Below are 60,447 nucleotides of genomic sequence, written 5' to 3'. Positions count from 1 at the left end.
ATGCTTAGCTCATGGTTGCAACTACGTTGAAAAACAGTGTTTTGAAGCTGAGAATTTGCTCTGTCAAGCAGAGTTACTGTGCTTGTACCTGTTGTAGTTTCCATGGAAATAAATAGGAGGCATTACTTTCGGAGTGATTTATGCATATGTGGCCCTGGACAATTCCTCTTCACTCAATGAGGCCCAGGTGGCCCAAAAGGTTGGGCACCCATGCATTCTGAAAAGTAAAGCCAGTAGGTTGAAGGAATTGACTGCTTCCCTTCACTTGGCCCTCAGGGAGCTTGTATGAAGTAAAGTATCCAGTTTAGCTTGGTGGTACTCTGGCCTGCTGCACTGCAGATGCTATTCAGATTCCTCCTTCAGAAAAAAACATCTGCTGATGGAGCCTTCTGAAAGTCCAGCCTTCTCTGTTTTTATAGAAAGGCAAAAGAAAGGCATGCTGAACCCTAGTACTGTTGTAAAGCATTGGTCTGATTTTTTATTTGGTTGATTTTATGCATAACCTTTATCTCTTGAGAGGCAAACACTGAAAAGTTGTATGCAAAGACAAAATGAATCATCCCAGTAAACAAATGCAAAACAAACGTAAACCAGATTGACCTCTTAGATCTTGCAATGACCTACCCTTGTCGATCTGTAACCCACTCTATTTCACACAGTTAACAAACTGGAGTGCTTTGATTCACCAAGGCACTTGCTGCTTTTACCATTATTTTTTGTATTAAATCTAATTGTCTATTAAGAAGGTGATTTGGGTTACACCCCAATTAAAGTCAGACATACCTAACCTTCTGCACTCCCAACAGACCTCTAGCCAAGGTATTTCTATGAGTTTTTGGTGACTTTTTTTTTTTTTAACCTTGCTAACATTTCAGTCTTGCTGGCAGCAATTTAGATAGTTTCTGCTCTCTGCCTCTTTCTTCTTTTTTCCCCTAAAAGTTTAACGAGATATCAACAGTAACCTTGGCAAAAATGTGCGGCCTACCTAAAGGTTAATGCTAAACTTCTGTAGTACATTATTTTAAGGTTTAAAAGAAAGATAGTAAGTTTCAGTGTGTACCTGTCAGTACTAAATGATTGTTCATTTCCTGTGAATTGGGAATAAAGTAATAACATACATCTGGCTAGCTAAGACATGTTGCTTATTTCTTTTTCTTCTCTGAGCCGTATCCTTTACCAGCTGTGAGGCATCACCATGCTGAATCTCCAAATACCTTTGAGGAAAATTCAAACAAAGGAACAGAGGGCTGGAAGGGACCCCCTGTGTCTCTGAGCCCAGTCCCCCGCTACTCCCAGGCCACATCACACAATGCCTTTCATCAGTTGTTCCCACTCCATCTTACAGTCGCTTATGTGCCCTGATACTTGAATTGGAAGTCCAGCCTTGATTGCTCAACTGGCTGGAAAACCATCTTTCAGTTTCCAGTTAAAATACATTCATGGGCAGTTCATGCCCATTTGTTCTTGTGCCAACACTGTGCTTTATCTTGAAAAGATTTTTCCTTCCTTGATGTTTAACCTCTTGATGCATTTATAGGGAGCAATGATATTCCATATCAGCTTTTGTTTTGCTGCACTAAAGAAGCCAAGCACTCCCAGCCTCCTTGCAAAGGCAGGATTTCCATTCCCCATCATATAGTGTATGTTTGCTGCACTTGTTCCCAGGACACCTTTGAACCAGAAGGCTATTGCTGTACATGGTGTTTCAGATGAGGTCTCACCAACTTGTTTTATCATTTGCTCATCATTTTATCATGCAAATTAAGGCAGAAGATGACATGCTGAAAGGATATATATCAACAAATGTACCAAGTACCTGGAGAAAAATCTAGTTATAAACCTCCTTCCCTACTTCAATGTAATGTTTCTACATGTGAGGTGCTTGTAGTCTTTGCAAGACAGTGGTGTTCTGAGGATGGATCTTGAAGCACATATTAGAGCACAGAAAAGAAAGCTGAGGCTTGAAAACAGCCACAGAAATGTAGTGAGCAGAATTAAGGAAGAGGTGAAGTAGGATTTATTACTGCACTGCGAGGTATGATAAAGAAGTTGATGAGAAATTAAATGTCAAATTCAATTTCTTATATTCTCCAGGTACAAAGATCTCTTGAAACACAACAACATATATTTGTATGAATAAAAATCTCAACCTGTGGTATTTTCATAACATCTTACTTTTGAAAGCATAAAAGATATTAAGTGAAATTTACTTCATGCCATAAATACAGTTTTCTTCCTGCATGTCTCTCAGTCAGAACAATAGAAAAATGTAACCAGAATGATTAAGTGGAGAAAATAAGGTCTTTAACGTTTTTCTCCGCATGCACTCAGTCTACTCAGCTCTTGTGTAACTTAATGTAAAAGTTTAAATTTTATGTCCTCATTGTTCATTTCTGAGTATGACTTGAATAAAATGCCTGGGAGGAAATAAAACAAAAAGCCAACAAGATCTTATTTAATGAATGCTGGTATATGGTCTTTTACAGAATAAAATTTAAATGCGTACATTGTTTATTATGATAGTAAAATAACAAATCTCTTCAGTTTTTCACAGCAGTCACAGAAATTGTCTCTTTCATGCTTCCTGCCAGCACTGAGCTGTACCCCAGCAGAGTCATTTTCTTTAGTATCATACACTGCATAAAAATCTTTTTTTTTTTTTAATTCCTGATAGTAATGAATCTCAGAGGCAAAGAGCTCTTTTCCGTCCTTTCAATATTACGACTGTAAAGGTATGAGGGCAGCTTGAATCATTAAACTGAGGGCAACATTCAGGAGAGACCCAAATGGGACCTCCCTGATGGATTAAATGTAATGTTGTCATTGCAGAAAACGGCTAACATGGATGCAGGCAGGAGGTTGGCTCAATGCTCTGCTAGTTCTCAGCCTAAAGAAACTGTGGTTTGTGCAGTTTTTCCTTATGTAAGAAGCACATTCACAGTCACTGTTCGGACTCAGTGGCATTATGCAAACTCTTAGGACCTTTTCCACCCTTTGTGGTTCTCTAGACACGAGTGCTGTGTTACTGCATGTATTCCTCTGTGTGTTCTGAAGGTATTTTTCCTTAGTGACCTGCTTACCGGACTGGCTAAAACTCAGATTATGGTGGCTTCCAATGGACATTAAGCACATATGGTACTTTCTCAGGCAGGAGTGACCTTTTGAATTCGGAGCTGTAAAGCGCAGCTACTGTGTTTACTCTGTTGAGGGACAAATCATACTCCGCAGGTCTCGTATCCCAGGTTGGTTGTAAACCTTTTCCTTATGTTTACACTGCACTCTGGGACTCAAATTTCTCACTCTCATGAGGTCCCTGCGTGTGTGAGGCTCTCTTGACAAATGTGACTGATTCAGCTCTTGTGCTGTCCTCCTGTGCCAGACACATGTCCAAATTGGCATGAGCTTCACTGTAATGCCTGATAAGAGATAAGTTAGCTGCACTGAAACAAAGTTGCGACACGGGATCATATTTTTTGTTCTCATGTCTCCAAATGAAGCTATTTCAGGAATTGAGAGTAATTCTCTTGGAGAAACAAAGTTTATATAGCCAACATAAACAATCCTATGCCTGCTTCATGCCAGGGAAGGAAGAAAGGGGTGATATTTCTTTTGCTACCAACATAGGCTCTTTTGCTTGAATAGTATTTTTGGCAGATGCTACCATATTTAACTTCCCACAATGGCACTGTTTACTTAAGGCCAATATAAAACATCCCTGGCCCTTCTCTTAGATTTTTCAGTCCCTCAGTGGACTTTCCCGTATCCTTTTAAGCACATTTTTTGTGGTGCCTTTGGAATCACTACTTGGTGCCGTTAAACGAAATACTTCCAAGCAATAAGAACTCCATCTCAGCAGGGCAAGGAAATGTGCTGTAGCAGCTGCACTATTGTTCATATATTTCATGACCTTCTGTACACCCTGTTCTCACCAGTAGTTCTGAGGAACAAAATAACCGCCGGAGGTTACCTAGCCAAGTACCTTGTCACAGGCAGAGCTCAGTTGTGATTACTTAGAGAAGAGAGTAAAAAAAGGACAGTGGTGCTCTGTCTAATATGTATGAAAACATCTGGCAATTACTTTAGGCAAAGCTATGCAGTTTTGTTTTATCAGACTGACCTATGAGAAGTTTGCTCTCTGCATTTTTTTGCTATAGAAAATGTATTTGCATCTACAAATGCTTTGCATTTGATTTTAAAATCAAGTATGTGTAGCTGTAAAAATAAGTTCCAAATTTTTATAGGAAGCATGCTAGGTCCTTCCTGATAATGGCTTACAGTCAGCCAACACAGCCTCTGCTTTCAACAGAATAGTCATTTTTCACTCATGATTTCAGGCTGAAGCCTCCCTCTCCAGATGAGCACAGTGGCACTGCTTCTGTTTGTGCCCGCCGTGTGTCCATTGCTGGTCTGTGGCTTTGCAAATGTTGGAGTAGAATGGCACTCCAACCAAAGCTCCTTCCTTACCCTGTCTAGCTGCTCTGCAAGTTGCCACTGCTGCTGATGAGCCATGAAGGGCTGTTCCAGTGAGTCACTGAAGGCAAAGTCATGGGACTCTATAGGCTTGGAGAAACACAGTTTGGACAGGCAGCATTTTCCCTGGCTTACAGGGACAGCCAAGGAATGCAGTTTTATCCTTTATGTACTTGCCTAAATGTCCTGGGGTTGGCCTTGTGGTCACCTATCTATGTTATGCCTAATGTTTCTCCCACATGTGCTATTTCTGTTGAACAGAATTGATTGCTGGCATGGAGGTAAGGACCAACAGCTCTGGCTCTTGACACTCAGAGCTTTTGGTCATGTTTTTCCACTGATTTTCTCAAGTAAAAATACTGCCTATTACCTTAGAACCCTCACCACCATCATTACCTTTTTCTGTATTTTCCTGTGAAGTACTGTGGGTACCAAATACAATCCAAATAGCCATCTGCAGAAATAGTGTCTCCCGAAGGCAGTGCAAAACGTGTGCAAACGTGTTCTATTTTCCCAAGGACACCTGCCAGAATCCTGCTGATACATCAAACGCAGGAAAGTATTTGGCACCAGCCACGTCTCCAAAGATTTTTCTTCTTGCAGGTAGTGGAAAATGCTCCTTTTAAAATGTATTTATTTCATTTTTTTGTTCTCTCTATGTATGTGAACCACTCTGACTTTCCATGCCACAGTGTCCAATAAGCACAGCCACACTGGGAGGGCTCTTTGGATCCCTTAAAGCAATTGCCCAGTCCCTCTCAGTTCCTGCCTCGAGGTGTGAACTCGCCTTGCTGCTGTGCTGCACTCTCTTTGGTCTGTTTCGTGCTTCTGAGAGCTTTCTTCTTCCCCAGAGGACATCCTCTACCTCATTTTCAGTTTTTTAAGTGCTTGGGTTTTCCAACAAATGCATCTTCTTAATGGCACTGGGATGCTTCAAACCCATTGATGGGTGTTGTTTTCACTGGTGCACTCACAAATTGTGCTGAGGTGGTAGCATGATAGAATACCAACAAACAAAGCTTTTGCTTGCTCAGGCAAGATTAGAGGGAATGAGACACACTGCCCTGCATTCACGGGTACATGTGTGTGCTCTGAGATACAGAACATGGAGAAGTCACGGTCTGTGAAGATAAGAGAAAAGTGCATGAGAGGTTTGACTGCAGGAACTGCTAAGCATGAACTAAGGAACATCTGAGGCTTTTTGTGTGCAAAATGCAGAATCAGCTGAAGGACAGGATTTTGTAGTAATGAGGGATGTTAACCAGGTATTCATTGGTGAAAGAATGCTGCAGAATGCTGACGGTCCAGTGAGTGCTTGGAATTACTGGCGGTGTCTTTATAAAAGTGAGGAAGGAAGCAGAAAGCAGGCTTTTCAAAGTTGATGCTAAGCAGTAAAGAATTACAAGAGTGTGAAGGTGAAAGACTGCATGTGTTGGAGTAACCTTGGAGTCAAAGGTATGTGATCTCTAGAAAGGAAATGAAGGGAACGGAGAATGGTAATGGCCTAGAAGTGTGGAGACTTCAATAAACTCTTGGATAGCTGGTAGCTAAGTGAATATAAGCATTAAAGACGGCTGTAAATGCCTCAAAGAAATGTTTCTAAGTACAGCAGTGTACATCATTTCAAGTCACAGGAACTACAGAAAATGTGAGAAGAGATCAAACTGAGTAAGCCGTGATCATTCATAATATAAGCTCAAATTCGGAAGTAAATTGAAACTGTGTCAGATTACTTGGGACTGAAGAAAAGTAGCCTCGTCACACTGGGCCAGAATTTATGTTTTATCTTTTCTTACTCTGTTTTTCTGAGATCCAAACTTAGATGCAAAGAGCGAGAGTGATGAAGCTGATAAGTTCAGCAACATTGAGGGTGAATGCAAGGAACTTGACAGTTTCTGCTTAAAAACGAAGGAGAGCTACAAAGCCAAGAAGGCTTAATTGGATCGTTTTGCATCTGTTCTCATTCAAATGATTGCTCTAACCAGTCCTCCAGCACAATTTTGGCTAAGGACTGTGGGGTGTGGCTTCAGCTTAGAAGAGAAAATAGCCTATGGAATTCTTATGTTAGGTGTTTTCAGACCAGTTGCATCTGCTTCATAAACTTCATCTGTGGTTTCAACTGTAACAGGATGGCACAAAACTTGGTTCAAGAACTGTATCCAAAAATCTGTCATTTGTTCTCTGTTAGAGAATAGATGTGTTTTCAGAAGGATTCCACAGGAATCTGTTTCGGATCACTTTCTGCTTGATCTCTATCCCGAAGACCTGAATATTTAATGTTCGGGAATGACATGGAACTGGGGGAACTACAGATGAGCTGCACAACCAGCTTGCAACTCAGTGTTCTTAAAGGAACTTCTTGAAGAAATGGTCTGAGAAAAGGCAGAATGAAAAAGAACAGGGATAAGGGCAAAGCATGCTTGTGCAGGTATGATCAACTGGGTAAATACCAGTTGTGGGTGCTGTCAACTTCTCAAAAAGGAGTCTGGAGAGATAGTGGATCATAAGCTGAGCGAGGCTCAATACAGGTGTTCCATTTCAAAAAGGCAGACTCAACACTGAGGTACGTAAGCAGGAGTGTGGCTTAGTATTGGATGATTTTATCCTGCTCTCCTCAGCACTGCTGGGGCATCAGCTGGAGCATCATGCCCAGTTTTACCAATGGCCTTCAAAAAGCACATAATATAGCTCGGAGCAATCCAGAGGAGCCTACAGAAATGATTAGTGCTGTGAAACACAACCTGGGAGGCAAACCTGAGAAAAATGTGCTTGTACAGCCTACATAAACAACAGAGAGAAGATAGAGTGAAAAGGAAAGTGAAAACTTCTCAAACGTGTGAAAGACCACATTAAAAATTAAATAAATTTAAATATTAGATAAAACATCCTGCAGATAAAAATAGAGACAAGCTAGATCCAGTTGGTGAATGTGGTGAAATCACAGTATTTCTGTGACTGGTGTGACTGGATGGAGTCAGGAACAGATGAGACAAAAAAAAAACAACAAGAAAAAACACTGTCAAAATTCACCAATAAATAATTTTTCCTAATTGTGGGTAGAGAGGTGGGCTACACAATCTCTTGATTGTCTTCTCAGCCATATATTCAGTTGTATGGATCTTACAAATTGTTTACATCCTCCTTTTGGGTAGAACTCATTACTAAGAGGCCCAAAGTGTATCACTTCTTTCTGTTTTTTGTGTTAGAGTTCATGGTGTGTTCTTCCATCCTTCTTAGAATTGTGGCTGTTCTATTTGCAATTTATATTCTTGCATTTTTGATGGCATTTTCCACTGATCCTACACAAAAATCATCTTGGCTGTTAATGCTGCCGTTGCCCTTTCTTATTCCTGCTGTGCACACTTCCCTGACACTTGCAGACTCTTACACAATGATGTAATCTTTTGGTCTTGCACCTCACTCCGTAGTTCAGCATTAATTTCCTTATTGTCTTCACAGAACACAGCTCCATTTACAGTCTTGGGGGCACTACTTCTTAATACTATGTAACTTCTTCTACATGATCAAACCCATTCCAGCTGTAATAAATAAAATTAGAAAGGATCAAGTGGATCACTGTTTCTATTCTTATAAGAGAAATGCTATAGCTTAAGACTGTGATTAATATATAGCTTAAGACTAGATTAATGCTAAGTACAATCAAAATTTTAAGACGACAGGTGCTTGCCCTTCAAAATATAAAGAAGAGAGTGATTAGAAGAATGAAGGGTGGAGGCAGGAGCACACGGCCTGAAAGTAAATTCATGCTGCAGTTGCAGACTGTGTTCCCTGTAACATTTTCACTGGAGTAAATTGCAGGATAAGAATGAGAATCAGGGGAACTGGTGGCTGAGGCCAGTTCCTTCTGCTTTCCTTAACCCCGCTCTTCTTAGCAATTATTTCTTAGAGAATCAGACTTATGCTCAATTTCCCTAGCAGCAGAGTTCATATGTACTTGATTACTTACACAGGAGACAATTTAACCATGAAAACCTCATACATGAGGGATTAGCTGAGGGCAAAGTAGGGCTCTTAAACTCTTAATGTAAGTATAGTCATGACAGCACAGTTTGATTAAATTGAAACATTGAACTTACTAAAGTATAGATTTAATTCTAATAATTTTAAAGGTGTCAAAAAGGAAGGGGTACTCATTTTACTCTGCATACAGTGTATATATGTGTCTCCCAGAGGGAAACAATGAACAGACCATGCAGGGGAAAGAAAATAAACTATTCTGTTTCCTGTACATCATTCTTCTTCTGGTACTCACAATTCTTATGGACACATCTGCATGATTTCTACAAATCCTGTTGCACCTCACAGACAGAAATGAGATTAGTGAATCAAAGTTTTATTTGAAAGGCAGAAAGCAGTGTTCATCTGTCTTGAGATAAAATGCACTTATAAAAGTGTTACAAGTTCTCATTTTCTGCAGATGTAAAAAATAACTCATTCATAATGTCATGCAAAGGGTTTTTCGAGATATGTCTGCCATCTTCTTCTTACTGTCACAGTTTCTGACTTCATGCTTAGTGTTTATGTTTGCCATCCATCATGCAATTCCAGCTGACATATGATTTGATTTTTCTGCTACATAAACCAATTGTACATAGCTGTAGTTTCAGTAACAGGGGCTACTCACACCATAAGAAGAGCACTGAGCCTTTATTTGTTTTCTTTAGGTTCCTTTCCTAAAGTTCTGGGGCCAGATTCTCAGATTTTTCCCTGGGGTCTTCAGTGTAGTTCTGTTGATGCTCTGTTGTTGCCAAACTCACCTTTCATCTCTACAAATCAACTTTCAAGTGAGTCATTCGATATTTTTGTTTTACTGAAATCTTTCCTCTGGGTTGAATGCTTTGGGATCTCTTTCTGTACTCATGGGCACCCATGTGATTTGCTAAAATAATTTGTGCGAAATTATGAATCCAACTTTAAAGACTGATGCCTAAAAATAACCACCTCAGGATCAATAGCCAGTTTGAAGAAACCTGGTTTGTACATTTTATGTGCTGTGATAAATGATTGTTGCACTGTATTAAGTTTACAGCGAGAGTGACTCATGTGGATGGCATGAAGTGCTTCATTCACCAGCTACAAATTCACTCTCTTTTGCCTTGAAGAGAGGGAAAAAGCAAACATGATTTCTGACCGTTGCACAGCAAACAGCTGCACAGGTGTGTGCGGAGATGGATAAAGTGTGCAACTGTCACCATTGTGCAATTGCTCACGATTTAAGAGTCAGCCAGCAGCAGAAACAGGAAGAGAAAAGGTCATGGGAGGACAGTGTCCATGGCCAGGGTCAGGTTTCAGAGTGGGGTCCTTAGGGGAGAAAATGAAAAACATTTGGATGTAATTAAGGCACTAATCTGGAAAAATGAGGAACAGTTGAAACCTGCAGAGTTGGGACATTGTACAAACTTCTGTCCTTGGTTGCAGAGCAGCCTTGCAGTAGCTTCTGCTACCGAGAATAGGAAAGAAAGACTGGAAGAAACTATGGTTCCCAGCTCAACCCTAAGGCGCTATCATTTGTGGTGCAGTAGCATCAATAAAGGCAGAGAAAGGAATACAATAGGAAGGGGGTCTGGGAGGAAATGACATGCATTGCTTAGAGCTTTGCTTCTCTGAGGATAGCACTTTCACATCTCTGAAAATGTGTATTTCTCCTAGAAGTGGCTTTCCAGTTGTCATCTTCAATTTTCTGCTAGAAAGTTCGCCTTGTGCTTATAAATAGCATGTAAATAGCAGGTAGGGTTTGAGTTATATAAAATAACACTGTGGAGAATATGCACATACATTTGCTGATCTTTATTTGTTGCTTCACCTCACTCTCACCACCATAAATAAATAAATAAATAAATAAAAACCGAGGGAGGGTGAGGACAGCACAAAACGAGGCAAATGAAGACAAGATGCTGGAGCTCCTTTTACCTTTTACAGAGCCTATGTACAGTACAGCTCCAAGCAGCTACAGGCATGGGTATCCAGCTTAGTTCCAGTGTTCTGTGTTTTGTCACTAGGTAGTATAGCAACAGAGTTGAAGAAGAAAATTAGGGCACTTTGTTACACTCAGTGCCTGCCCATGTTTTAGAAGGCGCACTAGAAAACCCATAGTTCTGGGCATCCCAGACAGGCAGACACTGAAGATGGTAGACTTCAAAGTCTATCTTCAACCACTGTGAACTGGCAGAGCTATACCTCTGAGTAAAGCAATGATGCTCAGCATGACAGTATCATAAATCTTCCTATTAGAAGCCGTATGCACATATATGAGGTTATTGAACAAACCAGGAATCTAGTTAGATGTGGGTCAGAATGGATGTTGTATATCCTGTTATCTACTAAGAAAAAGAAGTATGTAATAACTTGATATTATTAAATGAGAAAAATGAAATATAGCTTAACATTTGATTAGAAATATGTACTTTTCACTAATTAGATCTAAATGTTCATGAGTTTCACATGAAAGTAATTTTAAAATTTCATTTTGTGGTAATTCTTTCTAAAAGTGGCAGTGGCATGCAACAAGGACTACAACTGTTGCTTTGAAGAAGTCTGTGTCTGCAGTGGTATGAAAATAAAATCCCACATCAAAGAGTACAGTACGAGTTAGCCCTGACCCACAGACAAGGATATTTATGCAAGGATGTGTGTGCGTTTTTTTCTAAGTTATGCCTTACTGTTTTGTTCTTCTGACTTACAAATACTTTTTCTGTTCTTGTTTTCCCCTTGCTGGTGATATGGCTGTAGCAGAAAAATGCACGGATGTACCAAAAGCCCCAAACCTGCAGTTTAAGGGATGCTCTCCTGGCTCACCAGAAGCTGGTAGGGTGTATTCTGGTGTTGTTTGAACCAGATTTATGCTGATGGAACACCTCTGGGTGAAATCCAGGTCTTTTGGAACTCAGTAGCAAAGCCTGACTCCAAGGACAGCCAAATGAAATCAGCTTACAGAGAAAGCCTTGGAAATACCTTTGTTATTTATGCATTTGACTCGAGCCAAGTGATCTAACTGTTGATGAATTCCAGTAACGTAAGTCCCAACTGATGCCATTAAAGTAAACTGAGTTAATCTTGTTTTACATACATGGGACTGAGATCAGAATTTGTCCTAAATAATTTTTTTCATTTGTTTAAGTGGAAGAAGTGGAACTAAGGGTCCTTATTTACAGCTGGATAAGGATGTAAAGGTAAGAGGAGATGCAGGGAGAAAGGAGGAATAACAGTAATTTCTCTGAAGCATTCAGGCGCCTGGAGCAGCTGTTGCTGCCACTGCTGCCACCAGCCTGCACAATTACAAGGCATCCACATATTTCTTCTTAACAGAAGCGTTACCTTGCTCACTTAGAATATCACAGCAGGTTTTTTACTCATTTTTGGCTCTTGAACAGACTGGTGATATTTTGGTGCTTGTAAGTTGTACCAGTGTGAGAGGGCTACATGGGAACCCCTTATTTTATCCTCTTCTACTGCCTGAGGTAGGCTGAGCCACAGGTGCTGGGCGGCAGCCATCAGTGCTCTGCCATGCATGGGCGTGGGCTGCTGCAGAAGTGCTGGGAGCTCAGTCCTGTCCTGGATAAGTGGTGTGTTTACTTCCATCTAGCTGTCACTGAACACGGACGTCTAGAAGGCACTGTCAGAGCAAATGAAGCAGAAAAGGTGCTCCCCAAAATCAGTGGAGACAAATACCTCCCCTCTGCTTTCTGAAGAGATGCCAGTTCCTCCTGTGTATGCACCTGGATGAGCAGCACCATTCAAAACAACATGTCAATCTCCCATGGCACCGAGCCCAGAAGGTGACCTGCCAGCCCCAGCCCGGTTAACTGCTAGCAGGCAGCAGGGCCTCCTGAAGGGCAAGAAGAAACAATTTCTGCCGCGCTGTGGACAACTCTCACATGGTTGCTCTGGAGCTGCATCCCTTGACCTCTGAGACAGATTTCTAGGAAGTGTCCTCTGTCTGACACCTGCTGTGAACACCAGGCACCTGAGTTCTGCTTCATGCCTGTCCCAGCAGCCTTCCTAGTGGGCTGAGTCCACGGGCAGGTTTCCTATCATGTGCAGTGATTCCCGAAATACAGCCTTGCAGACTTTGCCTTCCTCCCCCTTCCACATTAAACATATTCCCATGTCCTCAGAAGCCCTAAGAACCTACACTGTCAAATCCACCTGCCTTTATGCCTGCCAATGCCTGTACACTGATGGACGTTATCGTGGCCTCCAGCAGCATCCCCTGCACTGCCTGTCAGCAGGTTCACCATGGCACTGGCAGAATTGCTAGGTGCCAGAAGAAACATGGGATTTATTGGTTTTAAGCCTGGTCTCTGCAGTTTCTCGTAGGTATCCTAGAATTAACTGTTAGAAAGAAGCACTACAGAATAGCTTCATGAAATAGTGAGGGATTTATTCAAACAGAGCAGTGGAGACCCTATCTTGACTCCAGGGGGAAAAAAAGGTGGCATATGTGGATTTCCATGTGTTGTAGTGAAAACCTTTCACTTTTAATGAATGAATAAACTTGCTCCATGTGACAACCCCAAGCAGACATTGCCAGGAATTCCCCATCGGTGTTCCCCTGGCATACCCACTCTTTGCATATTTCCTGTCCATTGGCTGTAAAAAGAACTTCCAATTTTGTATACTTAGCTTTCCAGCTTATTCCAATTAGGAGCACCCCTACAATGACTTTCTTTCTTTCTCTCTTCTGTGGAGAGGAAAGCTTTTATGTTAAAAATCAAAATAACCCTTCTCTCTTATTCTGGTTTTGTGCTGTGTATACTCTGGCATCTCAAATTTTACCACTGCAAACTCAGAGATGTGATCCCTCTGCACAAAGGAGTTCTACTGCTGAGCGTGCTCAAAAGCGTAACCAACCAAACAAACTGGCAGCCCGTGTAATGCTGCTGGGAAGGCTGCTTTCCATTGTGCACCTCCTGCATAGCATCCAGGGTTTGCTCCACTCCTCTGCTGCTCTTTGTACTGGAGATGCCACAAGTTTTCCCAGGGCCAGCATCTCCTTCCTTCCCTCTTATGTCTGCTAAGTAATTCAGTTAGAATACTATATCTCCCCTCATTTGTGTTCTTGTTACCCTGCAGATTGTAACTGGTAGGAATTCCCTAGGATATCCTGCATCCTTCTGGTCACATATTTTGCCCTTAACCCAGGAGACAAATTACCACAGTGGTCTCATTTCTTTCCTTTCAGGACACAGATGTCTTGGCACAGGATTCTCAATGAAGAATCCCAGTTCAGAATTGCTGTCTTTTCCTTCCTCTCCTTGCTACACTACTCGTGGTCAAGAGCTGGACAGTCACAGGCCCGGCTGGCTTCTTTCCTTAACCTGGCTGCACAAGGAAATGAGACATTTACCACAGCACTTTTATTTTTATTTTTTTAATTGCTTTTTATTTTTATTATGACTTTTTTTTTTCTCCTGTCTGTCAGTGCCCTGATAGTAACACAGAAATCCACCAAGAAACATCTGAGAAAGGCAGAACCTCAAAGAAAATCACATTCTTACTATGGTAATAAACAGATAGGGGAAGAAAGAAGAAATAATATGTGGTCTAATACCATCACGGAGGATTACTGGACATAAATGATTACACATTTTAGGTGGCAGCAAGCTCAGGCAGGCTAGCCCAGAACCTTACCATCCTAGCCCTGGCACTGGCATTCCCTGCAAACCAGGAGTGCCAGCACGGTCCTGAGTGCAATGGAGGTGGGAAAATGCACAGGAAATCAAGGTCCATGGATTCTGCTCCTGCTGGGACCTCTTTTCTTGCCTTATGGTATCCTTTTAAGAACACACCATTGTTGGTTTTAAAACTAGAATCAAGTGTTTTATTTGCATAGCTTCTATATTTGAGATCACAATCTACTATGTGAGTATTAGATTATTTTGCCTTCTGAAATGTAGCATTGGACTAATTAATAAATTAAATATGTAAACATTTGCTTAATTAAGTACAGCTCCATTTTTTTCTTGATGGACCTTACTCAATCCATTTTTAATATACCTATGTTTATATATACAATACATATGAAAAAGAAAATAATAGTAAACGTGTTAACTATGTAAAATGTTCAGATAATGAACTATGAAAATTATTAGGCTTCACCATTGATTAAAAACTAAAACAACTGGTTTCACACGTATGTGTGACATTAACCTTGAAAAGAGCTACTGTAAAGAATAAAATAAATGTTGAATGCTTTCAAACTACATATTTTAGGAGGGTTCAGAAGACAGACTTCCGTTTAATTGTATTTTTGGGCTGCTGCCAGGTTGTCATTATTCCCTAGAGCTGAATCTGTGGACATCAGAGGTTCTCCCCTGGAGCTGCATGTATAGACATTAAAGATTTGGAGTCATTACATACCTTAAGCTAGGGGAGACAAGGGACTAGCTTCTAATTACAGCTTGTACCCATTTAAGGTTATTTAAGCTTGATGCACAAGCCTTGATGTAGATGAAAATCAGCTCCTCAGTCAGTTCAAATGTACTCACAAAAAGGGTTACAATTCCGTTTAACTTCCTCTTCTTACCAAAATCTTGGGGAAAAAAGAATCTTTTCATAACCACCAGGGCTCTGTGTGTTTTATCTGAAATCTGCTGTATAAAAAAGGTGATTGATTTTTTTTTTCACATTAAGGGCAAAATGGCAGGAGCTCTGTGAATCACTAACTGTTAAACACATACCTGCCCACAAAAGAGCTCACTATTCAAATAAAAATGGGATTTCTGCATTTTAACTGTATGACTTGCAGGGCTCAATTATTTTGGATTTGTATTAAATTAAAAGCCTAAAATTATTTTCCCATGAATATTCAAATCAGATTTTTTCCAAGGCCATGGGTCACTTGATTGTGCCCAGGAGTTTACTCCAAACTCTGCTGGTGATGTCTGACTTAATGATGTTTCAGTACACAATACTTCATAGTGACCAAAGCTGGTTCCCATGACTTTTTACATTCAGTTGGGGAGTATATCTTTCCCAGGCATTACTCCATGTTATTGTTTTCCAGAAATGCAACATTTTGTGATGATCCTTGATTTCTTACTTCTGTTTGTAGGCTGTAGATGTATTCATGGAAACGAAACTGCCATATAGAAGCAACAATGAGAAAAAATGTTACTAGTTAAATGTGGAGTGACATGTGTAACTATAATAAAAACTCTTGGTAATACACCTGGCCACTGTGGGACAGAATGTCATGCTCCACGTGCCAGGAATGACAGTGTGATGCCATCTGAGAATCGATGGTGAGTCGGTACTCTAGCTCAGTGGCCTTGTTGCAGTGGGAACTGTACAAATGCAGGAGGAAACCAAGTAATTGAGGTGTATTTCTAACTCTCTTGTGTAGTAAGGTAAACTGAACCAAGGGATGTAGAAATGCAAAATTGCCAGTAATGGTAAAAGAAAATAGGAAGAAACACAACTACACAAATAAGTAGGTTGCACTGAAAGTAATGCCTCGTGTTTATTTCCATGTAAACCACAACAGATACAAAGAGTACAGTAACACTATTTGATAGAGCAAATTCTCAGCTATAAAGCACTATTTTTCAAAGTCACCACCATTGCTGTGCATTTCTACCAGCAATGAACAAGAGCCTGCATGCCCTAATGGTAAATATCTGCACCAGTGGAGGTGACCACTGTTTCACAGCTGTTACAACAGCGTCACTGCCAGGAAAATGTTGTCCATGTAGCCCAGCTTTCTTTGAGCCAAAGAGACAGCAGTCAGAAGCTGCCAAATCTGTACTATATGATGGCTGTAGTAGAACAGTCCAGCCAAGATTGGACTGTGGAACACCCACGGTCTTTGAGCTGCTATGGGGCCTGGCATGACTGTGTCGCCAGAGAAAGGTTGTTTTCTTCTCTGGCCTGACTCTGCAAGTTTGAGCCTTCAGCTTAGTCAGCGTTGCAGTGTAGCTGTCAGTGTTGATGGTTTGTCTGTGTTCCAGGTATTCCAGAAGGATCACCCCTTTCCTATCTCAAAAAAACAGTGCACATCACTTTACCTGCTGAGGGCTCCGTCTTGAATATCTTCTTTGATGGGAAATTCACCTGTGCCATGGTGTGTTTTTGACTCTGAGTTTTGACTCTGGCTCAGAGCTTAACCAGAAAAGGAGAATAGTCTTTTTGCTCTGTGGGTTCCATATAGAGAAAGCACTTGAATGATTTTGTTTTTAATCAAAGAAATGATATGTAAGAACTACCTACCTTAAGAGCTATTAAATTTAAGAGGTATTTCAAGTTTCTTGATGTTAAAATGAAAACAAATCCTCTATGCAAGAACCCTGCTCTGGCCACTGCTTCTCTTCCTGAGCTGTGTTCTTCATTCCAAGTAGTTAATTTTTATGACTTTATGAGGTTTCTCTTCATCATCAATGTGATGGTTTTATGAACTAACACAGAATTCTAAGCAAAAATAATGTAATTTAACACTTCTCTAATCACAGTATTATCTATTGGTATACTGCATTTATGGAAAAAGATGTATGGAGTATTATTTTCCAGATTGCAATTACAAGGCCATTTTCTTTGGGGAAAAAAAAAAAAAAGGCCATAGTTGAGGGATGTTTTTAGTCTTCCAGTTTTTGTCCCTCTTTTCAGGCTTTGTTAACAAGTGCTACGAGAAATTTTTTACAAAATACTGCTTGTCCCCTAGGATGCACAGCAGCTGGGCTGGCTGACCGGCTTACACATTTTTCAAGTGTTCTTTTAACTGCTTTTTAGGAACAAGTTTTATAAGCCTTTTGTTAATTGTAATTTGTTCAACCCTTATGGAAGTTGTTTTCCAAATGAACATAAAACATTGCTACTGCTGAGTCATTCATTTCTATCCTTTCCATTTATCTTGTATCTATTTGCAGTTTCCATTTCTCTCCTCTTCATTCTGCTTGCTAAAGCCTACTTTCCTCATGGATGTATTATTTCATTTTTTCTGTTCTACCATTTTTGCTGTTTTTATTGACTCCATGTACATGTATATGATTCTTAGCTTTCCATTTCCAAAAAATTCTGCTTTTTTATTCCTTCCCATTGCTGATAGTTTCATGCAGAGCCTTTTTATCCTGCAGCTGTAGCAAAACAAAAACAAAAACAAAAATCAAAACAAACCAAAAATAAAAAAACCAAACAAACTTAAAAACAAAAATGTGATGCTGAGAGAAGTGAGGTTACTTCTTCCTGCTTGCAAGCTTGCACGTTTCCTCTCAGGTTTTCTTGGCTTCTCATCAAGAAAAACAAGAAAAGAGACAAGAACTATGTGTTCTTGGCTTGTCACAGTATTTTATTACCTTGAAGGATAGAGATCAACTTGTTGGGCATAAAACGAGCACTTTAGAGCAAGCAGTTTGTGGATTTTTTTAAACAATTCTTATTTGGCATCATCAGTCAAACCCTTCATGTTGCTGAAATCTATTGCTGTCTTTGAAAAATCCGTCATTCTAAGCTGGTACAAAATCAGTTCAAAGACAGATTTTTCTTTATGAATTTATGATTTCTTAGAAGCTCCTGAAAGCTTCTCCTCAAAAGAATAATAAGAAGTACTTAAAATATGTTGTTACTTTCTTCTATGAACCAATAACAATGGATATAAATTCTGGCCTTCCTCATATTACAAAACAAAAACTAGTTTGAAAGAATATGAGAGGTTGAGAAATCACATCTTGAGAAGTTAGGAAATGTCACCTAGTATTATTTTGACAATTCATTATGATACAATTCTCAGTTATGTTCCAAACCTTTTAAAAAAAAAAAAAAGTTTCACTGAGTCAGTAACTGCCATGTGCTTACTTTCTTCTTATTGCTGGGACTGTGTGCAAGACTGCAGCGCATATTATCCCTAAATTTGACATTTCCTCCTTCTATCTGCTCCTGCAAGTCCATCTTATTCCACTTAAGCAGACTGAAGTCCATCCTCTGCTTAACGTCTGGATCTTTGTTCAGTCGTAGTCTCACCATGCAGTCAGTTTTAAGGTTAGATCAAAATGACCAGCTGAAAACCCCCATTCAGCCATCCCGTTACACTGGAGGTATCTGACTGCTGAAGAGGTGGAATTTGTCAATTTCAGCTAGTAACCTTAGGCCCCTCCTATAGACAGAGAAACAGAAACTTACAGGGCACCACTGATGACCACTCAGGAGTCTTCAGGAGAGAAACTGCAGCCCAATGTATTGGCCTTTCTAGTTGTGTTGATATATGGCAGAAGTATTACTACGCAAGCATACTTCTTGATTTTAGTCTAAAAATATACTACAGTGCTAAGAAAAGAATGTGAGATTTTGTACATCTATTTTTAATCTGTTTAATTCTCAACTACTAATGCTCTTCTAAGTAGTGCAAGTTTGTTACTTTCTCATATGATCAGAATTCTTAAATATGTGCATATACTTTTCATTTTATTCTACATGATTGCCCACTACCTTTCTTATCATTTGCATAAAGGATTGAGTAAAAACTTTTCTACCTAATATTTATTCTAAAGAATTGCCAATGTAATCTTTAAAATGGTTATTATCTCTGTCCATTGTAAGATTGTAAGAAGAGAAAGAAATATTTTCACCAGGTACCATACTGCAATTTTCTTCTGCTATCATTGTTAGCAAGTTCTTAAGTTCTACGTAATTTCACTGCTAAGAGTAAACTTCTACTACTTTGCTTCTAAGAAAAAGTCATTCTCAGAAAACCTCCAAGATGGAACTGAGATCTCTGACACACTTTCCCCTATGATATTCAAAAGGCAGTGCCTCAGCATATCATAAACTATGATGTTGAGGGGCTATTCCACACAAAATACCATCTTCAAAAAGAGTTGCAAGGAAGTCTTTTTCCTAGTATTCTGTTTTAAAACTTGAGGTCCCAGATTAAAATTTATTACCACTGCTTCAAAGTTTCTAAAGCTTATCGTGAAGTGTGGTCTTAGGAAAATTAATATACTCTATTAGAAGGAACTGATCTTTTCTGTGAATAATGAACAGTCTACAATGGAAGTTTATATTGTCTCACTATTCTCATCAGTTATCTTCTTTTCTTTCACCAGCAACAGATAAACCCACTGTAGAATTTTATGATGTTTTTAAATGAAAACTAATAGCTGGTAAAGGCACAAACACATTTGCACATCACAATGAATATTTTGTGTCTCTTCAGATAGCAGGTAAATATATCAACAACCATCGTATGGTAATTATGTCTCATTTATGGTTCAAGAAGTCAGTGCATATACTGAGCATAGTAACATTTTTGCTCAAGTAAGTTAGACACAAATGGCTTCAAAAGGAATTACATCTGTTTAGGACAATTTGAGGGTTCTCTTTCAAATTCATTGTATTTTATAGGCTCTGTAATTGCCAAACACTTTGGATTTAGTAGGCACATAAAGGTGAGGAATAAATTTGTTTATTTTTAAACTTCAGTTCCTGCTGAAATTGTAAATGACTTTTACATGAAGCAGTTCAGATACCTACATTCCAAGCAGAACACCTAACTAAAGAAAGTATCTTATTATAAATGTACCTCAATTCTCAAGTGATTCTAAGTCAATTTGTCTGTCCTATCACCAGATATTTCATATGCCACGATGAAGAAATCTGCATATACATTTACAGACTTAAAATATGTTAACATACTGTTAACTAACAAAGTTTGTTTTTCAGCCTGAGGTATATGTGGAGCAATACGGAGGTTTGGAAAGGAGTACATCGTTCTTGCATCTTCTCCTGTCTTGACCTCTATTTTTGCAATTTCTTGTGCTTTTTTTTCCCAAGCACATGACAACAGATAGCAGAATTAAATGCTTCCTCTTCCCAACTTCCACTTCCCAGAGATGTGCTAATGCAACTTTACAGATCCATCGCTCCAGCAGTGGCTGGGGTGATCCTATCATCCTCTTTTTCAGCAAACGGCTGTGACACGACAGAATAGCTGTGGTAAATGGGCTCAGGGGTCCTGGCAGAGCTCCAAGGAGTTTGTGGTGATGGAGACAGCAGAAGACACCAAGCTGAGAGGTGCAGCCGTATGACAGAAGGGAACAGAAGCTGAGCTAGGCCCCATCCCTGGAGGCACTCAAGGCCGGGTCGGGTGGGGCCCTGGGCAGCCCGAGCTGCTGGGGGCAGCCCTGCCCACGGCACAGGGATAGGACCGGTGACCTTTAAGGTCCCTTCCGGCCCAAGATGTCCGCGCGTCTGTGAAGACGAAGGAAACGAAGGGCCAGAAGGACCAGGCGAGGTGGGTGGCTCAGAGCGAGCGCAGCCAGCCGCTGCAAAGCGCAGGCAACAGCAGGGCGGCGCACGGGCGGGCAAATGTAACCCCGCGCCCAGGAGCCACCCACCGCAGGCCTCAGCCGCCCCTCGGCGGCCCCACTCGCCCGCCAACGCCGGCACCACGCCTGCGCCGCGCCGGGGCGGTGGTTTCCCCGCGGGCCGTGACGCCACACCGTCTCCGTGACGCCGCGGCGGCGTGACGTGACGCGGCCACGCGGAGGGGCGCGCGTGTAAGTTCCCTTCCCCTGCAGCGGAGGGAGCCGCGGGACGGGGTGGGGGCGGGCGGGACCGCTCCCGGTCTCTGCTCACGCCGCCCGGGCTTCAGGAAGCTGGCGGCGGGGCCGGGCGGTCTGGCGGCCGCTCGGGGCTGGGCAGGAGGAGGAGCCGGGGCCGTCCGGCGAGGCTCTTCCCGCGCTCCGGAGGGTTGCGGCGGGGCCGGGCGGCGCTGAGGCGCCTGTGCTCGGGCCGGGCCGAGCTGAGCTGAGACGCGGAAGCGCCGCGCCGGGTGAGATCCCATCAGCGCCGTGCCCGGATCCGGGCCCGGGTGCCGTCAGCAGACCTCGCCGCCGCCTCCGGGCAGCGCTGCCGTCCCGTAACGCTGCCGAGGTCCGTAAGGAGCCTGAGGGCGCCCGGCCTCGGCTCTGTGGAAGTAGATGCGATCGGGGCGGAGGGCTCCTGCCCGGCTGGGGCTGAGGCCTGTCACGTCCACAGCTCCTCGGGGCTTCGTGTTAACGAGGTAACGACCGTATCCCAAGCACTGAGCGGTCCTGTGTGGCTGGTGTTGGAAAAACAAAGAAGGAAGTGTGAGAAGGCTTCCTAGAAGCGTTGTAGGAGGGCTGTGAGCGTGCCCTCAGTGAGGCAGATGAGAAAGAAAGCACGAGAGGGGCTTGCTGCACTTTGTCTTGTCCCACGGTCACGATTGCTGGAAGACTGCCCAGTTCTGTGCCTGAGCTGGATCTGTGGGATGCGCCTTACATACTATCGGCAGTCTTATCCCCTTCAAGTCAGGAGCCAAGCAGCAAGTAGCAGTTGTTTTCTCACTGCTCTCCTGGGAGCTGTGTAAGGAGCCCGAGGCTCACTCAGCGGTCCCATATCTGTGGTGCAGTTCACCTGGCTTAGTGTAGAAGTTACTGTCACGGATTTGCTTACACTGATGCATTTATAATGTGATATGAGCAATGGAATAATTGCTATGCAATAAAATCACAGAGAGGTGGCTAAAATAAGGTAAATACACAACTCCCCTGGATCACAGGATTAGCTGAGTGCGACTTGGTTTTTTGCTCGTTCTTTTTTTTTTTCCTATCTTTTTTTTTTTTTTTTTTCCAGGGCTGCACAGCAGCCAAGATACTCAGTTGCTTTTTTTTTTTCCCATCTAATCTTATCATAGCGACTTATTTTTAGTAGCAGTTCTGGTGAAGTTAGCTCTTTTTGTTTATTTTATTTATTTTTATTTTTTAGAAGCTATTTTTGTGCAAAGCAAAATGTACGTATCAGCACGAGGGCATATCTTGTTCTGCTTCGGCTGTTGAAGGAATTGGGTTTTGTCCAAGTTCCAGAAAGATCAGAAAGGGAAGAAAGGAAAAACCTTATAACAGTTATGATGCCAGTTTAAAGTATTTTTCTCTAGTGATCTGGTGTAATGTGTTGGTTCAGTGAAAAAAAATAAAAATGAGTTCTTGCATAATGATAGCTGGAGGGTCAGAATAAAAACAACATGAGTCAAAGGTTTTCAGCGTTTGCACAGTCTGCTTGAGTAATAGATTTTAAGGTGACCAGAAATTCTGTAGCTAGTGTTTACCCAAACATTCACGAAGGAAATACTAATTTCCTATTTATCTTCTGAGTCTAATTTCTGGGAATATTGCAGCTAGCAATGGCAGTGACAGCATATGATGAGATTTTTGTCATTGCCATGTATGACTTTGGATATGGTTAGCAAACGTCATATGTATATGTTTTTAATGTGCAGGTTCAGTGATCGTGCTGCATTAGACCAACAGGACTTTCTTCATCAGTGACTTGATGTGTTTTGAGGAGTTTTATGTGAAGAGGTAATGTTTATGGATGTGGCTTAAAGTTTAAGTGTTTGTATGAAAATGATGATAGTTTTGTGTATAGTATAGTGTGTAGTATGTGTTTGAACCTGATGAGATAGGTATTGGCGGATCAAAAGAAAATGGTCAAATAGTGAAAGCATAACTTGCAAAGGAAACTTGCTGACAACGTTATTACCGTTACAGAAACTTACTTTTAAAAGTAAATGGTCAAATCAGGAATGTGCTTACTTACAGTTATTTCAGCAATATCAATTCAAGCATTTATTACTGTGTCTTGTAACCTAAATGATGGGAAATATGTGATGAGCCTCGAAGAACGTGGTGTTGTGTTTGCCCCAACTGAGAACAAACACATTTTAGGAGGAGTCTTGTTTATTTACTGCTTTCTTAAACGTATACCTTTGTTTCTAATTTAATATGATGTCCTGACCTTTGTGAAATACATTTTGTGAGAGATTGGGACTTTTCTGTTTTTTCTTTAAAACAGGAATTTAGATGAATGAAATACTTTATTGGCCATAGGAGGATCAGGATGTGCAAGGTAGGTACTCTGAAAGAATACAGTAAGTATCCTTGCAGAATATTCAAATGATTGATTCAGTATTTAAGTACAAATTAATGGTGTACTGTGAGGGGGGGTTGAAACTAGATGATCATTGTGGTCCCATTCAACCCAGGCCATTCTATGATTCTATGATTTTTTTGGTGTTTGCTCATTTGAATGCATCTTTGATTTATCACAGTGCAGTACTTGCAGGTATTGGTTTGTCCTTAATAAGCTAATTAACTGAGTGGGGGAGGTGTTCAAAAATCTGTTTTAAAGTACTGTTTTCCTGGGTATTTATAGCATAATTAAACACTTTAGGAAATGTTTTCAGTTTGTGGAGCTGGACAGTGAGCTCAGACAGTGTTTGATTCAAGTAAATGCAACAGATGTGGGAAGAAAAAGCACCATATCGGACAGTTTTACCTGCCCTTAGCAATGGACTTGATTTGGGTTACTAGGTAGCTTCAGAGTTCATGGAGAGTTTTACCTGATTGGTTGAATTTGGCAGAGAAACATTCGATCTCTGAATTAGTCAGAGAAATATTGCTGTGCTCAGTGTCCCATATGAAGTCAGACATTATTGATAACTGAAGATAGAAATACCTGTAGGAATTGTTTTATGTGCCTTAAAAAAAAAAAAACAAACAACAAAGTGAGCTCTGCATTCCTTTGATAATTCTTATTTGAGAACATCCAAACATCTGGAACACGTATATTGATGATGTGAGTAAAGGAATTTAGCTTTTCTCTAGCTTGATTACAAGTGGTTGCATCTCACTGTTCCGTGTGTCTGTCTCTGCATCAGGTCACATCTCAGTAGAATCCCCTTTAGGTAAATGATTTGTTCTCCCGGGACTGCCCACTTACTGCTTTGATCTTCTCATCAGTGGGGACACTGAGAACTTTTAGGCAGTAACACAGAGTCCTTGTCAATTTGAGCCACATCAAGAGAGAAGACTGACAAGTCTAAGAAGCTACATTTGCTTTTGGTTTCTGTCAAATTTAAACCTAAATATACAAAAGTATCAAAAGCAGCGTTCAGCAGGAAAAGACTACAGAATTGGCTCCTGCTCATTCCCACTGAACTGTTCTTTTCATTCCATTTAATGGAGGTTGCAGTTTTTACTTTTTGGTGTAGTTAGCAGCAGACTATCTGAAACTTCTTGCATTTAGCTCTGGAACAGCAAAGAACAAATGTCAGGGAGGTGCTGCGACAGGAATAAAAGTGTTCAGAAAGTATGTGGGAATTTGGGGGGAGGTGACAGGGAAATCTTCCTCCTATTTCTTCCATGCTGGAATTCATATTGTAACATTTAGAGTTGGTGTTCAGTTCAAAACTTACTGTGCTGCAAAGGTTGGTGTGTTGACATGGGCACGCTTTCCCACAGCTCAAATAGTGGAGAGTTTATTTATAAAGCAAAATATACCTCTGAAATTATAATTGATACTGTAATTATGGAGAACTTGCCTTAAAGAGGAGGCTTAGTGGCCTGTAGGACATTTTCCTGGCTTAGAATTGTCAAGATTTATACTGCAGCATTTTCTCTGTATGAGTCTTAAACAGGAAATTCCCCCATCAAGACAGAAAAACTTCAGTAATTAAGAGGTACTGTGATGGGGATGATAAGCCTAAAATAATGGTCAACTTTAAATGTTATTTATGGTTGGAACATCTGAATGGTGAGCTTTGCTTTACTTCGTGGGGATCATTGCTTTTTTAAAATACGCGTTCAGAAGCCAGCACTGTGTGGTGCCAGCTTTTCCATAAACCAGGGTGTGCCAGATGTGTGTGGGATCCTGGGGAAGGTGGTTGCATTGGTTTCTCTATTTCACTTTGGTAACGAGCGGAATGCTTCCAAAGTTGCTGTGTTTTTTTCTTCTTTCAAAAGACTGGGAGTTTTGTACCTCAGCCTTGGGAAGGAGGCCGGTTCTGAATGTGTTTCACGCTCATTTGTTACCTGGTGGAATGGTTGCTTGTTTATCTCATTTATAATTTTTTTTTCCCACTCATTGTCTGCCTGCACTTCAAGAACACCCATTGCCACTGTGCGGTTTAGAGATGATAAGAACGCAAATACGGTCTTATTTGCAGTGATTTTGATCACAGGTTGCTATGTTTGAGAGTTGTGCCAACTCTCTCTTGATGTGCGTGTATAATGATGTACTTAATGCTTAGTGGAGCCTGAGGGATTTGTTCTCCTGTAGTGAAAAAGTGCTATTTATTTGCACCGTAATCTGCAGAGGAGGATAGCAGTAAATCTTCTGATTTTTCTTGAGATGGTGCTCCTTTATCTTGTGTTTTATAAAACCGTGCTGCCTCCTGCTTCAGGTGATTGTGGTCTAATAGTGACTGTAGCAGCCTTTATCATTTGCAGGGGAGGTGGGATTTGAAATAGAGAAGTGTATCCTAGTTATTGCACACTTAATCACAAAATACAGAAAAAGGCTGACTTTTTTTAAAAGCAGTTATTATAGCAGAATGAGATGCCAGAAGCGTCGTATCTGCAAGATATGTGGGATACTTGCTCTGTTCTCTCAGGTCTTACAAGATCATGACTGGAGTGGGCTGTTCAGATTTAGGAACATGTCCTGCCATGTTTTCTGCTGACAAGCAACGTAGACATACTGCTGTAAGAAAACGGGGCAAACCAGCTTCCTTTTTAGCTGCAGCATTTGAATGGAGGCTAGGTACTCCGATTTGTTATGGTGCTGTGCCAAGACGAGAGCTGCAGTTCGATGTCAGAGTTCTGCAGAGAAAGTTGCCCTAATTCTCCACCTGCAAAGTATTTCATCTCTTGGGTGTCTCCCAGAGTGTGTTGTGGAATTCCCACTGAGTTTAGAGCAGTCTGGTTTCTGTCCAGTGCAGATGACTTGTGTGTTGAAAAACAATTCAGCACCTTTGCACTGCAGGTAAATAGACAAGAGAAAACGTGGATAATAAAAACTGAAATACGAAACAACCGTTTTCTTTTGTTTCCAACAAAATGGCAGTTATGAACTGAAGAAGAAACTTTGACTTCACTAGCGAGTTTTTGGCCTTCATTTAGTTCTTTACTGCACTGCATCTGCCCCATTCGCACACCCATCCTGAGACGTTTTCATGTGTTGCTTTTGTATTTTGCTTTTGTATGTTGTATATTCCATAACTTTATTTCCTTCGTGGTTCTACTGAATGAGTGACTGCAGACAAGCATTGGTCTTGCAGGAGTTCACTCTGCATGCACAGCTAGTGATGACATATCCACTGTCACTTTTCATTAGAAGTGAAAGCAAGGAAAAGGAAACAAAATAAGAATCATACAGAATAATTGAGGAAAGAAAGACTGACTGACAAATGAGTCGTCATACACAAGGTGTGGTGACAGTGGTAGCGCTGTTCTGATTTGCAACTTCAACGATAACTAAGGAAGCATGGCATTTAAGTGGTTTACTGTCTATTTTTAATCAGAAAAGTACTTTTTAAATTCCATTTTTTGGGGAGATTACTTGAAGAGTTTACTCCTGTGAGTGTACAAGTGTTCCTCCTATACGGGATCTTATTTTGTATAATGTAATGAGGATACATCCATTGTAGTTTTTAATCAACAAATTCATAAAAGCACTGATAATTGATTGCTTTATTGCATCTCTTGTTAGGGTTATTTGCTAATACTTTACAGTATTATCTATCAATAGATGTAAGGTAGTACAGTTTTCTGTAGTGTGAGCTTAAAAAAAAAAAATCTCTTAATGTGGAGTCTTTGAAGAGCATTTGTGTGTGATCATATTCACTTTCCAGCATGGCACTTGGAGGCTTTGTAACTGGGTTGAGCTACAGCCAGACTGCTCAGATTCTATGTGTATCTCTAGAGAATAAAAACCTCTTTACCATTAAATGCATAGGATAGCTTGAAGCCATCCCATTGAGCTGTGGGATTTATTTCAGGTTTTGGGAAAGTAAAGTAGATAACTGAGGGAGTGAGTATTCTTGCTTGGATAATGCACTGTTTGTTTTGGAAGGAAGTTTCCTATGGCTAAATAAGAACAAGATGTGTGACCACCTTCCAGGGAGGAGGCTGTTTGGTCAGCATCAAATTAAAAGGAAAAATTTGGAAGAGGCAATTGCCCATTTTTACATAGTGTTTGAAATGTTTTCATTTTTCTTCTGAGCTTTAATTATACGGTATGTGAATGGCAACAAGAAAGGCCAGAGGTTTTCTTCTGTTCTTGGAAGTATAGCTTTATCACATCGTTGGGAATTTATAGCCTAGTAATATGTAGTGTTTTTTCCATTCCTGTGTTTTACAATTGGTTTGTAGAGCCTCGTAGTTTGGCAGCAGAGAGTTCAGTTTTTCATGTTTTTTTTTTTTTTTTTTGGCATGAAAGGGTTACTGTTCACGTTTCCTGTGTAATTCCTTCTGATCTTGCTGGGCTGTAATTACTTTCTTGATGTTAAACATTCCCAGGCTCCTATAACCTTCTAGCCTGCTTGCACTGGCCAAGTTTGTCCCAGGTGATCGTGTGGGCGAACCTCCTGTTTTTAAGGATAAAAATCTCTGCTTCCTGTGTAGGATAGGCCACAAACTCGTTCCTTTGCTGTGCAAACCCAGGATAAATCTTTTTTTTTTTTTTTTTTTTTTTTTTTTTAAATAATAGGGTAACACATCAGCCTTTCAGAGTCAGATTTAGCAGCTAAATTTGTGACAGGCGAAGTGGGTGGGTTTAAATTTGCTGAATCTTGGTTGAATGATTTCTAGTTCACATTAAAGAGTCTTCTCTTAATTCATTTGGAAAATAGGTTGTGATATAAAAAAGATCTTGACTGCAGTGTCTCACGTCTGACCGTATAATTGCCCAATGGTTTTAAGGTTGTTTAAATGGAGAACTACTTAGTTGAGCTTCCAGGATCTTTCTTTTCTTTTAAATTCTTTGCTGAAGCTGTTTATCTTGCAAGAAAATGAGATGGGTTCTCTCCTCGACATATAGTTGTTATTTTGTATTTCTTCTAATTTTTAATTTGTGACATGTAAGCATTAAACAAAGTATTATTTTCCTTTTCAATGTAAGTAGCTGCATAGAGCTGAAAAATGTTGGCTTCAGAGGTGTGGGAACTGCAGTGTTCTGTTCTGCAAAGGCGTTGCAAGCTTCTGTGTGCTTCATTTAAGCTGTTCTTCAGGGGGAACCACCTGTGAATGCCAGTGAGATCTGCTTTCTGCGACCTTTGTGCCACTTTCTCACAGAGTCCAGAAAGATGTGGGGTGGTGATGGTAACAGCGACTGTCTGAACTCTTGTGAACGCATAACAGTGTGTCAGCTCAGTGGGGCACAAATAAATAAAGGTAATAAATAGGGACTTTTCTTTGCTTAGTTCTCATAAGTTGCAAAGCCTATGCTTTGACTGTATAAATAGAAGTTAGACCAGGTGGTGATCCTGTTAACTGTGCTAATTTGCTAATGAAGGATAGGATGAGTGTATTTTAATGAAAACATCTTTTTATCAGGAGATGTTGAAGTTGATGGCTTAGTTATAACTGTGATGCAGTAGGCGTTCTGCCCTGTTCTTAACTGGGTCCTTTGTCCTGTAGTTGGTAACGTGGCTGTCACACACGTAACGTGTGTGTATTTGTTGTTGAATTTGGAGGTTCTTACCAGCATGTTACTCAAACGTGCAGGAAACAAAGCCTGGAATAAAGTTTGAACACACTGGCAAAGGAAGTGAAGGTGGGAGGGAAAGCCCACAAGAACAAGAAAACTAACCAAGAAGCACTAAAGAATATGGCTGAACAGGCAGGAGGTGCTGCTGGTATCTTGAAATTAAGCAGTTTGTCATTTAGTTGTTTATCATTACCTTTATGTGATTTCCAGGTGCTGAGATTTCGTAGGAACTCCATCTTCACACAGGGCTCACCTAATGCGTCTGGTTGGTGTTGCATTCTGGGCTTCCTGTGCAGCAAGCACGGCTGGGCAGTGCTTTTGGTTAAAGCCCTTTCAAAACAGCTTGCTTTTGACTTTGGATTAGGAAAACACTGAATTCAGAGTTAGTTGAAAATACGTACAACTGTACCGAAGTCTGCTTGCCATCCAGTAGGAGATAAAGACCTTCTTTCTCTTCCTGTCTTGTTCCACTCCCGTTCAGATGAATACAGTGAGAAATTGTGTTATATTATAATTAAAGGTAATCTGTCTTTAATTTGCTTTATGAGGAGCTTAGAATAAAACAAACACAACTTTCCACTATGAACTTCACCTTTGTGCTAACAAATTCCCTCAGAGGTGGTGAGTTTTGTTCTTTAAAAAGTAAGGCTTTAGAGTCCTGTGCAGTGTGTTCTGCTTTCTGTGTCAAAGGCAGGTTAAAGGACATAAGCTAGTGCTGCTGATCTTGTGCCATCTTCTGTATGTGTGTGTGCTCGTGTTCTTGTGGTTTAACTTAAATAGAGCTCTTTGATTTAGTTGCCTTTAATGTGCTGGAGGCTAGGTGATGTTTGTAGCCATGATGCAGGGAAGAACTGGGCCTAAAATTATTGTATTCAGTACAGAGAAAAAGGGTGATTGGTTTTAGCAAGCTAACGTGAAATTAGGGAATAATCAGAATGAGATGAGTTTCTTAAGCTTTCAGACAATGAACTCAACTGTATTTTTATATTTAGTTCTACAAGTTCTCTCCTTGAGAAGACATGTAAATTGCTGTTATGACAAAGTGCATAAATATTCCTAGGATTTGATAGTAATTAATTCATTTAACTTATCTAAGGCACAATTAAGTGGCTCAGTTTGAAGCAGGCTATAAAAAGTAACGTGTAAACAAATGTAACACACATCAGGTGCAGTGGCAGCCGTTTTTATAGAACTGCAGACATTTTGTTTTTAGGTGCAGTGGTTTCTCACTTTCCAAGCTCACAAACTGAGATTCAGTTGCAGTGCTGCTTGACTAGATCTTTGAGGGCGGTTTTTTTTTGTTGCTTGAGTGACTTAATACTTTATCGTGTATACTTCAAGTACTGCTAAAATATTAATTAGCATTCTGATAGAGTTAGTTACCACTGCTGCATAAAACAAATGATAGTCTTTTCCAATTTTCTTGTATTTGCCTTAGTTCAGAAGCAGCTGTCTATCCACCAATGCAAAAAATCTCAGGATGCATGCTGCTTGTGATGGAATAAAATCAGAACAAAATTGTCTTTCAAAGTCTCTTTTATAGATAATGTTTTTGCTGGGCTACCTACATGAGTTTGACATCATGGACTGCAAAACAGATGATGTGCTTTTCAAATTGCATTCTGTGCTTTCTTGGTTCTCTGTATTTGCACACATGTACATATTTATGTGTAAATATATTAACACTAGTATTCTTATGTGACTTGATTGTAATTGTTCTTGAATATAAGCATGCACAAAGTCTTTTTGCAGAGCTCTCCCATAATGGATTATTTACATCCCACACTTTAATTCCACCTAGCTGCTTGCTACTTTTGCTTGGTAATGCCTCCTGACGTGCTGCAGGTAGTCTGCTATTCTTTATTTTAATGTATGCATACTGAAATAATCCCTATATTTTGTCTCTAAACACTCAGGCCTTGTTATGTAATATTTATTATTAAATATTGGCAACGTAATGTAGGTTGGAATGTTGTAAAATTGGGCAGTGCAGGTAAAGTTCATTGTGGTATGTCTTGCCCTGCATCTCTTACTTGTTTAAAAAAAAAAAAAAAAAAAAAAAAAAAAAAAAAGCTTTATGAATCGAAGTTTAGGGAAAGTAAGTACTCTTCTGTGTTACCTCAACGTGAAAATATTTGACCTGAAAAGCTTGAAACAAATTTGAGTTTGTCAGAATATATGTAGGGAAGAAGAGAGGAACAGACCAGCTTGTCAGACTGCCGTTAGTTCTTGAGACAAAAAACTCTGCAGTTACGCTACCAGCTGGAACATCATGGTGTGAGTGCTGATTTCAAGGACAGGAAAAACAACAGAAATAAACAACAACAAAACAAGCAAAAAAACCCCAACCACCAGCTGCCATCTTTCACTTAAAAAGTGGAATGGGTACTTTTTCTCTATCGACTCTTTAAAATGAGATGATATACTGACAGAACCAACTTGTGCTTTAAAGAGCTGGCACTGAAAATAGTGATTTTTCAGTCAGATGAGAATCTTTCCTACTGTTGTAAGTGGAGTAAATCCTGAGTGTCGTTTTCTTTTGAGACGGACATGAACAGACATGGGTACTGGTGATACACTTCCCACCTCTAATATTTAACTGCTCCATTTCTTATTTCTGGACAGTTATTTTTGGAAGTCCCTCTCTTCAAAGTTCACAAAACATGCACTCAGCTTGTGTTCTCACGGACTTTTTCTAAAGAGAAGTGGAGGCAGTGACTTTTGGAGGCAAAATAAACCTGTCTGCAATTTATTCATGTTTGCAGTACTGTAACTAACAAGATTCCAGGTAGCTGTTATTTCTGATCACGTAAAGGAAGCACACACATTCATTGATAGCTTATTTGCAGCTATTATTGACTAGTGAAAATATTTTCTGTTCCTGGTAGATAAATATAGGAATAAGAATGCCTGATAGGCTCAGTTAGTGCTAAGTATTACTGCACAGCTGACCATATTTAGACACTGCTTTCTTAGCTGCAGAAGAAAAGTGGTTTAAGCGTAGGGATAGACCTGTAGGTATTTTGTTTTGTGCCAAGGGAGAATGAAGAGTCATAACGTTTTTAACATTTGGGATGAAGTAACCACAGAATTGCTATCTGTATTTTTAAGACTTTCTAATTGTATGCTTTTAGATGAACAGCTTTGAAAATAAAAATATCTTACAATTTGAAAGGGATTAGGAAACAGAAATCCATGATATCTTCTGTGTAGAAGGACTTCTGTTTTTGTCACGTGGTCTATGCTTTAAGTAGTTTTATGCTTTCTGTGTTATCTATCAGAAGTATATCTATTCTCTAGATTTGTTACTTATTGGTGGCTTTCAAAAAATCCTGTCTTAAGTTTTGCATTTCGGGAACGTAAAGCTCATTCTTCCATCTGTATAAAATGAATTTGGTTCCCATTCTGTGGATTTTCATCATTTTTACATTAAGCAAATGTTTCAGCTACTGCAGGGAACAGTTGTGCAAATACTTACAAATTATATATTTATGAAGCCTGAAATACTGAATAAATGAGTTACCTATTCATCTGTAGCCAATGTTAATGTGTATTTTTTTAGATTAATCAAAGGAATGTGGTTTTAGTGGAACTCTTTATCAGTGCTATTGCACGTTTCTTTTTTTTTAAAGTTATGTAAGTCCAGACTCATGGCAAATCGCTGACATTTACAGGCTATGGATCATGAGGCCTTCGTGCAATAAAGGATGCAGTAAGTAAATTGATGTATCAAAAGACTTGTAGAAGAAAAGTAGAAAATGTCTTTCACAGTTTAACCATTCACTTTCACAGTTAGTACCATAATTTTTTATATCCCCTACCCCTTCTAGAGCTCTTCAAAAAACAAAACAAGGTATTTCATGGAGTGGCCTGGGTTGGAAGGGACCTTTAAAGGTTATCAGTTCTACCACCCTGCTGTGGGCAGAGTTGTCACCCAGCAGATCAGCCTGGCCTTGAACCTGTCCAGGGATGGAACATCACAACTGCTCTGGGCAACTTATTTCAGTACCTCACTATGCTCTGAGTAAAAGATTTCCTTCTCACACCTAGTCACAGCCTCCCCTCTCTTAGCTTAAAGCCATTCACCATTGTCCTGTCGCTACCAGACCATATAAAAAGTCAGTCTCTGCCTTGTTTATAAACAGCTTTTAAATAATGAAAGGCTGCTGTAAGGTCTCCCTGGAGCCTTCTTCAGGTTGAACAAGTCCAGCTCCCTATGCTTTTCTTTGTAGGAGAATGCTCCAGCACAAAAGCCTGGTTGCTTTAAAATCTTGGTCATTCTTAATTGTTTTTTCTCTTGAAGTACTAATTCAGTTTGGTTTTGCTTAGATTGAGATAAAACTAAAAAATTAGGAATAAAAATATCCTTAGGAGCAGAAGGCAAAGCTGGAGGCCCGGAGTGAAAGAAGAATGTTCCCAGGGTTAGCATATTCAGAGCACCACAGCTGCTTGTTGGACATTAGCCAGGAATAATTTTGACTTGTTTATTTCACGTATTTTTCTCCATGAACATATTTAGGGGACACTTCATTAAGCACGTCTAATAGTCTTTGAAGATCTGTGTCTTTAAACTTTTCTTTTTTCGAAGAGCTAACAGGGTAGTGGATACGAAAATGGAAAAATAATATTAGCAAGGATTATCTGCACAATAAAAAGAACACAGTAGAAGTGAATGAAGGCACTGAAGTAGGACAGGTTAGAATTCAGTTTATTCTTTACATGTTTATCTGCATAAAGATTTTCTGTAATAAGGTATGTTTTATTGGTAACATTGTGCGGGTATACAATAACAAATCCTACAGAAAATATGATCTAAGTAAATCACAGAATTTGGATATTCATTTTGTCTGCAGATCTTGTCCTGTATGCTGCACGGCAAACAGCTCTCCATTCTGAGCAGTAGACGTTATTTTGTGTTGCTTCTGGCTGCTGATCAATCAAACAATATCTCCAGATGTAGACAACCTGTGGAATATTTGTGTCTGTCTAAATTTTATGATTGGTATTAGGAAATGTATTTATGCCAGGTTGACTAAAGAAAAAAAAATACTGTTTCATGATGATCTTGTTCTTAAAAGAAATAATGTGTCAGTCTGTTTTTGCATCAGACTGCTGGGAGCTCCCAACCAGGGAATCAGGGCATTCCATGCAGGAGAACTCAAAGCGATGTGTCCTTTCCTGAAAGAAGAGATGAATATGACTGTAAGAGCAAAGAATGCAGACTGAGCAGCTGAACATCTCTGTTCAGAGGACTCTTAGGAGTGAATATAACAATTTGGTTATACAACAGCAGGGAGGGAGGATGCTGCTGCCTCTGCATGTTCTCAGCACACAGCTGGGCAATTGCTTCTCTTGGTGCAGTCTTCGCAAGGGCTCTGTGGCTGAAGTCCAATTATTCAGCTCTGGAAGCTGAACTGAATTTCATTTTGCAAGAGAATTTTGAATACATTGGTTGTATGTTTAGAATTCTTTTTGCCTAAATGAGAAAAAAATGATTGTTCATTAGCATTTAGGGTAAGTATGTGTTCTTGGAGTGAAGTAGGCTCTCGGCTATCCTGAAAAAATGGTCCTTAGTAATGAAACACTGACAGACTGGGTTTGGGGACAAGATCAGTGTAGCACAAAAGCAGTCAGAGCAGTCCTTAATACAGCATGTGATACGGTTTAGTTTTTGCAGAAGGAAAGCTGGGCCTTAGGATCTGTTGTGCTTTGATTGATCATAGGCATAAAAGTGTGTGGTAGAGGTCAGTCCTTTTTCAGAATCTTGCACAGCCAAACATCTTAAAAGTGATTAGTTGGTATGCAGTTACAATTTTAACATACTGGGACTGTGTATCTCCTTGGCCTTCTTGATCAGCCAGTTCCAAGTTGGCCATCTCACTTTCTCGTTTTTGCTGTGTACTGGTATGCTCCTTTTATTTTTTTTTCTTTCCAGCTCTTGAATGCTTATTTTGTTTAAGTCTGCAAATAAAACTCTTTGAAGTTACTTTTTTAAAATGTACAATATTTTCTGTGTGATGGATATAGCTGCACAAACATAGATGTTTTTATTGGGTAGAGGTTGTATCTTTCTGTAGTTATCTAGTTGACTTTCTAAGAAACTTCTTAGCAGAAATTCTTACAGAAACAGCTGTAAATGATGCTCACTTTATGTCATGTGGCAAAATTTAGTACTATTCACTAACTATTGGTTATCTGTCTTCTAGTGTGAGTGTTAACAACATCTCCAGACTTCATTAAAATAAGAAAACACCTGTACAAAATCCTTCCTGAGTGGCTCAAGAAGTTGTGTCTTTTTTTAGTCTTCCCTGAGGGAATCAGTGTCCAAGTAACCTGAAATATTATAATACAAATAGAAGTAGCGATTAGGGATTGATTGTTTCTCATTTAGTTTTCATGTAATTTCAAGGCCAGCTATGATTCTGTAAGACTTCTGTGCCACATCTCAGGCTTCAGTTGGTTAGCTTTATAGGTGAATTTGTTATATTCTTGACTTAACATTAAACTTTTAATGGAAATGGCTCTGTTACCTGAGATATTCAAATACATTTTGACTATGTGTAAGTTCTGAAGTATTGAGTATATCTAAAATACATTAAGGCCTCCATATTAAGAAAACAGAACACCTGATCTTCCGACAGCATTGCAGTCCTGGTTGATTATTTCTGGGGTCTAAGCTGATAATAAGATCCTAAAAGTGAATTTTTGCCAGAAAAATGTCACTGTACTACCAGTAATAGCTCATTCCTCAGCTGTTCAAGTTGAAAATAGAGAAAAGGAACTAAAATGCAAGTACTGTTTTCTTGATCTTTCCTTTAGTAATCTTTAATTATTTCTGTTAGTAACTTTGTCGAGCATGTAAGTCTCCTTCTACTCTTTGAAATAACCTGTTTATCTTTAGTGTAAGAATAAATTGAAAAAAAAATAAAGAGTGTGTGGCACTCTGTTAGAAAGTATCTTTTCTCACTGCCAGTCATAAAGAATTTGATTTCCTGACTAGCTACTGGTGTAGCATGAAAACGGGAATACCTGTACAGCTATTTCTGAAGTGTGGTGAAAACACTGGAAAAGGAATTACTGGAGAAATCGGTCCTACAAACACAGGCTCAGTGTTACGGTAATCTTCAGATTTTCCGTTTGCCAAGTAGTAAACGTAGTTTCGTTTTTGAAAAGCATTTGTTGAATTGGAAGTTTTCAAAACTCATCTGGATAAAGCTTTAAATGCAAGGCAGGTTGACTCTGCCTTGAGCAGGGAAATTGGGACCTGCCGGGATCCCTGCAGGCCTTATTGGCAGTGTGGGTACTGGCGTAAGAAATTATGGCCATTTCTCTAATGTTGAGTAAGTTGTGCTGTAAGTGCAGTGCAGCCACTGTCTAGTATTTGTGATATTCTTTATCTGAAAGGAAAGCTAATATACAACAAAACTACATTATATATTCTGTGCTTGTTTGGTCAAAGCAGTTATTAATTATGAACATCAATAAAGTTTAAAAAAAAAAAAAGTCTCAGTTTAGTCAGTCATTTCAAACTATGTTATAACTGAAAAGCTTAATGATGTGCTGCAATTCCACCATGAATTATGCTTCATATTGCTAACAGAACGTTAAGATCTATAGGTTCCATCTCATGGACCTGCAGTCCTCAGTCATGGACTGAGAACTGCAGCAGAACGTATTAGTGACTTGGACCAAAACAGTAAATTAGTCCTTAGTCTGGGGCGGGGATAGCACAGAAGGAAGCAGAACAAGGAGGAATTGCACAGTTTGAATTTAAAAATGAGTTCAGAAGTACTCACTGCCAAGTAAAAGAACTAGATGTCTCTGTTTCATGATTTTTAAAAATCAGAGCTCTGCGAGAACAGGACAAAGGGAAATGGCCATAAGCTGGAGCACAGGAAGATCCACACCAATATGCAAAGGAACTTCTCCACAGTCAGTGATGGAGCACTGGAACAGGCTGCCCAGGGAGGTTGTCGATTCTCCTTCTATGGAGATGTTCAAGACTTGCCTGGATGCCTACCTGTGCAACCTGCTGTAGGGAGCCTGCTTTGCCTGGGATTGGACTCGATGATCTCTGGAAGTTCCTTCCGATGCCTACAATTCCATAATTCTGTGAATCTGTAGAAACGTGGGAAAAATATTTTTGGTTTTCTAATTGTCTAATGATAGTCATAATAACAGTTTTTGTGTTATTTGCTCTTTTTAGTTTTTAAAATGGTGTTGTTTTTACAAATGGAAAATAGATAAATTTACAGACACAAAAGAAACTGCTCAGCTGCAATTTATTTTGTGCGCATACATTTCATAAAATGATGAGCTGGTATTTCTCCTTCATTCAATTAATATTGCTCCCGTGCATACTTTTGAGAAACTTGTATATAATTCTTCACAAGATCTTGAGCTTACTCTCTTGGTGTGGGTTACAATTCTGAAATATAGAATTACTGTGGCTTCTTAAGCTGTCTTCATCAGTAGAAAATTTTTGGGATGTTCTCATTTCTGGTTGTGTGTGTATGTGAAGTCTTTATTAGTGCAATTGAAGAAATTGGTTTCAAGGGAGAAATCTCCTGAGGAAAAGCAATCACCTTCAATTGCTTTTTCTTTTAAGCCAAAAGATGCAGCCAGCAGCTGAACTTGCACTGTGCCGTTTCCTAAGTAAGCTTTCATTATCAACAAGATATTACTGGAAGTAGCATAGAACCTGTTATGTAGGCACAGTTCCACTCTGACAGATGGGCATAATGTAGCCATGCCAGAGAACCATTATATAGATCACCTAGCAGGGTGTGAAGCAAGGAATTTTTGTCCAGGATTGCCACTGAGACGTTCAAGTGAGCTTGAAGTTCAGGAAATGTACTCTGGCTGGTCCATCACATAGGATGACCAAACATGTAAAAATAGTCTGGGTTATAAGTTCTGGTGGGTTTTTACTGGGGGCGTGGAGGGGGAAGACCAATTGTAGTGAGGCTTCTGCTTCTTTTTGGCTGTCTGCTGAAGTCACCTAGTGGTCTCAGCCAAAAGAATTCTGCTACAGGCACGCATTTCTCCCTGATTAATTACCTAGGTATGGGAATATTAACAGTAACAGTATGTAATCTGTTTTGTAAGAAAGCTGGTGTTTTAGACTGTGTATCTCTTTGGATACATAGTTGTAGGATAAGGAGCTACGGGTGTAAGGTGAAATACTGGTGTGAAAATAGGATTGAAATAGAAAATTTTCAGTAATAATAAATAAAGCTTCTGACTGAAGATTTGGGTAGTGAAAGCATTGCAGAATTCTGGCAAATGCTGTTACTTGAACAAATGCTTTCGTGTATTCCACTAGTCAGTCTTTATGTATGTCATTGTCATTTCCTCAGGAGCTTTGTCATACTGCATCGCTTCAATGTTCTAATCCTTTGTTTCAAGTCTAACTCAGCCTTTAAATAGTTAGATTTTGCTAACTTTCCTGGAAGCTATTGCTAATCTGTACTTTTTGGGGAGCTTGGTTTCTAAAAAGTTTCTGAATGTTGGGAAATAGTGATGGTGTGGAACCATCATTTAAAAGATGACACAGTATGTAAAAGAACAGGTATGAAAAATGAAGTAAATGAAATGGCTTTTTAAACATTAATTGACATTTCATGGGCTTCTGTTAGGAGAATGTATTTTCTTAAGTGTGCTAAGTACTTCATTTTTTTCTTTTTGGTGAAATATTTTCCTTTTGAAATGAAATTACATAATACTATTTAACTGATGCTTTGTTACATGCCTTGTTTTAAATTAGTATTTGTAATTAAGCTTAATATGAAATTATAAAATTTGATTTAATGCTTTCTTCCAGTGTCTGAACCAGTGTTCACTGCATTAGATGGTATAGTCATCACTGAGAAGCTTTGTTCTTCTAACAAATGTACCAAAACTAAATTCAGTTAAGGTCACAGTGGTTTAGTTTAATACTATTAAGATATTAAGTAGTGTAATTACTTTCACATAGTTCTCCCTTCCCAGAGCATGAGGTTTTTAGTTTTGATGTCTGCTTAAAGCATGAGAATAACAGTAAAATTAATGTCATAACCTTTACAGCCTATTTATCATTTTCTGTGTAGTATCCTGAAGGATTTTGTCTGGCATCTAAAATAAACATCCTAGTATGGACAAGCATCAAATTAGGTTAATTGAGTTCACCTGATATTCAGAGCCCATATGTCTGTCAGGACACCAATTTCCTGTAAAGACCTACGACTGTCTTTCCATGAAGATTAGTTTTGAATAAATACAAGTGTATGCTCTGCTTCCTTTGATTGTTGAAGACAATTTACAGTGTAGTTTTAAGACTCTTTCATTTTATTTGATTTTTTTTTTCTTCTGTATTTATCCTTTCATTCTTTGGTAACGTAAGGAGGAGTGTAAACATGATAGAGATTTTTTGTGGCATTAAGATGAATTTGACTTCTTAATTCTATCCAACTTGAACTCCACTTATTTGAAATTCTTAGATGCATTAACAGCAGATTTCAAGGGACTATTCTGTGTTCTGGACTACTGCATTTTGAATGTCTTTTTTAACTATCTTATCTTAGTGTTACAAACTAAACAAAATAGATTTTAAGGTTCTATGGAAATGTACAAGTTTTGTCATTTGGTTGAATGATGTAAAATTGTTTATATTGGTCCATACTCAATGTCATCTTTTGTATTTGGAAAGAAGTGGTATTGGAAGAGTAGGAGTGCTATGAAGTCCGTTAATAATAAGAAAGTCTCCTAGAATGATTTCCACTTCAGCAGTCATTAAAAGTTAAAATCAGTAGGACATCTTGAAGTGGTGGCCAACATAACATCTGTTCTGGACGTAGGAGTGTGAAATATGTACTAACTGCAGCTAGTAATTTTGTTTCTAAGATTGGATCTTTTTGAACGTGATGATGTTTTGAGGAGGAAGTAACACAATGATTTAGACTTGCCAGCGAATGAAAAAAAGAAAGAAAGAAAAAAAATGTGGTGAGGGTGAGTTACAGGTAGCCGTGTAGATGTTCTATCCTTGAATCCTGTGCATTCATTCAGAATTTCAGAACTTTCTGAACTGACAGCAGCATACGTGTTAGGACACCCATCAAATGTGAGTAGCTATTGAGTAGCTGTTAAGCACGTTACAGAGTGGCTGAAAAATGTCACGAATTTTCATTGAGCAAGGGCCATTAATCATTGTGTTCATACAAAAATGCCAGCGGGGCCAGTTCCCAGAGCAGCACCAGGCAGCGATCAAAAGGCAGCATTACTGTTGATGGAAAACGTGGATACAGTAAAAGAGTAAAATCCCCTCTGGTCCCTGCAAGTTTCGTGTTGCCAGGCTGCGGCCCGGCCCTTCCGTCGCGGCGGCCCAGGGACGCTTTGGGGCCCGTTGCCCGGAGCGCCCCGGGAGCGCGGAGCAGTGTGAGCGCTGCGGGCCGGGCCGTTGCTTAAGCACCACGGACAGGGCCCGGGCGGCCGGCGGTCTGCTGCTGCTGTTGGAGCCGTGTGTCAGTCGGCAGATGGTTCCTTTCCAAAGCCTCCAAAATGAGTATCGGGAGGACAAGAATTTTTATACCCTGTGTGACTCCTGCCTTGCTCTTTAACATGCTGCTCAGCCAAACCAAACTAAGATGCAGCCAATCCAGTTGCTGGACCAGGTCAAAGGAAACCAAAGTAGATAACAGCATAATTTGATGTTGTAATTGTATAATGTCTTTCATACTTTACTGTTAAATCACACTGGAAAGAAACAGCCGGTGGCCAAGTAGCCACTTAGTGATTTATGTCAAACGCTGTGCAGTAGAGTGGTAAGAACCAATGTCAAGCTCAGGAGAGATGGCAGTGTAATGTTGGCTTCACAAGCGTGTGCTAGCATTCCTCATTGTAACATCCATGGAAGATTCTGCTTATCAGTCAGCTATAGGGGATCCATGCGGTCAGATATTTGAAAGGAAACAGATGCTTAAGCCTACATTGTCTGTGTCTTCAGAATACATTGTCCCATTGGAAATCATGACATATTTTCTTTCTTTGAGTTTAACAGGGACTTTGAATTACAAGAAACCTAAGTTGTAGACAGAACTGAAATATGAATGCATATAAGCAATTCAGTGAAACACTTGGTTTAAAACTCAGGTATGGTTTGCATGAGGTACAAGCATACTGGGTTCTATACAGAAATAATTTTGGAAAAATGTTGCCATTTTTGTTTTGTTACTAAATCTTGTCTTTTTTCAACAGGTGAAAAAAAATATTTACTTTTTCAGGGACCTTTTTAGTTTTGCTTTTAATATGGTGTTTTTTGAATGAACCAGCAGGTTAAAATTTGAAAATGTGTTGTCAGTGTTAGTCTGTAGCAGTAGTGACCTATTTAGTTTTTGAGAGTGAAGAACTGTTGGGAAAAAGTATTAATGGGCATGTGAATGGAGTCTCAGTTCATGTATTGACTGAAATGTGCTTTGAAAATAAAATTGAAGGCTGAATAGATACAGAACTGCTGAATACGCTGGTTCTAAGTTTACTTTTGTTCACTTAGATAAATTAAAAGATTAGTGTGGAAAAGATGGGCATTGTTTGTGACCTCTGTACTTCAGCAAAAGCTGCCAATACCCAGAAATTACTACGATTTGAATAAAGTTTCAGTGTTGAGTCTGCAAGGTGAACGTGTAGCACAGTAGTGTTTGAAATAACATGTGAAAACATTTGCATTTTACAGGATACTAACAGTAAATAAAAATTTGTCAAGGGATCTTCAAGTGGAAAAAAGAACAGTCACAGAAAACATGTATGCTGAGTTAACATCATCAAATTACTTTTCAGTTATGCAGTTGATTTGTGTTTTTGCTCACTGTTTTCTTTCATTATGCTATGTAAGGCCTGCATGTAGTACAACACTGGTGTGATGTCAAGCATTTCAATGGATGAGTCAGTGATTCAGTGAACTAAATTATCACTGCAAAGATTGGCCTTCGAGTTCAAAACATCTTTGCTAGGATATACGAGGAGACTTTTGGTTTTGTATTGATCCCAGAGTGTACACTGCATCTCAGAATTAGAGTTACTGACTCGTTCTGTGACGACTAAAGAAAAGAAAAGAAAAAGTATGATAGCATACAAAAATAGTTGTTACTTTTCACAAAAAATTTTGCTTAGTGCTGGCTTGTTTACTTTTTTGTACATTGCTTTAAAATAGTTTGAGAACTCAGAGTGAACACATGGTTTTCTTTAATTTTACATTCAAAAATATATAGCAAAGCATGTTAAATAAAATTTTAAGAAATGAATGTATAGAAAGATAAGAAACCTCTTTACATATTATGGCTCCCTCTAAATTCACACTTGAACTAAAAAATCTTCCCAGCAAGATGTGGGAATATTATTGCGAGTCTGTTCATTTAACTATACACTACTAGTAACTTCCTTTAGTTTTTTAAAAAAAAAAGTATCAGAACTTCTAAGCATCTGTATTTCTTCTTTCCAGGAACGTTGTCCTATCTATTAGTGGGCATAATGCAGAATCCTTTAACTTTTTCTGCAGGTACAGTATGATTTCTATATGTTTTTTCTTTGAGAAATTAGACATTTGTGATTCAGAATGTGGACTAAAGAGTATCCTTGTTAACAAAAGCTGAAATGGTAGGTGTAACTCATGCCCTAATTTTTCATTACTGTTTATCTGTAATTACTATTTGTTATTTTTATAAATAATAATACCTATCACATTTAAGTGATTGTAGAAGCTAAGATTGTTTTCTTTTTAGGACATGGGTAATTAATGTTACTAAGACTTTAACGTATATATAACTCTGCTTGTTTGAATTAGCAGCTAAATATTCAGGGTTTGTTGCAGTTTTTATCCTTATATATTTGAAAATCACTGCTATATTTGATTCCTGTGTAACTGGGGCTCTGATCTATGTGCAAGTTACTCTGTAAGTCTAACACAAAAAAGAAAGTGTGTATTTTCTAAACGCAAACTTCACCTTTTCTCCAGCATTTCTATCCTTATTAATGTTTATTGTGTTCAACTGCATTTCTGCTGTTTTGTCTCTTCAAAAGTCATGTTTTTATGTAGTTTTTCAGTGGAGTGTCTTGAATTTTTGTCTTCATTATTAGTGAGTATATTTACAGCACAGATGTGTATTCCGAAGTCTCTAAGTGTTCAGCCATAACTTTTATTTCCTTTCCTTGTTGTTCTGTGTTGTGACACTGGTATTTAAGTATAATTTTTAGCATACACTATTTTTAGTAGTAGCTCTTAAACGTGAATGTTGATGGATATGACATAAAGTCTAATGGAACCTGCTGAATCATTTTAGGTTGTCTGTTAAGTTTCCATTGTTAGTACTTATGTTAATTAAGAACAGCACTCTATATTACTTGCCTGGAAGCACTGAGCTTTTGCTGTCATATAAGTTTATACTTTACCTCTTCTGTCAAGTCTATGATAATTCTGAGGAAGCTATTCCAAGAGGGCATCACATGAATTGATCTTTGTTGATGTAGTTCTGTCTAACAGGACTGTTCTTTCAATGCAGGTAGTACGTAGCATTGTATAAAGACATCCACTGTGCAGTGTGCTCCACATCCGTATACTTGGGAGTGAAATACCTGAAATTCCCATAATTTAAAGAAGGTGAATTAAGGGTATTTGACCATCATGTAGTTAAACTCTGTTCTCTTTAACAAAGTTATTTCTGGACAACTGAAGAATGCAGACTGTGAAGCTATTTGCAAACTCAAAAATAAGTTGGTGGGCTTTTCTTTTGTTTCCTTAAGAAAAATTCTTTTCAGTGTGTATCCCATTAAGAGCTTTCATGCAGAGTGAATTATAAGGGCCATGGTCTAACTTCTGGAAGTGTTGCTCACGATGGAGCTCATAACCACATCCTGACCAAGAGCTGTATCAGTGTGAAATCGTGGTGCTCTACAAATGCACTTGGCTCAGTATATGTTTGGTGTTCTGTGGCTATCACTCTTCTTTGTCCTTAATACCATGAGCAACCTTTGATTCTTCAAATGTTATGGCCCTTTGAAAATATCAAAGTTATTAGCAATTTATTATGATTTATGTGCAACTGTCACATCAGTTACGTCTCCTACAGATAAAAGGTTTGAAAATGAATGGCGTTGGAAGTAGAACATATCCATCAGCTACACTTGGTATGGTACTTTTGTCAGCCTCTCTGTACTGTCAACAGGCTCGTTATTTTTCAGCTGAGTATGGAAGTAACCGTGATTGCAAGTGCTTTGAGTGACAACGTAACCAGAATGTTACCATTTGTCATATAGAAGCATGAGTTCTGTAATTTGAAACGTGCTCCTTCTGCACGTATTTTCTTCATATTAAAAGTATTGTATAAGAAAGGTGATTTTTTTACATATACAGTGAACAGCGGCATACATTTGAAACAGGTGGCTTCTCTGAGTAATGAGAAATAGTTAACTTCTGAGATTTCAAAGTTCCAATGAAAATTATAAAATCATAATAGAAATGTCTGTCCATGTAGATATTTGTGTTTGAACAAATGCTGTGTTTTTTTTATAGCACTCTATAATGACACAAAATAACTTTGAACCTTAGAGAGTTGAAATCCCCTTGGATGAGTGGTACTTTCAGATTCAGAAATTGCTTTTTTTTCCTAGGAACTTGTTTAATACTTTCTTGTCTTTTTGAGATATTAATTAGAAAAAGTATGCTCGTAGGCTGGTAGAGTTTTGCTCTTTGTATGTTTGTTTTAATAAAAATCATCATATAACTTAAAAAAAAAAAATTGTATAGTTTAATATAACAGTTTAATGTCAATGTTAGTGTAGTTGTTTGGTGCTAGGAGATCTCAGACTTCAATTAACCATGTAAATGTGTTCCTTAGCATCAGCCCTCACTTTGCTGGAACCCCTGCTGCCTTTATATCATTAACATAAATGCAGGTGCAAATAGCATTTATGCACTTTGATAGAAAGCAGTTGGAGACATTTCACTGTGGGACACGGCGCTTTCAGATTGTGTACATCTGTTCAAATAATGTATCCAAGCCAGTGACATGAATGCAAGGATAAAAACATCTGCCCCTGAGACCATTTGCCATACGGCAGATGCTTACATCTTTATTTATGCAGATGGAGCTGAGAAATGATGAAAGCAGGAAAGTTTGACAAAGATTTCAGGGCATTGCTTAGGATGGGAAAATATCTTGGCAACAGAACTTAATTTTCAGATGTCTATTTAAAAAAAATCTGTTATAGTTACTGATGTTTTTAGTAACACGGACATATTTGAAATATTGACAGTTACGAATTCTCTAAACTACTTTTTAAATCAATTTTGTGAAAAATTGTACTGCAGTTAGAGAAGATAATAGTTTAATGGGGAAGCTCAACAGATAAAGACTCATTTAATTGCTTTAACAGGAACGCTCAACAGCTCTGCTTCAAGTTTTTCATGTTTTCAAGTTTATTTAAAATACTGAGTTGAGTGAAATGTTTGCACTAGGTAGAATATTTTGCAATACTAAAGTAACCTTGGGAAGCATGTAAAGACTGTATGTTAAGTTTTTGTGTCATTTAAGATTTTTCAGCAGAAGCTGTATTTACTGTTACAAGAAAAATCAGATTTGTAGGCTAGCCTTTTCTTTTTTTGAAAATTACTGTCGATTAATTGGCACAAGTTCGCATATCTAAGCTGAGTTGGCACTGAATAAGTAAAAAGCAAAACAATGGCTTAGATCTCAGTGCTTAGGCCTGAAGAGCCCTACCCTCCGGGGGTGGATGGATGGGGCTTTGTGCTACACCTGACTCCCTCTGCTGGACTTGAATGACCAGGACTTGCTTTGTTGCAAGTTGCCTCTCGACTCAGCGAGCGCTCCAGATAAACAGAAATTTAATGTTAAATTTAATGATATTTTTGCGCGTGGCAAATGAAGGATGTCGTCCCTGGCCTACATTCTTGCTAATTGTGTGTCATCCCTGGCCTACATTTGTGCTAATTGTGTATCTGTTTTAATTCCACTGTATGTTGGTACTCCTTTACAAGCATTGGCTAATGCATTATCACTTATCAGCAGCATATTCGATCAATTTCTTTACAGTACATCCAGTACAATCTTCTGAAAATCAGTGCTGCCTTAGGTAACACAGCATCTAACATGAGCAAGTGTAATAATGTCATAAAGCACTGAAGATAATGGGAATTATGCTTGGGGTGGGGGACAGCATTCAGATACTCTAATTTAAATCTTCTGCTACATCCTGCTGCTGGAATGGCCTAGCTATGTTCAGGCGTAGCAGCAAGTGATAACTTTCTGTTCTGAAAACAAATATTTTAGCCAGGCTCTTTCTGAAGATGTTCACTTTCATTTGCTCTATGGGGGCTGTGTTTCCTTTCAAAAATATTCAATCTATTTGGAGTGTTGTGGAGATCCTATGATCTTCATTTTTGTTTTAATTCTTACTGGAACTGATTACAGGTAGCAATGTTTTGCATATCTTAGATAAAGCCATGTAATATGTCTTCTGAAGCAAACTTTCTTGTGATAAAAAAGGGTGGGGGAATAGTATAAAAAGCATTCCAGAGCAAAAGCCATAGAGATTCCTCATTCATAGAATCATAGAATGAATCATAGTGTCATAGAATGGCCTGGGTTGAAAAGGATCATAATGATCATCTAATTTCAGGCCCCCTGCCATGGGCAGGGCTGCCAGCCACTAGACCAGGCTGCCCAGAACCTATCTAAGGATCATTGGGTTAGATCACAACAAAAGGAAATGAGCTATTCACTAAATCCATCTGAAAATACTCTCCAGAAATCCGTCTAAGTTGAACAGTGTGTTTTATATTCCAGTCTCTCCTTTGGAGAAGAGAACTATAAAAGCTATTTGTATGAAAAGACACAGAACAAGTCAGGCTGTGTCTAACCATCTTCTGATCCTTTGCTCATCTTCAGTGGGGGAGCGCATTTTGAGTGCAAAACTTAGCTGAAAGATGCTTCTAATGTCTGAAGTAATACAGATTTGCTCTACGGAGAATCCATAAGACAGAGCAGAGAATTAATCATTTGTCCTCTCTTACACAGGTCTCAGTTCAGACAGAAGTGCTCTGACTTTAGCATAAAATGGGTACCCTATAAAATGATTAACAGTCTGACTCTTTTTTAGTGCTTTGTTTGCATTTGTGGAAAAAAAAAAATAAAAAAAAAAATTGAGGTGTTACAGTCTTATTTCCCTTAGTGCAACAGTAGTAGTTTTCCATCCCAGAGAGGGATGGAAGGAAAGTTAAATTCCCAGTGAGATGAAGATTGATTCTGTTCTCAGCTTATTTGAAAGGTGAGCAAGAATGTAGTTGGAAAATATTTCATGACTTATTCATAAAATAGTTATACTTGACCTTTTGTGCTGCTCAGTTTCTGAAGAATTCTGCCTTCATTTTTGTAGCAGATTCCATCGTTATTGTCTCCTGCACTTAACAAAAGAAGAGTCTATTAATTACCACTTACGTTAGGTGTCTCAGGATTTTGTCCAGGTTGATGTGATCTTGATTGTCCTATTAAAAAGGATTTTACACTGACATCAACTTTACAATGAATGAATTAGTGTTTGGTCTGTTTGATTCTTGAAATTCACTTGAAGAAATTTAAACTGGCAGGTCTTCCAAAAAAGAACTTTTGAAAATCCACTTGTTTTTTTCTTTTGAAACTAATGTTTGTTCCCACCTCCTAGAGTACCTAATTCATATTCACAATGCCATTGAAGTTTTATGAATTTATAAAACAGTGCTTACATCACCTCCCTTTATCTTTTGTGAACAATTATTTCCTCCTGGTGGTTGCAGCACTGAAGCCTCGCTTTGCAAATCTCTAGCGATGGAATCCTCTCTTGAGTGGAATGACTGGGCAAAAAGAACAAAGATAAAATAGTGGAACTGCAGTGCTATCTAAATCGTTTCTTTTTTAATCAACTGACCTGAGCAGCATGGTTTCTAGAAAGTGCACACTTTAGTTTTGATGTGGTTGATGGTGGAATCTAGCACGGAGATGTATAGAAGCTGGAATGCGCTCTTTTATCACATATGCATGTAACTGCATCTCTCAGAAGTGTTCTGTTCTTAAACAGAGAAGAACCAGCGTTCTCATCTTCATTAAGATAAAAAGTGGTTTCAGAGGCCAGGCAACCTTAGATCTATTTGCATGAACATTATTCCTAAGTTCTCTTACTGTGTTAGAGAGAAAAATGTGTGTGATTTCTTCAGCTGTTAATAATACTACTAATAATTATAGATGCTTTTCTGTGACAGTTCTTGTTTCTTGATATGAAAACATTTTGATCTGTTTAAAGCCTATCATATTAACCTTAATAGGAAATGAGTAGTTTATAATTTGAAAGATAGTGCCTTCAAAAGGAAAAAAAAAGCTTTTTTAAACTTCTCAAACACAACTGTAAGAAGCTAAGAAGAGTCTTTTGGAAACTATTTAAGGAATACAGGAAGTGTCCTGCTGTTCAGTGTTTTTCTAGAAATAGGCTTTAATCTTGATCCCATAAAATAGTAAACATGCATGGAGTTTAAAGCAAAGGAGGTCTCTAAACGGTAGAATGCCTTGTGAACAACTGTCAAATTACATTGATGCTAAAATCACTATTAATTAAATATAGATCTAAAGAGATGTGATTTCCCTTCTTAGTAATTTAACAAGCTGTTTTGATCTTGTTCCTCCAGTGGTATGTCAGAACACGTTTTCTAGTGTTTGTACGTTATGTATCTTAGACTTTGTGCAAATGTTCTGTGGTTTTCCAATCTTGCAGTAGAGTACTTTGTTGTAATGTTTGATTTTCCAATCTATTTTAAATTGCACAAAAGAATTCCTATGTAAACGTAATTATGTTATCAAGCATTAAAAGGTAAGGAGTGCAAGATATGAGATTATCCTTGCAGTTTAAATGCTTCTCCATTCCAAATTACATGTCACAGTAATGTTCCTTTCTCATCTGAAGTATACTCATAATTCTTTATCCCCATCTGATTTTGTCCTAGACACTTTCCAAATCTCATTTCTAACTATCTTGTCATTTTTCTGCTTGCCCTCTGTATATCTTAGCTTCTCTTTCATGCTGTGTGAGCCCAACGGTTAAGAGCTAAGGAGAGTTTTCTTGTTTCCAACACTGATATTTGAAACTAAAACTGTACTTTTTGGAAAAATCTGACTCAGCCTGAAGCACGAGCACGTTTAGTAGAACGCAATCATTGGGAAAAGCTAGTTCCTTAAAGTATCTCTTAAACATATGCCGAGAGCCTACAGCTTGGGCCAAGTTGGGGCAGCTTTTCCGGAAGACAGGAAATTATTGTGTCACATGTCAAGGTCTTCCTCTAATAATGTATTAGATTTTTATTAAAAAATAGAAATGCACACACCTGGGGATGGCTGACATTCATTTTCTGTGAGTTTTTTTAAATTATCTGAGGCAAGTAGCTAGAATGGAGTGTTCCTCTCAAACCATTTATATTTGGCAAAGAGAAATGACTGAACATTGTTTCTTATATGTGGTGTATGTGGTGTTGGACACTCCTGACTTGTGCACTTTATTACCAACTTCACATCTTTCAGGTGTGCAGCAAAAGTAGCTTTGAACGTAAAGGCCAGATTCTGTTTTCTAGAATGCTGCCATTCTGGTAATTTATGTAAGATTATGGGAAGTGTCAATTGGCATAGAACTTAACCTTCGCTATATAAAAAAACTCCAGAAAGTTATGGAAACTTCATTTTTCTGAGCTTTTGGTTTTGGTACTGTCGTCTCTCTACCATGATGCTCAAGTTAAAGTATCACATCTGTTTACCACTTCAAACAGCTTTATTTCTTTTTTAAACTGTTGCCTTGTGTTTGGTATGTAATATATTGGATTTAAAAACATTTGTGAAGACGGGAAAATGGCAAAGACCAAGAAGCAATAGCTTTCTTAATGCATTAACTGAAAGATAATGTTTTATATACTTTTTGGTGCTGGGATTGATTAATTGAAACTGACTGAAGCACTTTTGCAGGTGGTGTTTTTTTGCATGCTAATCCTGCAGAGAAACAAAGTGTTCAACACAGTATGCTGGGTCAGCAAAAACAAGAAAGTTGTGCTGGAAAGACAGTATCCACAGGTATTTAGTGTGTATGGAGATCTGGTAAAATCAGTGATATTTCATATAGCATTGACTGAAATAAGTATAGTGTTGTGTGTTAGAAAGTAGTTACGCATTTTGTTTCCCAAAGAACTCAATAGTCACCTTTTTGAAGTTTGCAAAGGACTGCAGAGTAAAATGTGCATTAAAATATTGTTGTTTTTTTTATCTGTATTTTGCCTTTTCTTTCACAACTGAGTGATCCTTCTGTGTTACGTTCTGCCAATTGTCCAGTCATACACAAATTAAGTATATGCCTGACCAAGTAAGGAAGGCTTACAAGAGTTGTTTAAAAAAGAAAAAAGGCATTAATACCCAGAGACTGAAGGAATTCTGAGTTTTTTTTGTTTGTTTGTTTTTTAATTTTTTTTTTTTTTTTTGTAATTTTTAAGCAGGTTAGGTGGGAAATGTAATTTTTTCTGGTGTTTTCAGCGATGCCCGAGTTCTCCAATGTTGCATGCTATATGTATAGTGAGAACAAAAAGAAAGACATACAAAAAGAAGGCAAAAAAGATTGGAATAAACTAAATTTGAATGACTTGTGAAGAAAAGAGAGCCATGAATGAGTGGCAGCCCAGTGGAAGGTGTCTATTCTTCCAGAGGACTCTCCTCAGCATGACTTTGTCAGAAGTTTGATGCATCATTGATTTTTATTGGTATATCATTGGCCAGTCCTATACAATTTTAAGGTAATGTGGAAGTACGGAAAGCTTATGACATCCTGCAAGTATCAGAGTAATTTGATACTCACGTGTATGAGTGTGGTAACCATTAATCTTTCAACAGAGACTTTTAAAGCAAATGGATTGAATTGCATTTGACTTAACCTTGTACTTAATTATTTAAAAGTGTCTACCTATTGCTCCAACTGGATGCAAAAGTGGAAGACTGAATACGCATCAGTTAAAAATGAGATGCACATCATTCAGATACTGCATTCAATGTGTTCATTTGTTTCCTTTATTTCTAAGAAAGTATAAAAGCGGCTGCTCTGCAATGACAGACTTGTAGACTGTGACTTGTAGAAGGAATGTGTTCTAAAACAAGGGCCATCCTTAAAAGTGCCGTCACAGTGCCTCTCATAACTGCCAGTTCCCCTTCTCAGATCCTAGACTTCATTTGCTCAGCTCACAGCTGGCTAGTCCTTGTCAGAAAAGAGTCCTTCTAACTAATGGAAGTACTTTGGAAGATAGAGTGGAATAGAAGTGGAATGACCCTGAAAGATGCTATTAATTATCCAGGTAGCCTTCTGGAATGGTGGCAGCCAGAGCATATTTAAGTCATTTGACTTTTTCAGTGTCATAGTGGCAAAGACGTGAATAACTTCACCAGTGTCCAGAGTATGTTGAAAGTATGTGTATGCCTAAAGGTTATTGTTGAAACTTCTAGCAAAGTACAAATTAAAGAGATAGTTTTGATCATTGATAATACTTGGGTGCTCTGGGAGGGCTCAGTAGAACCTCCAAATTGTGGACTGACTGGGTCCTTTTTGCTGATCCAAGATGCTAAATTGTCTTCAAATTAGTGTTCCTAGTCCACTTCACAATCTTAACTGAGTCTGAAAGATCATCAGAGAGCTGCTCTGCATCTAGCCCATCTCTATATTTAGGCACTGGCTAAGCTGCTTAACTGCAGCAGCTGTGTGGGATGAGGAGGAAATATAGAGCTGAGTATCTTTTGCATTCTAGAGGCATGGCAATGAATATTTCTGCACTAAAAGGTCTAATGTAAACTTGGCAAAACAAAACAAATACAACTTGTACTCCAGGCTGCTACCAAACATGGTTAGCCTGGAGAAAGTATTCGTGATAAAATTACATTAAATGGAAAAGGAGCATTTGTATAAGGATCCCTTCTGAGACAGTCGTATCAGTACTTCAGCATTAGGGTAGCTGGAGGAGAAAGAAGAATGTTGATCTAAATGGATCTTGTTTCAAACACCATTTTGTGGTTAATTTTTGTGAGAGTCTTGGCCTCTTGAATAGTACTTTCTTCTGCAATACTGTGAAAATAATGTAGATGGTCCTTCTGTAAGTAAAAGTGATTTTACATCTTGAATTGCAATAGGCAAATCAACATATTTGAGAAGACTGTGCTTATTTTTATACCCAGTACAATGTGTTATTACTGCAAGCATTTGCTTCTAACCGTGAATTAAACACTCTTGATGCTTCAGCTGCCATCTCAGCATCCTTGTAGCGGCATGTCCACTGCAAAATCTGTTTCCTGAGCATTTGCTTCTATTAGTTGGAGAGAAGGTAACCTCCTAACTTGCAGCATGAAGCAGCTCAGTCCTCTAGAAATCTGGTGTTCCTTGAAATTTTGTGTAGATCAGTGAGTGAAATTTTGAAAAACGAAGAAGGGAGAGACACAAGGCAGACATGAAGAGCAAATGGAAACTGCTTCATCTTGCTTACTGTGGCACACTGAATAGCTACTGGTTTGGAAATTTATTATCCTTAAATGGCAGGCATAATCTGGGGAGTAAGCTCACACTCCATCCCCTAAAAGAAAAATACCCTTGTTCAATAATCTGATGCATTCAGATTGTACAGTTTGACCTGTAACTGGCTTTGAACTTCAGAGTCTAGTTTGGTTAATATTTAAAATACTTCTCAGAAGCTCTTAAAAATATTGCCTTAAAATCAGCAACAGGAAGATACCATGGAGGGCACAAACAATTCTCAGTGCTCTTAGCAATCCAGCAGTTGAAAAGATCAAGATTTATCTATGTATAGTGATTGGAGGTGGGCAAAATAGAGGTGCTTAGTGAAAAAACAGTGCATGCTTCTAGCTTTTGGAGCATAAGGAAATAATTTTTACATTTCTGCTTCATGCATGTTGCACAAACTTCTTAGGCCTGGCTTTATTGCTGTGTGTAGGAATCTCTTGGTATTTGTGCAGGATTTGCACGTATGCTGTAGTGCAGTCTTCACAGAATATGTTGTTGTGAATAATTCTACAAGCATCAAGCAAAAAAGAAAAGTACAGTTGGTGCCCAGTAGATTCACTGAACTGGGGGGAGGATGTACAAGGCGATGTATGATAGACTTGGATTTTGATGCTATAGATGGCAATAAAGGATCAAAGGACTATGCTCTGTATAGCTGCTCTATAAACATGCTGTAGGTCGAAGGCTTTGAAGAAGCATCAGCCCTACCGTGTATCATCTGTACGGTTTCTGTGCGATTGAGCAGTGAGTCTAATGTGTCCTGAAGGCAGTGGATTTATTGCACATGTGCTTACCATGTGTGTGCACGTGCATCTGTCCAGGAGTCTTGGTCATGAAATGTGATAGCTCTGTAACTTCCAGTGCCTGTTGCAAAGTGTGTAAAGTCTGGAAAGAACATCCAGTATTAAAACAAACTTACTGGAGTTTCCAGTGTTGGTAGTCACTCACAGTTACCTCTTTAAGTCTGTAACAGTCTGTAACAATGTATAAACACATTCATAATACAGGGTTTGAAAAGGAATAGATACTTCTCTATGGAATTACCTCATTGCCATTGCAATATTTTGGAATTCCAGCATTTATTTTTACATATATTATTCATATGTTATCTTTTCTTAAATTTATTTTTTCTTACATCCATCATTGTTTTTCCAGAATGGTTTTTATATCTGGTATCCTAGTATCTTTGTGATTGAATTGTCAGTGATTGAGATTGCTGGATTATTGTTTCCTTTGTTGTTTGAGAAAACCTATTCCAGTTTCTGTGAAGTGAAAGCATCATTAATTGAATTTACTTGAGAGTGGGTAATGAGGCTGTTATATGAAATGGTAACAGTGCAGTTTAGCTTTATATTAAGCCTGTTTTTTATAGAGCATGTGAAAGGTCAATATACATCTCTGCAGCTGAATGTGGCTTTTATTTTATACACTGTAGGTTTTCCTTTTTTTTTTCTTCTTTTTTTCATTTTCCTTAATTATCCTATTCTCCCTTAAAAACATTTATGACATTAACCAACACAAGTAGAAACAGCAAAGAACTGGAGTATAACTTAGGCAAATTGCATATTTAAGAAAATAATTGAATTACTTACATCAACATGCAGTTCTGTTGTGCTGTAAAAATGGATGAACAATGTGTGTGATTGGGTTTTTAGCAATGGTTCATCTTCTCCTAAGTCCTCATCGATTTATTTATTTTTACACATTTGCATGTTTTATTGCAGTTGGTTTTTTGACAGCTTCATTGGGTAAGCTGTAGCCTGTGTCTAACAAAACCCACAAATTCTAAGTGGTACTAGAATTTTGAAAGATAGCATGACGTCCTGTTCTTCCAAATCAATACTGAAGCCATGCTAGCACAGCTTTTTGCAAGTAGAAGAGCCTTATGCACACATACGTCCTGAAGTGTCATGTAGCTTGTAATCTAGAATGAAACATACATTTAAAATTAGAATAAAAAATGATTATTTTCTTTTTTGTTTGTTTTTGTTTTGCATGTGAATATTTGCGTTGTTTCAGAGAGTAGTTTTGTCTGAGACTTCTGCAGTTCTAAACTTCACTTAGTGCTCATTTAAATAATATTTTTAATAGGCTTGTGTTTAATAGTATCCTTTGTAAGCAGTTTTATTTCTGCTGCAGCAATATAAAAAAAAGAAATACTATACAGTTTACTATTGTCTGTGTTATTTTATTATTACAGATAAACACAAATCCCCTGTGGACATAATACAAACTTTTCAGAAGAAAAGTCAGTTTAGGACCATTGCTCCAAAAATGGTGCCAAAAGTTTTAACATCTGGAATGGTTTCTTGTCTTCAGTCATCTTTGCCTGAACAACGTACAGCGATTTCAGTAGCAGGTTCTAAACCACTGGTGGTACCAGCTCAAAACTATGCCATCATGCAGGTTGCTGGGCATGAGGGTAGTTTTTCTCTTTTGGCCTTGCCATACATTACCCCTGCCGTGATACAGCCAAGCCAGCCAACAAACGTGGCCCATTCTGAAAACCAAAAGTTGCCTATCCCTCGCTACCAGTCTGTGAGAAACAAATTGCTTTGTGACAATAAAACAAGCCAAGCCTCTGTTTTGAATACACAGAGCAAGGTATCTACCAAAGGACAGATCTCATTGCAGACTTCCCCCGTGACTACCTTAGCTGAAGACTGTCCAAAAACTCATTCTAGCTCAGATTCAGCTGAGCCAGTGATGCTAACAGACCATAATTCATCTGAAATGATGGTTTCTACATTACAAAGAAAGAACACTTGTGTGGAATCTGGATCCCCTTCAGTGAGCAAAACAAAAACTGCTATCAGTAATGTTTCTGGACCATGTATAGTTAAGGAGTCTTTAAGCAAGCCAGAAAATTCAGGTGTGAAATTTAGCCTTGACTCTGTGAAGACAGCATCTGCAACCACGAAAGAGTCAGTCATTATGTCAGAGAAACTAAAGGAAGCACCCACAAATTCTGCAAATTCTGTTTCTGTCCTGTCACCAGCAGTTTTTGGCAGTACAGTACAGATGACTCCACCAGCACCAACAGGAAAACTTCCTATTTTGCCTTACTCAAGAATGAAAAATTCAGCGTTTTGTAAATCACAAAGTACTAACGTAAAGGATATATCCGGTACTTCACCGAGACCTGAATGTGAAAAGACGCCAGCTTTGGTGAAAACCTTTCACGCCCCTGCTGAAGCATCTGATAAACAATTGGCTGCATCTTTGACTCAAGCCCCCAAACAAACCATTCCAGAAAATACTTTCTCTCCATCCAATAAAGTGGATGTTGACAGCCTTAAAAAGTTGAATGGTGCACCCTCTGAAAGGATAGGCAGGAAGAGAAGAGTCCAAGATGATTTATTGGCTTTTCAGGCCAAGCGAAGGAAATGCATCGTTAATAAATTCAGAGAAGTAAGAGAGAGGGTGAAAGCTGATCTTCAGCCACCTGAAGACAAAAAAGCAGAGGCAGTGAAAAAATACCGTAATATTAGACCCAAACCAGTGGTAGTTGTGCAGGCAATTGCACCGCTGCCTTCTACGGCACTGGTGGAGGAAAGGTCTCCTGACCATTCAGACAAAGGTGTTTTTTTAAACAGTTCACTTGCCAGTAAATATTCAAGTTATAAATACAACGATACCACATCAGCTACGTCAATTGATTTGGGTAGAAATGCGTGCTCAGCTGTACCCAAGCCATGGCATAGGTGTCATGTATGTAACCATAAGTTCCAGTTCAAACACCATCTTCAGGACCATATGAATGCACACACAAACAAACGACCCTACACGTGTCGAATTTGCCGGAAGGCTTACATTCATTCTGGAAGCCTGAGCACGCATATGAAACTTCATCACAACGAAGGCAAGCCCAAAAAGTTTGTGTGTTGTGAATTCTGTGCTAAGATTTTTGGCCATGCAAAAGTATACTTTGGTCACCTAAGGGAAGTGCACAGGGTTGTTATTAGCACAGAGCCCTCTGGTAGTGAGCAACAGATGCAAGATGCGTTGAGGAACAGAGACACGAATATAAAAGAGGCAGAAGAAGCAACAGAAAGGTGAGTGTTTTCAGTGATCAAAAGCTAAGGAAAATAGATTTCATATTAATTTCATAGAAATTCATAAACATCACCATTATGAAAATTGTTGATTTTTATAGGTATATATTTTCTCTCAAGTAAGATTGATGATAATTTAAATATTTTTTCTAGTGGAATCTAGTCAATGTATTAAACTATCTAGTGTATTGTAGATGATCTATGGAATATAAATTATTACTGACACTGGAATTTCCAAAGTAGTTTTGCGTGTATTCTAGGAACACCCAACTGGCAGTGGAACAGTTTTGATCAGTTGATAGCTTCTGACTGTATCGTATCCACTTTGTGTTTTTTCCCAGAAGATAAGTGAACCAATTGCAATAAGTGAAAAGCAATTCATATTTCGGTATTAGCTTGTAGTTTGTTTACACTATTAAATATCATTATTCCATTTCCTTCTCTGGAGTGCTGTGAGCTAATCTGTCTTGTGTGCTGATTACCTCTGCTTTTGCTTTTGCTTTGCCAAGTCAAAAAGTTAGTATGCACCATATTAAGATGGGTAGAACATTATTTTAATTCTACTCTATGAGTTTGAGGAGAATGTTCTTGGCACAGTAAAATGGTTAGCGTTTTTGTTAACTCCATTGTGCATTTACCTTTAAGTGTGCTTCATTAAGCCCACTGCTTTCACCTGATGCCTCCGCACTGCACTCTGTGTGTCTGCTTTGCGTAATTCTACTTCTGGGGCATCACATAGAGAATTTTTAAGGTACTGAGGCTTAAGAAGTACCAGTACTTTTCTTTCAGCTGTCACTAGTTGTCATACAGTGAATCATTTAGTATATCCATTTTGTTAGGTAATCTGTCCAAAGTGTATTGATAAATGCATGCAAATAAATGACAGTGTGGTCCTTTTCTGAGATGTTGCAAGAGGGGAGTTCTGTGGAGTTTCTTTTGATTGGCTTAACTTAAGCCAGGAGCATATTAACTCATACATGCATCTGTTTCCTTTCTACTACAGAGCAGTTCTAAATTAGTGAAAGGGGCTGTCCAGTCGTAAATTACCTTTTAAAACTTTTTTAATGCTCTTACAAGCTGTTAGAAAAAGACTGAGATTTGAAGTTTTCCTGGTTCCAGTTCAGAGTGAGAGGTGGGACCTGTGCTTTTGGCTTCATGTCAGTCAGGTGCAAACATGATAGTTTCTGTTAGTAGTCAGCTACTGGAAATGCTTATTTGCACTTTCCTAGCACAGAGCTAGAACAGTTTGAAATGACACCACCAAATTAAGAACTTAAAAAAATGTTATTTGCCTTTTATTAAAAGGTTAGTGGCATTAAAAGATTATTTTTACTGAGATTACTTTGCTATTATGAAGGCAATTGGCCTTACCGTTATTTTATTGGGTTCTGTAGCTGCGCCTAATAAATTGGATGCTGTAGTAACAGTGCCTGTTTTTAATTAAAAGATTGTTTCATAGATGTCATCTTGAAACTTGCGTGGATCATCTCTTTAGTGCATGGCTGGTTCTGAAATAGTTTCTATTTCCTTTTTTTAACAGGGGAAATAGATGTGATTTTGAAGATCTATTCCATAATCCAGGAGAAGTTAAATTACAGATCAGATGTGGTCAGTGTCAGTTCATTGCACAATCTTTTGGTGAGATGAAGTTTCACTTGTTATGCTCTCATGGAGAAGAGATCCAGGGAAGAGTAAAGGAAGGAGCTCTGCAAGGAAATAGAGGAACTAGGGGAGAACTTATCAAACATGCAGCTCACTTCTGGAAACAGCGCAGTGAAAGAAGACCCTTGGCAAAATGCAGTGACAACGAGGAGGAGTTGTATACATTTCCAAAACTGAAAAGACAGATATACCTTCACCATCAAAGTAATGTTGATACATTAACTAAAAGTGAAATGACTCAGTCAGGAAGCAGTGAAGCAGACAAGGGGATGCAAAATGTAGGTTGTGGGGCGCCAAGCAAAAAGATTGAATTTTGGTCTAAAGCTGGATATAACTGCATTTTATGCAAGCAGTTATTTGGAAGAAAGGAGGATCTTTGTAATCATTGGCAAAGTCGTCATAACTGTGAAGACTCTTCTATTTTATGGACAATTTTTAGTTTGTTCTCAAAACAGGGAATTTTTGAACTTTCTAGCATTGGTGAATATTGAGGCTCAGTTCTACAGTGCTGCGTTGATGAACGTGTGAGGAATTTGCAGCAGCAAATACTCAATGCTAATGGTTAAAATGAATAAGATGCTTAAGTTCCATTACACTTTATACACAGAAATAAATCAGTTTATATGAAGTAATCCCAATCTTGAACAAAATGGCAAACCAGATTGAAAGTGTGATTTCAATCCCGACTGTGCTTCTAGATTTTATGCTAAAACTCTGTTACTGCAGTTCAGTAGAAAATTTTGAAGGTACATACACACAACCTGCATTCCAGAGCATAGTTATCTTTAAAACCCCTTTACATTTTGTTTTCTGAATTTCAGTCTTTTTTGGACACTAAGTTTCTTAGGTGTTACGTTCAGTCCTTGTAATAGCAGGGATTTTTGGACTTCAATGTGAAAAATCTACAGTTCTTTTTTTTTTTTTTTTTTTTTTGCCCGTAGCCCTTTGAAACCAAGAGTTACTACCTGTGGAGATGGAACTCTCAAAGCTTGACTGCTGTATGAAAATGAAAAAAAAAGTTGTTTTTAAAAATAGTAATTTGAGCTTGTTACTGCGGGGAAATCTGATGTTCTGCAATAGATCACATGCTTCACTGTGAACTTTAAGCACTTTCCATGTTCCTCCAGTGGCAGCAGCGCTATTGCTGAGAACACCTTTAGCAGCACTCTGCCTTTAACACTCTTGATATATCTCTTTTATTTTTGTGTAGTTGGCCCAGGCATAGCTGCAATGGGAAATTGTTCCTCTGAGTCTATGATGCAGGTAATAAGGTTTTTTTGCTTGTATTTCCACATCTACTGTACAGATGGATCCAGAGGCCTTTTCCAGCCGTTCTTTGTGAGCTGAGAAGTCACTGTATCACTGTTCAACAGAAATCAGCATATCAGAAGGCGGACTGAAAAATACACTAGTACTATTTCTAAACTACTGCTCCATTCATTTCTTCTTGTGGTCAAACTGTAATTGAGGGATTGGAGTGATGAAAGAATCATTCCTAAAATGCCTTGCGTGGCCTCTCACTGTTTTGCAAAAAAATTTTATGAAGAGATCTAAAAAATGTTGGGGTTTTCAAGGGGAATTCCAGAAGCTGTTGGAATATTTTGTGTATGTTTTTTGTTTTTAAACAGTAAAGGCAGCTTTCTGAGCCAGTGGTTTTGAATGTTGTTTCTTGTACGGTGCTGTGCCTGGTGTTGGACTACGAGACTGAAGCTGAGAAAAAGTAAGAAAGGAAAGGTCTCATAGAAGTGCAGGGCTGCTCAGTGAGGTGGAAGAGTCCCTGTGGATTTTTACAACTTCTTTCTTACTATCAGTTCCATTGAATACACAACTGGTTTGTTCACTGTTTTAGGATAATACTTTGTGTGCTGAACTGCTGTAGGAATACAGTTCTTATGCTTGTGTGAAAAACATGTTTTAATGCATACAATATATTGAGTATAGTTGAAAATGCACTGAAATGAGAGCAGCGCTGACACCGAGTTCCCCCTATGCAGGAACAGCACAAATGATGGCTGGGTAGTCCTTCTAAAATACTTTCCAAAAGTGTATTTTAAAATGATGCATCAGAGCCAGTGATGTAGATGAGTGATTTGGTGCTATTTTATTTTATTTTTTTTTTTTACCAAGAAGAGTCACTCTCTCATTT

The 60,447-nt window shown here is 38.7% G+C and overlaps 1 protein-coding gene across 1 annotated transcript; it reads left to right on the top strand.

Moving 5' to 3' along the window:
- Positions 1-42,486: 42,486 nt before the first annotated feature.
- On the top strand, positions 42,487-58,792 carry ZNF438 (zinc finger protein 438; the record flags this gene model as incomplete). Its single annotated transcript, XM_079538225.1, has 4 exons — positions 42,487-42,514; positions 50,007-50,111; positions 54,785-56,639; positions 58,180-58,792. 4 exons carry the CDS (start codon positions 42,487-42,489, stop codon positions 58,790-58,792), a joined length of 2,601 nt encoding a protein of 866 aa, XP_079394351.1.
- Positions 58,793-60,447: the final 1,655 nt, after the last annotated feature.

The sequence above is a fragment of the Tetrao urogallus genome (genome assembly GCF_951394365.1).
Source record: "Tetrao urogallus genome assembly, chromosome: 7".
In the NCBI taxonomy this organism is placed as follows: Eukaryota; Metazoa; Chordata; class Aves; order Galliformes; family Phasianidae; genus Tetrao; species Tetrao urogallus.
This window is presented reverse-complemented; position numbering and strand designations above follow the sequence as displayed.